Genomic DNA, 60,948 nt, shown 5'->3' on the forward strand with positions numbered 1-60,948 from the left:
GCCACTCTACCATAAAGGCCTGATTGGTGGAGTGCTGCCGAGATGGTTGTCCTTTTGGAAGGTCCTCCCATCTCCATAGAGGAACTCTGGAGCTCTATCAGAGTGACCATCAGGTTCTTGGTCACCTCTCTGACCAAGGGCCTTCTCCCCCGATTGGTCAGTTTGGCCGAGCGGCCAACTCTAGGAAGAGTCTTGGTGGTTCCAAACTTCTTCCATTTAAGAATGATGGAGGCCACTGTGTTCTTGGGGACCTTCAATGCTGCAGACATTTTTGGGTACTCTTCCCCAGATCTGTGCCTCAACGCAATCCTGTCTCGGAGCTCAAAGGACAATTTCTTCGACCTCATGGCTTGGTTTTTGCTCTAACATACACTGTCAACTGTGGGACCTTATATAGACAGGTGTGTGCCTTTCCAAATCATGTCCAATCAATTGAATTTACCACAGGTGGACTCCAATCAAGTTGTAGAAACATCCCAAGGATGATCAATGGAAACAGGATGCACGTGAGCTCAATTTCGAGTCTCATAGCAAAGAGTTTGAATACTGATCTAAATAAGGTGTCTGTTTTTTCTTTGTAATACTTCACCTCTTTGGGAAAATAGTTCCCAAGACTGTCCTGATCATCTAGTTGAGTATTCCAGATAATTCCTCCATCCCAATAGAAACGTCCAATCCATATAGTAGGATTTTAAATGTATGGCCAAGTCTGTGGGTTATGGTATTTAAATATAGGATGTTACACTTTTAGTAATCAATCTAGCTAGTTTTCAGACGGGTGGACCGGAAACCCAGTGACAATACTCGGGTCTGCAGCTGCCATTTTCCGTTGGGAAAGAGAAATGGACCTGTATTTTCCAGAAAAGGTAGCTCATCCATCATGGCAGAAGAGGAAGAACCAGACTCATCCAACATGGTAGGTGAGAAAGATCCAGACACATCTACCTACCGTTGCAGACGAAGTTTCAGGCCCGTCGGCCGCTGAAAAATGTAGGAGGCTGCTGTCTGCACAGTTGCAGAATGTTCTCACTGAGGTGCATCTTGTGGAAACATTAGCGCATTTGAAGGATCTACAGGTGAATCAGCTGTATACCTGCAACATAATTTCATCACCACAGCTGTCTACTTAGGATGGAAACAGGACTTCCAGACAAAGACATGTTCATCATCAGCGTTGAATACTTGAAATGTTACAAGGGCTACATTGTCTACTTTGCCAAGTTGATGGTCGAGATGCTGTCATCTGAGGATCAAGTGTTAATGGCGCTTATGAAGTTGCGTCACAGCTACACCAACTTGCACCTGGCTCAACAATTCCATTGTAGTTAGCAATGTCACTTTCATTCACTTGACCCACAAGCTTTTTTTTATTATCATCATGAAGACGTTTCCAAGTCGGGAGAAGAACCAAACGTGCTTGCCTGCGTCTTTTCCGGGGTCATGCAGAAACTGCAGGATGGCCATTGACTGTACTGACAAAGAAGTTGCTTCTACAAGTCAAATGGATCCGCCGAAGCAAATCTACTCTGTGTACCTTTCAATGCATTCATTCAAGCTACTCCTGGGAGTTGCACCTAATGCGGTGTCGGACAAAGCCATTGTTCAGATGTCAGGGTTTGAGAAGATCTTCACATCTGGAGACATGATTTTGACAGGTAAAGGCTTCTTGATCCAGAGCTTGATGCGTGCAGGAGTCATTGTGAACATTCCTCCATTCCTGAACCATGGAAGGTTCCCAGAGAGTGAGATGCATCTCACAAAAGACACAGCGAGAAACAGGATCCATGTTGAGAGGGCAAATGCTCGACTTAAAGATGTATAAATTCTGAGATTCATCCCATCTAATCTGCGTTGTTATAGTAATGTGCTGGTGCAGACTTGCTGTGCACTTGTAAACCTCCAAGACCCACTCATCAGAGAAGTAGCTGTTGATTGGGAAACAAGAACAAACAATGAGGCTTGGGTGTTAAGGGACCACTTGTCACATTGTCCAAGATGAGTTGACACAATGCATTTTCTGTCCAGATAAAGATGTTGATACAGCATTGAATAAGACCCACCACTGACCAAATGTCTCTGTACTGTTGGAGCTAGGAACACAAGCATTTCGCTACAACCACAATATCGTCATCTAAATATGTGTATGTGATCAATAACATTTGATTTGATTTGTTTTCCAGTCCAACAGGAGTGCATCCCTCAGACCATCCGGTGCATGGACATCCTGTGCGGGTGTGATCCGGTTGTGGAGACTACAGCACATCGAGCATGTGGGCGAACAGGTCAGTAACTCATTAAATTTGATACAATATTGTGTAAAACATAGAATTTGTAGAAGCATTGAAATTTGGACTTTATGTTCGCTTTTCCCCACGTTTTAGAAATGAGGCGTGACATGCAGAACATCAGGCTCACCCCACGAGAAGCAGTGCATGATCATCGCCACCCTCAGCAAGGAGAGCAAAAAGGCAATCTGTTCTTGATAGAGAATCATACTGTGCCATTTGAATGTTAACCAAACACACAACAAACACCTCGCTTATAGCCTAAATCTGAAAATAAAAGTAATTTTGACGTAAATTATTAGTTTACCAGTTTTTCATTTATTACCAATACATCTTCATTATTGGGCCTACAACTCATTATGACTTCTGTTCGGCTGTCATCAGATGAGCCAAACACAATTTTATTGTCATCAATATAATTACTCTTCTAGAATTGGGCAACAAACCAGCTTAGAATAAAGAGTGTTCAAGAACAAGGGTTAACAATAAATCCATCACTAATATGACTTTTACATGAAGTTTGACTGACATTACTTATCTACCAAGTGTGTTAACATGCTCAACACCATTGTTATTGATGGCTGTGACCCCAAGTTAGAATAAAACACTAGAGAGGCCACAAGAGTCTCAGCAAACTGGCAACAGTCCTGATGGCATCTCTGCTTTGTGCAGGGGAACTTCTAGCAGCCTGGGTCCCTGTCTTTCAGAGGTCTATACATTACCACATGGTTCCACAGAAGGCAATCATAACCCCTCTTCCCAAAACCCTTCTCCCAAAGAAAAGAAAGACTGTAGACCAGTTGTTCTGAACTCCATTGTAATGAAGTGTCTTGAAAGATCATGTTGTGTAAGCTTCAGTCAGACTAAACACACTGTTGGGCCCATATCAGTCCAAATACAAACGTGGCACTGATGAAGCAATCCTTAGCATAGTGCATCTCATCCTGCAACATCTGGAGAACCCCAGGCCTATGCTCCACTGCTATTTGTGGGTTTTAGTTCAGCATTGCAGCCAGACATCCTCCTCAGTAAGCTCAGTAAGATGTCAGTCAAACCCTATACCATCAGCTGATATCACTTGTTTCTGACCAAAAGGACCAGCAGTTCCGTGTGAACGAGACCCTGCCTGAGCGCAAGGTCATTAAGGTGCCCCCAGGGCTGAGAGTTCACCCATCCCATTCAGTCTGTATACAAGTGAATGTACAAGTAGACCATTTTCTGATGATACTGCTATTCTGGGTCTAATGTATAGACAATGACACTACCTAAAAGGGTTATTTGGCTGTCCCCATAGGACAACCCTTTAAAGAACACTTTTTTTGTTCCAGGTAGAACCTGTTTGGTTCCAGAGGGTTCTACATAGAACCCAAGAGGGTTCTACCCGGAACCGAAAGGGTTCTCCTATGGGGACAGCCGAAGAACCCTTTTGGAGGAAAAAAACTCTAAGAGTGTGGGTCAGAGATACAGATGTTTGTGCAGTGGTGTGATGACCACCACCTCATCCTAAATGTCCAGCAAACTGAGGAAATGGTTTTGACCCCAAATCCGTTGGTGACCACTCACATGTGGTGGTCCATAATGTGAACATTACTCAGGTCCACTCTTACAAATGCTCTAGGGTCCAACAACACCTTTATGTTCTGCGTAGGTTCAGGGTTTTTGGAGTCGAACAGAAGGTCAGGCTCCTATTCTACCAGGCTGTCATAAAGAGCAGTGTATTTTATGGCATTTCAGTTCAAGTTGTCAGTTACCTTAAAATCACAAATCAGTCGACCGATCCAGACAGCCATGAAGGTGATGGGAGTGAGGTACCACCCATCACTGCAGACTGTCTTTGAACAAACAATCATGAGACAGGACAGGAAAATAATGTCAGAGACTAATAGTAGAGGGTTGCTGTCAGAAAGTGATTGATGTGCTTTGCTGTGTGCTCTCATTGACCTCTTAATGACATCCTCTCTGGATGTTCTCACAATATTTACTGTGTCATTGGGTAACTTGATAGTGCACCGGTGTTGTGTTTGAGTGAGGTGACACCCCAGGAACATGGTGCTGTTGCGGGAAGTTTGAAATGGCCCTGTGACATCCTCTCAGGATATCATTAAGAGTTTGAACTTGTTGAACTTTTAAAATGTGTTTGAAGTTTGAAATTGATGACCTCTTAGTGACATCCTCTCAGGATATCATTAAGAGTTTGAACTTGTTGAACTTTTAAAATGTGTTTGAAGTTAAAAGTAATGGCCTGGTGATTGATGATGTGTTGTGACCTTGTTGAATTAGATCTGGTAAAAGATAATACAAACAAAAAAATATGTGTTTTCTATTTATTTTTTGTTCCATCATCTTTGAAATGCAAGAGAAAGGCCATAATATAATATTGCAGTTTAGACACAATTTAGATTTTGGACACTAGATGGCAGCAGTGTGTGTGCAAAGTTTCAGATTGATCCAGAGAAGCATTGTAAAAGGGAAAGGAAAGGTGGATACCTAGTCTGTTGTACAACTGAATGCATTCAACTGAAATACTGCACAGTATTTTGTATCAAGTCTGCCCAAATGTGCCAAATTGGTAAATTGATACATTTTCAAGTACATAACTATAGAGAACATACAAAATGATATGGTAATAAAACATGTACGTTTACACACTTCCAGGAATGTCATACATTATGGATCATTACCTTATACACTAACTTTCACACATCTAGATGGCCGGGCCGGGTGTGGAACCAGAGACAGCAGGGGTTCAAACTGTAGAACTCAGTTCCTACATTTGAATATGAAAATTGATTTTATCAAACAAAACTATGCTACATTTTGTCTCTGGGACCCTCAGGATGACAAATCAGAGCAAGATTACTGAATGTAACTACATTATTTACCTTCAGAGGTGAATGTATCAAACCAGTTGTCGTGATAAACATTTTTTGTTGTTGTGTACTCTCCTCAAACAATAGCATGGTATTTTTTCACTGTAATAGCACCTGTAAATTGGACAGTGCAGTTAGATTAACAAGAATTTAAGCTTTCTGCCCATATAAGACATGTCTATGTCCTGGAAAGTTTGCTGTTACTTACAGCGTCTAGTCACATTAGCATCAACCGTAAAAATTCATTTCTGGGGAGGCTTGAGTTTGAACTATTTAACAGTTCTAACAGTTGGGATGTTTTGTAGTGAACTTGTGGAACAGCTGTGTAGTGAGCTTGTGACCCCTTGTAGAATGAATTTGGTGCCGCTTGTATAATGAACAGGAAAAAGTAATTTAGGGGTAGCTCTGCCTGAGTATAAGGAAGTCTTACATGCTGATCAGACCTCTAGTGCGCGTGCGTCCACGTGCGCCATCGTGCACATGTTGATTTTGTCCACCCACACCAGACGTGATCAGGACACGCAGGTTGAAATATCAAAATGAACTCTGAACCAACTATATTAATTTGGGAACAGGTCGAAAAGCATTAAGCATTTATGGCAATTTAGCTACTGTAGCTTGCTGTTTCTACCTAATTTGTCCTGGGATTGTCACGTCCTGACCAGTATAAGGTTTATTTGTTATTGTAGTTTGGTCAGGACGTGGCAGAGGGTATTTGTTTTATGTGGTTCGGGTTGGTGGTTTATTTAGTAGGGTGTTTGATTTATTATTTCCGGGTTTTTGGGTACTGTTCTATGTTAGTGTATTTCTATGTTCTGTCTAGCCTTTTGTATTTCTATGTTTTGTTTATTGGGGTTGGACTCTCAATTGGAGGCAGGTGTTTTCTCGTTGCCTCTGATTGAGAGTCCTATATATGGGTATGTGTTTGGTTTAGTGTTTGTGGGAGATTGTTCCATGTATAGCTTATGGCCTTACAGGACTGTTTATTCGTCGTTATGTTCTTGTGGTGTACATGTTTATTTTGTTTTTTCCTTCTTTCCCTAATAAAAGAAGATGAGTACACATATACCCGCTGCGTTTTGGTCTCAATCCGACAACAACCGTTACAGGGATACAAACATCAAGTTGTTATTTTATCTGAAATGCACAAGGTCCTCCACTGCGACAACTAATCCACAGATAAAAGGGTAAACCGAGTTTGTTTCTAGTAATCTCTCATCCTTCAGGCTTCTTCTTCTTTGGACTTTATATTGCGGTTGGCAATCAACTTTACGGTGCATTACCACTACCAAATGGACTGGAGTGTGGACCTCAGTTAATCTTTCAATCACCTACGTGGGTATATGCTCCTAAAAACCAATGAGGAGATGGCAAGTGGGTATATGCTAAAAATCAAGGAGGAGATGGGAGAGGCGGGACTTGCAGCACGTCAAGCTTCACAAATAGAACCAAGTTCTATTTTAGCACCTGACTACGCAGACGCTCGTTGACGCACGCAAGCAGTGTGGGTGCACTGATTGAATAACATGTATGAGTAAATTTATTTTGCAACCTGAGTGCACGCGACGCGAGTGGTGTGGTCAGCATGTCAGGCTTGACCTGTGAACACTACGAGCGAGAATAAAACTCAAGAGAGATAAACCACAGAAAACTATAAAATAAAAAAACATGGAGTTGTCACGTACTGACCGTGACATCGGAAGTAGGACCCAGACTACAGCATAGAAAAAAAGCTTAGTATGAATCAGCAATATATGATGCTTCAAAAATGTGGCACAGGACAGACCAGGCTGGAGAGATCCACTGGAGGCCTGGTCCGAGGAGGAGGCACAGGATAAACCGGGCTGTGGGGGAGCACTGGAGTTCTAGACTTGACGCTCTTTACCCATACTCCAGGCTGAATGCCCAACTTGGCCCGGCACGGGCGGAGAGCAGGCATTGGGTGAACTGGACCCTCCCAGCGCCCTGGAGACACAGTGCGCAGAGCCGGTGCAGGATACCCTGGCCCGAAAAGGCGCACTGGAGACCAGACGCGCTGAGCTGGCACAACCCGTCCTGGCTCGATGCCTGCCCTCGCATGGCACTTGCGGGGGGCTGGCCTATAGCGCACCGGGCTATGCACGCGTACTGGGGACACCGTGCGCTTTACCGCATAACACGGTGTCTGACCAGTACTGCGCAGCCTCCTGTAAGCACGGGGAGTTGGCTCAGATCTACCGCCTGACTCCGCCAATCTCCCCGTGTGCCTCTCGTGTCTGCTGCGCTCCCTTTCCTCACAGCAGCGCCTCTCAGCTATCGCCGCCTCGATCTCTCACTGCGGGCGGCGATACTCCCCAGCTTGAGCCCATGGTCCACTTTCATCCAGTAATTCCTCCCATCTCCAGGAATCCTGAACGATCCTCTCCATTTTCTCCAAAGTCCATGAGTCCATACTATTCTCCTTCTCCTGGTGCCTCTCCTTCCTCCGCTGCTTGGTCCGTTTTTGGTGGGTAATTCTGTAACGGCTGTCGGGAGAGAGAGTAGACCAAGGTGCAGCGGAGTTAGTGTTCATCATGATTTTAAATGAACAACGTGAACACTATACAAAAACAAGAAAACTGACAGCCAAACAGTCCTGTCAGGTGCAAAACACTCAACAGAAACAATTACCCACAAAACCCAAAGGAAAAACATGCTCCTTATGTGTGACTCCCAATCAGCAACAACGAACTTCAGCTGTGCCTGAATGGGAGCCACACACGGCCCAAAACAAAGAAATACAAAAAACCTAGAAAACGAACATAGAACGCCCACCCAATGTAACACCCTGGCCTAACCAAAATAAAGAACAAAAAACCCCTCTCTATGGCCAGGGCGTTACAAGTACAGACTTGTCTTGACAGCCTCGTTGGAAACTATAAACCTTCTTGTTTATTGTCAGAACTAGCCTTTTGGATATGTGTAGTATATAAAAAAACATTTAGTGACTCCCTGATTCACTAGAAGTTATTGTTCTCTACTGTTTAACTTACACAATATTTCCCTCCCCTCTGAAAGCATACTTTTGGATTATAAACATGGGGGGGGGAAAGGATGACTAAAATAGCCAATGTATCTTGTCATGGGCTCCCGAGTGGCACAGCGGTCTAAGGCACTGCATCTCAGTGCTAGAGGTGTCACTACAGACACCCTGGTTTGATTCCAGGCTGTATCACAACAGGCCGTGATTGGGAGTCCCATAGGGCGGTGGACAATTGGCCCAGTGTCGTCCGGGTTGGCCGGTGTAGGCCATCCTTGTAAATAAGAATTTGTTCTTAACTTACTTGCCTGGTTAAATACAATTTTAAAAATGTCATATACATCATAACCCAAGGGTGGTTGAAATTGTTGTTCAAATGTTGCATAGAACATTTTTAGTACCTAGACATTGTGTTATATGTTTGAATGTCTAATAACCAACTATATTGTATACATTAACAATGTTGGATCGTCAACAACAAAAAATGAACTGTAACCTGCAGACGAATGCAGACGATAATGTTGTTTATGCTATTGCCCGTCCTGCTGATCATGCTCTATCTGAACAACCGTATGCTTTCATTATTTTAGCAGAAAACTTTTATTGACTTTAAATTATAACTGAATGCATGTAAAACTAAGCATATGTTGTTTTCTAGACTGCACAAAAAGTATTCTAATGATTGAAGTGTATGTACCATGTATGGTGCATCTGTATAGATGTTAAGCTGTCTTTAAAAAACATATCGATGAGTTAGTTAATTAAGAAGCTGAGTATAAAGATGGGCTTCCCTCTATAGAAATAGGTCAGGCCTCTCACTTAATAGTAGAAAGCAAATCATTCAATCAATGTTCTTACTGGTCCTAGACTATGGCGACATCATCTATATGAATGCAGCTGGCCCTTCATTAAAGTCATTACATGCATTTTACCATAGTGCACTTTGTTTTATTATGGGTACAGGTTCAGAACATATCATTGAATGCTCTATCAGACAGTAGGCTGACCCTCTTCGAGGTCACGTAGGTCAATTCATTGCTGTCTTTTCATTTGTACATTTTTTGGACAAAAACTCCCTCTGTAGCTAACATCTTCAATAACCATTTGACATACGAGACGGAGTTACCATAAACAGTCTCCGGGATGGCTAGTTCTGGAAATTCATCAGTGCCACGTTTGTATTTGGGCTGATATGGGTCCAACAGTGTGTTTAGTCTGACTGAAGCTTACACAACATGATCTTTTCAAGACACAGTCTTTGTTTTCTTTGGGAGAAGGGTTATGATTGGTCTGGACAGAGTTAGGTAAATCAGCTCTTTGCGCCTTACTTGTGGAACAATCTCCAAACTTCTCTAAAATGTGATGCTTTGGTGCCTCTGGGTTAATTCAGACTGCTGAATGAGGGCATGTTACAACTTCCTTACAAAACCTCTAAAGGAGTTCATGAAACCGTTCAGTCATGGATGTATGTAAACATATTTACCACGTATTGCTTGTAACAGAAGACTACTGTTTTACATTGAATAGCCATTCATCCCTGTTACACCTTCTTGATGTGATGGTTCTCTATGTCTGTACATGTTTATAATCCACATAGTGGTTTCCAAAAAGTTATTACCCCCCTAAACCTGAATCTCAAAGTAGCTTTATGATCTTTCTTACCACTATTACTTTAGGGTTCTAATCCCTCTCTTTGAAAAAATCCCCACCGTGAACAAATCTTTTACATTCCTGAACCTTCACTGTCTTTATTCTTAAACTACCCACAATAGCTATGATCTATTGTTATTCTCAATTACCTTCAAATCAAATCCAACTTTATTTGTCACATTTGGCAAATACAACAAGTGTAGACTTTACTGTGAAATGCTTACTTACAAACCCTTAACCAACAGTGCAGTTCAAGAAGAGTTACCTTCCTGGCCATATTAAAGTGTTATACCTAAATACAATTTTGGAGCCAGTTTTCATATCTTTGGTAATGCAAACATTTATTTCTTATATTATATTTCTCATTAGCCAGCAGTATATCAAATTTATTTTTCAAATCAAATCAAATCAATCAAATTTATTTTTATATAGCCCTTCGTACATCAGCTGATATTCTCAAAGTGCTGTACAGAAACCCAGCCTAAAACCCCAAACAGCAAGCAAAGCATGTGAAAGAAGCACGGTGGCTAGGAAAAACTCCCTAGGAAAAACTCCCTAGAAAGGCCAAAAACCTAGGAAGAAACCTAGAGAGGAACCAGGCTATGAGGGGTGGCCAGTCCTCTTCTGGCTGTGCAGGGTGGATATTATAACAGAACATGGTCAAAATGTTAAAATGTTAAAATGTTCATAAATGACCAGCATGGTCAAATAATAATAATCATAGTAGTTGTCGAGGGTGCAACAAGCACGTCCGGTGAACAGGTCAGGGTTCCATAGCCGCAGGCAGAACAGTTGAAACTGGAGCAGCAGCACGGCCAGGTGGACTGGGGACAGCAAGGAGTCATCATACCAGGTAGTCCTGAGGCATGGTCCTAGGGCTCAGGTCCTCCGAGAGAAAGACAGAAAGAGAGAAAGAGAGAATTAGAGAGAGCATATTTAAATACACACAGGTCACCGGATAAGACAAGAGAAATACTCCAGATGTAACAGACTGACCCTAGCCCCCCGACACAAACTACTGCAGCATAAATACTGGAGGCTGAGACAGGAGGGATCAGAAGACACTGTGGCCCCATCCGATGATACCCCCGGACAGGGCCAAACAGGCAGGATATAACCCCACCCACTTTGCCAAGGCACAGCCCCCACACCACTAGAGGGATGTCTCCAACCACCAACTTACCGTCCTAAGACAAGGCCGAGTATAGCCCACAACGATCTCCGCCATGGCACAACCCAAGGGGGGGGGGGGGGGCGCCAACCCAGACAGGAAGACCACGTCAGTGACTCAACCCACTCAAGTGACGCACCCCTCCCATGGACGGCATGGAAGAACACCAGTAGGCCAGTGACTCAGCCTCTGTAAAAGGGTTAGAGGCAGAGAATCCCAGTGGAAAGAGGGGAACCGGCAAGGCAGAGACAGCAAGGGCGGTTCGTTGCTCCAGCCTTTCCGTTCACCTTCACACTCCTGGGCCAGACTATACTTAATCATAGGACCTACTGAAGAGATAAGTCTTCAGTAAAGACTTAAAGGTTGAGACTGAGTCTGCGTCTCTCACATTGGTAGGCAGACCATTCCATAAAAATGGAGCTCTATAGGAGAAAGCCCTACCTCCAGCCGTTTGCTTAGAAATTCTAGGGACAATTAGGAGGCCTGCGTCTTGTGACCGTAGCGTACGTGTAGGTATGTACGGCAGGACCAAATCGGAAAGATAGGTAGGAGCAAGCCCATGTAATGCTTTGTAGGTTAGCAGTAAAACCTTGAAATCAGCCCTTGCCTTAACAGGAAGCCAGTGTAGGGAGGCTAACACTGGAGTAATATGATCAAATTTTTTGGTTCTAGTCAGGATTCTAGCAGCCGTATTTAGCACTAACTGAAGTTTATTTAGTGCTTTATCCGGGTAGCCGGAAAGTAGAGCATTGCAGTAGTCCAGCCTAGAAGTAACAAAAGCATGGATTAATTTTTCTGCGTCATTTTTGGACAGAAAATTTCTGATTTTTGCAATGTTACGTAGATGGAAAAAAGCTGTCCTTGAAACAGTCTTGATATGTTCTTCAAAAGAGAGATCAGGGTCCAGAGTAACGCCGAGGTCCTTCACAGTTTTATTTGAGACGACTGTACAACCATCCAGATTAATTGTCAGATTCAACAGAAGATCTCTTTGTTTCTTGGGACCTAGAACAAGCATCTCTGTTTTGTCCGAGTTTAAAAGTAGAAAGTTTGCAGCCATCCACTTCTTTATGTCTGAAACACAGGCTTCTAGCGAGGGCAATTTTGGGGCTTCACCATGTTTCATTGAAATGTACAGCTGTGTGTCGTCTGCATAGCAGTGAAATTTAACATTATGTTTTCGAATGACATCCCCAAGAGGTAAAATATATAGTGAAAACAATAGTGGTCCTAAAACGGAACCTTGAGGAACACCGAAATTTACAATTGATTTGTCAGAGGACAAACCATTCACAGAGACAAACTGATATCTTTCCGACAGATAAGATCTAAACCAGGCCAGAACTTGTCCATGTAGACCAATTTGGGTTTCCAATCTCTCCAAAAGAATGTGGTGATCGATGGTATCAAAAGCGGCACTAAGATCTAGGAGCACGAGGACAGATGCAGAGCCTCGGTCTGACGTCATTAAAAGGTCATTTACCACCTTCACAAGTGCAGTCTCAGTGCTATGATGGGGTCTAAAACCAGACTGAAGCGTTTCGTATACATTGTTTGTCTTCAGGAAGGCAGTCAGTTGCTGTGCAACAGCTTTTTCTAAAATTTTGGAGAGGAATGGAAGATTCGATATAGGCCGATAGTTTTTTATAATTTCTGGATCAAGATTCGGCTTTTTCAAGAGAGGCTTTATTACTGCCACTTTTAGTGAGCTTGGTACACATCCGGTGGATAGAGAGCCGTTTATTATGTTCAACATAGGAGGGCCAAGCACAGGAAGCAGCTCTTTCAGTAGTTTAGTTGGAATAGGGTCCAGTATGCAGCTTGAGGGTTTGGAGGCCATGATTATTTTCATCATTGCGTCAAGAGATATAGTACTAAAACACTTTAGTGTCTCCCTTGATCCTAGGTCCTGGCAGAGTTGTGCAGACTCAGGACAATGGAGCTTTGGAGGAATACCCAGATTTAAAGAGGAGTCTGTAATTTGCTTTCTAATGATCATGATCTTTTCCTCAAAGAAGTTCATAAATTTATTACTGCTGAAGTGAAAGCCATCCTCCATTTGCGAAGGCTGCTTTTTAGTTAGCTTTGCGACAGTATCAAAAAGAAATTTCGGATTGTTCTTATTTTCCTCAATTAAGTTGGAAAAATAGGATGATCGAGCAGCAGTAAGGGCTCGTCGATACTGCACGGTACTGTCTTTCCAAGCTAGTCGGAAGACTTCCAGTTTGGTGTGGCGCCATTTCCGTTCCAATTTTCTGGAAGCTTGCTTCAGAGCTCGTGTATTTTCTGTATACCAGGGAGCTAGTTTCTTATGACAGATGTTTTTAGTTTTTAGGGGTGCAACTGCATCTAGGGTATTGCGCAAGGTTAAATTGAGTTCCTCGGTTAGGTGGTTAACTGATTTTTGTCCTCTGACGTCCTTGGGTAGGCAGAGGCAGTCTGGAAGGGCATCAAGGAATCTTTGGGTTGTCTGAGAATTTATAGCACGACTTTTAATGCTCCTTGGTTGGGGTCTGAGCAGATTATTTGTTGCAATTGCAAACGTAATAAAATGGTGGTCCGATAGTCCAGGATTATGAGGAAAAACATTTAGATCCACAACATTTATTCCATGGGACAAAACTAGGTCCAGAGTATGACTGTGGCAGTGAGTAGGTCCAGAGACATGTTGGACAAAACCCACTGAGTCGATGATGGCTCCGAAAGCCTTTTGGAGTGGGTCTGTGGACTTTTCCATGTGAATGTTAAAGTCACCAAAAATTAGAATATTATCTGCTATGACTACAAGATCCGATAAGAATTCAGGGAACTCAGTGAGGAACACTGCATATGGCCCAGGAGGCCTGTAAACAGTAGCAATAAAAAGTGAGTGAGTAGGCTGCATAGATTTCATGACTAGAAGCTCAAAAGACGAAAACGTCATTGTTGTTTTTTTTTTTGTAAATTGAAATTTGCTATCGTAAATGTTAGCAACACCTCCGCCTTTGCCGGATGCACGGGGGGTATGGTCACTAATGTAACCTGGGGGTGAGGCCTCATTTAACACAGTAAATTCATCAGGCTTAAGCCATGTTTCAGTCAGGCCAATCACATCAAGATTATTATCAGTGATTAGTTCATTGACTATAACTGCCTTGGAAGTGAGGGATCTAACATTAAGTAACCCAATTTTGAGATGTGAGGTATCACAATCTCTTTCAATAATGGCAGGAATGGAGGAGGTCTTTATACTAGTGAGATTGCTAAAGCGAACACCGCCATTTTTAATTTTGCCCAACCTAGATCAAGGCACAGACACGGTCTCAATGGGGAAAGCTGAGCTGACTACACTGACTGTGCTAGTGGCAGACTCCACTAAGCTGGCAGGCTGGCTAACAGCCTGCTGCCTGGCCTGCACCCTATTTCATTGTGGAGCTAGAGGAGTTAGAGCCCTGTCTATGTTCGTAGATAAGATGAGAGCACCCCTCCAGCTAGGATGGAGTCCGTCACTCCTCAACAGGCCAGGCTTGGTCCTGTTTGTGGGTGAGTCCCAGAAAGAGGGCCAATTATCTACAAATTCTATCTTTTGGGAGGGGCAGAAAACAGTTTTCAACCAGCGATTGAGTTGTGAGACTCTGCTGTAGAGCTCATCACTCCCCCTAACTGGGAGGGGGCCAGAGACAATTAATCGATGCCGACACATCTTTCTAGCTGATTTACACGCTGAAGCTATGTTGCGCTTGGTGACCTCTGACTGTTTCATCCTAACATCGTTGGTGCCGACGTGGATAACAATATCTCTATACTCTCTACACTCGCCAGTTTTAGCTTTAGCCAGCACCGTCTTTAGATTAGCCTTAACGTCGGTAGCCCTGCCCCCTGGTAAACAGTGTATGATCGCTGGATGATTAGTTTTAAGTCTAATACTGCGGGTAATGGAGTCGCCAATGACTAGGGTTTTCAATTTGTCAGAGCTAATGGTGGGAGCCGTCGGCGTCTCAGACCCCACAACGGGAGGAGTAGAGACCAGAGAAGTCTCGGCCTCCGACTCGCTTAATGGGGAGAACCGGTTGAAAGTTTCTGTCGGCTGAATAAGCGACACCGGTTGAGCATTCCTACAGCGTTTCCCTCCAGAAGCCATGAGAAAGATGTCCGGCTGCGGGGACCGTGCGAGGGGGTTTATACTAACGTTACTATCTGTACTTACTGGTGGCACAGACGCTGTTTCATCCTTTCCTACACTGAAATTACCCTTGCCTAACGATCGCGTCTGAAGCTGGGCTTGCAGCACAGCTATCCTTGCCGTAAGGCGATCGTTCTCCTGTATATTATAAGTACAACGACTGCAATTAGAAGGCATCATGTTAATGTTACTTAGCTTCGGCTGTTTGAAGTCCTGACGAACCATGTCCAGATAAAACCTCCGGGGTGAAAAAGTTGAATGAAAAAAGTTGAGTGAGGGAAAAAGTAAAAATATACGGTAATGAAAAAGTAAAAAACCGTCAGGTATCAAAGTAAGATCGGCAACAAAAACGCACAGCAGCGTAAACAAGTCTGCAAGTTGTGACCGGAAACAGGAAACAGTATACCACCCTGCATCCCACTGCTGGCTTGCTTCTGAAGCTAAGCAGGGTTGGCCCAGGTCGGTCCCTAGATGGAAGACCAGATGCTGCTGGAAGTGGTGTTGGAGGGCCAGTAGGAAGCACTCTTTCCTCTGGTCTAAAAAAAATGCCCCAGGGCAGTGATTGGGGATATTGCCCTGTGTAATGTGCTGTCTTTTGTATGGGACGTTAAACGTGTGTCCTGACTCGCTGTGGTCACTAAAGATCCCATGGCACTTATCGTAAGAGTAGTGGTGTTAACCACGGTACCTTGACTCTCTGTGGTCACTAAAGATCCCATGCCACTTATCGTAAGAGGAGGGGTGTTAACCCTGGTGTCCTGGCTAAATTCCCAAGCTGTCCCTCATACCATCATGGCCACCTAATCACCCCCAGCTGACAATTGGCTCATTACTCTCCCCCATAACTATTCCCCAGGTCATTGCTGTAAATGAGAATGTGTTCTCAGTCAACTTACCTGGTTAAATAAAATTAAGAATGATGTTGTTTTAATTCTATATGGACCATGTATTGATTCAGACGTGAATAATAATTGTGTTTTCACATTAACAACAAAATATTTCAGAATGTACCTGTTTTCAGTATAGAATGACATGTATACAGATATTAAAACTTGTTGTTTTTTCTTAATGATTGTTATTTAGTAAATAGGAAACTCAGCAGTGTGTTTATAGTTGCATTATGTTTGTCAAGTCTTGACATGTACACAATGAGAATAGATTTTGTAACAACAGTATTGAATGTGTAATTGTATCAAATATATCATTGTATGTTTGAATGACCAATATGATGCGCTCATATAAACTGTTTTCATCACAGCCTTGTAAACCCATTGTTGTACTTTGGAGATGCATGATTGTCTGGGGCTGTACAAAGAAGCTGTAGAGCATCAGTTTTTTTACATTTCAATCACGGTCAGCTCCTCCAAGCTCATGTAGTCTTTTGGGGGTTTATTTATAAGGCCCAGGTTTGAGCACTTGACAAGACGTTGACATTTCTGGATATGTCTTACCTGTAACAAAGTAATATGTATATGCCGAAGCACAGCTTCTAGGAAACACTCCTTAGAAGTCATAAACCTAGGATTAAACCTAGAGAGGAACCATCCTCCGAGGGGTAGCTAGTCCTCTTGTGGCTGTGCTGAGGCAGATTTAAGAGTACATGTGTATCACGACTCAGGCTAAGACCCAGATGTATAAATACACATGAGGTAATGAGAGCCACCTGGTAGGGTTTAGAGACAATCACAAGACAGGTGAAACAGATCAGGGTGTGACCGTGTGCCCATTGAGGCCTTATGACCAGAAGGGTTAGATAATAACCTGGGTGGCTATAGAGTGGGCAACAGTTCAGTAGTCAATTGTCTTTTTCATAGCCTGGCAGTGAGAGAGAGATTGCTTTGGCAATGTAAACATATGTTTCCCATTGAGAGAGAGTTTCTAATCACAGTTTCTAATCATAGTTTCTAATCATAGTTTCTAATTATAGTTTCTAATCATAGTTTCTAATCACAGCTTCTAATCATGGTTTCTAATTATAGTTTGTAATCGTAGTTTCTAATCATAGTTTGTAATTATAGTTTCTAATCATAGTTTATCATCACAGCTTCTAATCATAGTTTCTAATCGTAGTTTCTAGTCTGAGGTTTTGATATAATAAGACGGTCAAACAGTATAAATAAATAAGACATCAAACAGTATGAATAAAAACAATGGCTATTGCTCAATGGATGAATAGCCTTAATTTAAAATAAAATAAAATACATAAATGTCAATGAAAACAATGAAGGACCATGAAGGCCTGATTCACACAGTCTCCTCTGAACAGTTTATGTTGAGATGTGTCTGTTACTTGAACTCTGTGAAGCATTTTATTGGGCTGCAATTTCTGAGGCTGGTGTCACGTCCTGACCAGTAAAGGGGTTATTTGTTATTGTAGTTTGATCAGGACGTGGCAGGGGGTGTTTGTTTTATGTGTTTTGCGGTTTTTGGTTAATGTTAGTATATTTCTATGTTCGTTCTAGTTTTTCTATTTCTATGTTTAGTTTATTGGGTTGACCTTCAATTGGAGGCAGCTGTTCCTCATTGCCTCTAATTGAAGGTCCTATTTAGTAGGGGTGTTTTTTCATGGGTTTTTGTGGGAAATTGTTCCATGTGTAGCTGTGTGCCTTACAGGACTGTTTCTTGTCGTTGTTTTTGTTTAAGTGTTTGTTTTTGTTTTCTTTGTAAATAAAGAAGATGAGCATACACATTCCCGCTGTGCCTTGGTCCCATGTTTACGACGAATGTGACAGAACTACCCACCACCAACGGACCAAGCAGCGGGCCCATGAGGAGCAAGGATCCTGGGCCAGGGAAAGAAGGGAGTGGAGGACATCATGGACATGGGAGGAGGTAATGGCAGGGGACAAGACCCTGCCATGGAAACAGGTGGAGACAGCGAGGGAGGAACGGCGACAGTACGAAGAGCGTGCCCAACGACGGAAGCACGAGAGGCACCCCCAATAATTTTTTGTTGTGCAAGGTACTCAAGATCGGCTGTCAGTCAAAGCCAATGATGTATACACACCCTGGATTGCTAATGCTGTGTATTGGCAATTGAGAGGCTTTAAAACTACCGGTGGTGTAAAGTACTTAAGTAAAAATACTTTAAAGTACTACCTAAGTAGTTTTTTGTTGTCACGCTCTAATCTGTTTCACATGTCCTTGTGAATGTCTCCACCCCTCCAGGTGTTGCTCATCATCCCCAGTGTATTTATACCTGTGTTTTTTGTCTCTCTGTGCCAGTTTGTCTTGTTTTCCAAGTCAACCAGCAGTTATCTCCTAGCTCCTATTTTCCCAGTCTCTGTTTTCCTAGTCCTCCTGGTTTTGACCCTTGCCTGTCCTGACAACGAACCCACCTGCCTGACCATTCTAACTGCCCTGACCTTAAGCCTGCCTATCGCCTTGTACTGTTTGGACTCGAAACTGGTTACTGAAACCCTGCCTGTCCTGACCTCGAGACTGTCTAACGCCCTGTACTGTTTGGACTCTGACCTGGTTTATGAACTCTCGCCGGTCCCCGACCTGCCTTTTGCCTACCCCTTGTGTTATAATAAATATGGGAGCTCAACCATCTGCCTCCTGTGTTTGCATATGGGTCTCGCCTTGTGCCTTTATATGTGGTATCTGTACTTTACTATTTATATTGTTGACAACTTTTACTTTTACTCCACTACACTCCACTACAAAATAATGTAGGGGTCCCAAATGGTCAAGACTATCTATAACCTATTATTATTGCCAGATCTATTTTTACTAACAGCCGTTGTACATCCTTCAACTATTTAGTGAAAACATTATTTGGAGGCTATATTTAGAGGCCTGTGAGCTAGGGTCTCTTTAAGGCGAGCCCTATAATAAAAACAGTTCTTTTCTAAAATTATTCCACAAGACACCAGTACCCAAAATGATAGCCTAATTTGCAATGCCTACAAGTTGAAGACCACTCGCAAAGTCATTGCAACGTCATGCACCGAGCCACCAGCTTGTCCCAGAGGTAAATCAAAATAATTTCAGACTTTACTCTGATCCCCTTTCCCCTCTTCTGTTGTCCTTTTTCTTCCTCTCCTCATCATGCACACTGCTCCCCAGACACTCCTAATTTCCCACTCTTATCATCCTCTCCACAGGGTCCTGGCACCTGTAGCTGGTTTCATGGATGAACTCTCACCAGAACGTGTAAATAAGAATTAGTTCTTAACTGACTTGCCTAGTTAAATAAAGTAAAATACAAAAATGAGAGGTAATGAGAATGTCATATTTGGTAGACAAACACGCCATACCATTTCCAGGAACCATATTCCAAAAGTCAGTCAAGTCTTACGTTTTTTTGGCGAATAACAACCAACTGAAATGTGTCTTCCACATTTAACCCAACCCCTCTGAATCAGAGAAGTGCGGGGGGCTGCCTTAATTGACATCCACGTCTTCGGCGCCCGGGGAACAGTGGGTTAACGTTTTTTTAACCCTTTTGTCCCCAATTGGTAGTTAGTCTTGTCCAATTGCTGCAACTCCTGTACGAACTCGGGAGAGGCAAAGGTCAAGAGCCATGAATCCTCTGAAACACGACCCTGCCAAGCCGCACTGCTTCTTGACACACTGCTCGCTTAACCCAGAAGCCAGCTGCACCAATGTGTCGGAGGAAACACCATCCAACTGGCGACCGTGTCAGTCTGCATGCGCCCGGCCCGCCACAGGAGTCGCTAGAGAGCGATGGGATAAGGACATCCCGGCTGGCCAAACCCTCCCCTAACCCGGACGACGCTGGGCCAATTGTGTGCCGCCTCATGGGTCTCCCGGTCGTGTCCGGCTGCGACACACCCCGGGATCGAACGCAGATCTGGAGTGACGCCTCTAGCACTGCGATGCAGTGCCTTAGACCGCTGTGCCACTTGGGAGGCCCCCTAACCCTGAATTTCTAATAGAATAATTCCCTACAAACCTCACTACTCCCATCCCCCCCACCCAAAATACAACCCACTCCCCATTCCCGTCCAACCTCTCTGACCCTATCAAACAACCTCTCCCTTTATACATCATCGATTTCACTAAATAATACGTTCAACCGTTTCCTCTACCATACATCCATTACACATTCCAGTACCATGTTTCCCTATCAATTTTAATGATGAATTCAATCCCGTATGCCCTAATCTCATCCTACACAACATAACCTCCCTTCTATTCCCATTACATGAAACCATCTCCTGTACAGATTTCCTTGTATTATAAAATGTCTACCCGTACTACTTTCATCCCATTGTCTAACCCAGTTTCAGAATCTGTACCTGTGTATCCACAATATTATTTCCACCGCTCTTTTTGCTATTATATCTACTATATCATTTACGTAAACACCTTTATGAGCCGGAATCCAACAGAGCTGCATTTCAATACCATTTCTTTGTAACCCCATTATTTCCAACCAACACACTCTTCTTGGTTGCACCTCCTCTATCCATTGCAATCCAACAATTAATCGCAACCATTTCTGTTGAATATACAGATAAATCACTAGTTAGTCTCTTGCATAGATCAACATCGAACTCAGGAATAAATACACCTGCTCCTATCTTCCCATTCATGGAATCCTTTGAACCATCTGTATACACAGCAAGACAAGAATAAAACGTTTGAATATATTGATACACTATTGTTCGTACATTATCTTCACAACACTGTTTTTTTCTTCTATCAGGCTAAGATCAACATGTGGTGTTGTATAAAACCATTTCCTATTGCCACAGATGGCCCTATAACAACATCTCTGAGTCCATATTCATCAACCCTTTTTCCAATCTCTGGGCCAAAACCCCTCTTCTGATATTGTTCATAATCCCAACAGTCTTCCAATAGTGTCAGTGTAGGATGATCTACTGTACTAGCCTTCAGTCTGCCCATTATGCCAGGACTAGCTTAACTCTAAGGAAAGTGGCATTTCCTCAGTATCTACTTGTAAAGCCTCAACCAGTGTAGTTTTAAAATGCACCATCGCACATCCTGATCACACATCCTGAGTGCCCTCGCTTGCATCATATCAAGGAGCAACAGCGATGTAAAAGCTGCAGAACCATATACAAAGCACCCATAATCTATGGACGATCTCATCAAAGTACAATAAATATTTTGTAAAGATTGCCTATCTGCCCCCCCAATCATGACCAACTATTGTCCTCGTAAAATGTAAAACTTTCTTACATTTAATACATGTCTCAATATATGTAATATGATGTCTCGTGTAAGCTTCATCAAACCATAGCCCCATATACTTAAATTCTGTTACTCTTTCCATTCGTTCTCCATATCATTGAACACTGACATCTTCCTTACTCTTTTTGTTAGCGAACAACATACAAGTATGGCAAGACTTAGATAAAGATAACTTGAAACCCCATGACAAGGACCATTCCTCCACTGCTACAACAGCCCCTTGCATTTTCTCTATTGCATAAGAAATATTCCTTCCCCTTTTCCAAATGGCACCATCATCTGCATATAACGCCGCCCCTATATCCTGTCCAATATCCCCAAAGATATCATTGATCATCAATGTGAATAAGATAGGACTAATAGCACTACCCTGTGGAGTTCCGTTTTCCATATACTATCTTGATAATGTTACCCTTCCAATGAGCTTATCATATAAACTACAACGCGAAAAGTACGGTTACTGTAATGTTAATCATGTCAGCACAGGTAGCAGCCGTTTACAGGCTTTTTTTCATTTAAAAAAAATAATTCTTACTCTCCCCAATTCACTTAAACTATATTTCTTTATTTCCCATGGGATTCACCAGAGTACCCTCTAGTGGCTGGAATACAAGTGTATTAAGCCCCTTACAACACCCCCCTGCAAAAACGAAATGTTGTCCCAAACATTTCACTGGCCTTAAAACAAACAGAAGATGTAAGTACTGGTCATGAGAACAACGGAGAAACTGGCCTAACAGCCATATAACTATCTAGACATGTCCAGTCTGCCTTATGGGCGGAAACGCAACCCCCACTAAACATTATCACACTGTGATTAGTAAAGGTAAACGAGAAAATATATACACATCAGAACATCTCTAGTTGGTATCCTGATAAGAGCTTGGCAGCCCTAAAGTGTTATAGGTTAGAATGTCTCTGGGGGGGTCTCTACCGGGCTGAACGGCGGGGCAAGATCATGGGTGATCCCAATGAATCAGTGTCCACTTCATTATGAGATGATTGAATCTCTTTTGCTGGGGTGGTTCCCTTCTCCACAGACCTCTACTGGGTGTTTCAACAGGTTCCTCAAATGGTAGGGAATTACATGACATGAGCATATTGCGATGCAGAACCCGGGCCCTGCCTGTGCCCCTCTCGGGTTTGACCTCAGACAGGGCTGTCATCACCTTTCCTGGTTACCACCACATGTATTTGGTCCTCCCAGTGTGATCTTAGCTTTCCCGGCCCCCCACGTTCTGACATGTTCCTCACCAGTACACGATCCCCTGAGACGATCGCAGTAGGCTTTTCCCTTTGCTGTTGATTTCTCCATGTTTCTACTGGCGATGTCATAGGCTTCCGCCATCTGTTGCTGCCACTTCTTAGCATAATCCTGGTATGATTTCAACTGTTCCTTTATCTGTAACCCAAAGACAAGGTCAACAGGTAGCAGTGGAGCCCTTCCAAATAGCAGGAAATACAGTGAGAACCCAGTAGCATCACTGGTGGTACAATTATATGCATGAATGACCTTGTTCAGATAATCACCCCAGTTGGCCTTTTTCTCTTCATCTAGTGTGCGCAACATTGACAACAGTGTATGGTTAAATCTCAGATTCCCCTGTGGATGATATGGAGAGGTTCTGGAATTGGCTATCCCCGTACAGTTCTGCAAGGCTCTGAATAACTGATTTTCAAACTCTCTTCCCTGATCATGATGGATTTTTGACACAAAGCCAAACTTTGGGAAAAAATCATCGAAAAGCTTTTTTTGCTGCAGTTTTCCCAGACTTATTTCTGGTGGGGTAGGCTTGTGCAAATTTTGTAAAGTTATCTAAAATAACTCAAATGTACTTGTAGCCCCCTCTGCTTTTCTCCAAATGCACATAGTAAATTGAAATCATCTCGAAAGGAGCTGTAGCTCGTATATGTTGCATTGGGGCCCTAGTTATTACACTGGGTTTCTTTTGTTTGATACAAAAAAAGCGTTCTCGTGCTAAGTTCAACACTCTTTCTGTTCCTAGATGGGCCATTTCAGTGTGAAAGTACTTGTAAATCAGTGTTCTATACTGACTTGGTACCACAACTTGTGTCCTTTTTGCTGTTTTCCTTTGTAATAATCCATCTGGTGAGACATGGAGCCTGTTCCACTCTTGCAGTAACTGACTTTGTATGACTCTTGTTGACATTCTGTTGGTTTAGGCTTAGTCCTTTGACTTTTCAGCTCCAAGATTCTCGATACAGCTGCATCCTTTAACTGAGCCTGCATGATATCGTGTGGAGACAGTCGGTCTGTAACTGTTCGCCCCCACCATGACAGCTCATCTTGCACTGATAGCCTTAGTGTGACCGTGGATATCCACGGGTGAAGGTGATAGTTTCTCTCTGCTTGAGTCAGGGTGTGGGAGCCATATCCAATGACTCTCAGTTTGCCACTTTGTCGTTGGTATAACACACCTCCCAATCCCTCTTCGGAGGCATCAACATGTAGGATAAAAGGGTCCTTGAAATCTGGGTAAGCAAGCACAGGTGGATTAGTCAACACACTCACCAAGTGTTCTAATGCTCTCTGGTGAGCATCCTCCCATATAACTTTCTGGTGGGGCAGAGCCTGTCCTGACTGCATAGCTACCTTGGTCCTTCATTTTCCAGATGCTGGGGTCACTGCTAGTAAGTCATAGAGACATTTAGCATGTTGTGAAAAGTTCTGTATATAACCCCTATAGTACCCTAGAAACCCCAGTAGTTTCCTCAGCTCTCTCGCGTTTGTTGGTGGGCTGTTTACCAGTTCTTGCACTGCTACAATTTCTTTAACATCCATTCTGTAACCCTCAGCAGAAATGATTTTTCCTAAATGACGGACCTCATTCTTGAATAGGTCACACTTATCAGTCCTGAGTTTAATACCCCATTTATTTTGCTGCCTGAGTACCTGACAGACATCTTCCACATGTTGTTCAAATGACTAACTAAAAATAAGAACATCATCCAAATATGGTACACAGATTCTATCTCTTATCCCCTCTAAACTTTCCTCCATGCTTCATTGGAAAACAGAGGGACTGTTTGATAAGCCAAAGGGAATTATATTCCCTTTCTGCTAACAGTATTCTTAGCACCAATCAATCTGGTTTTAGATCTAAACACAGTACCACATCGGCCACTATGCTTGTTGTAAATGATATTGCAAATGCCTTAGATGATAGAAAGCACTGTGCTGCGTTGTTTGTAGATTTGTCAAAAGCTTTTGACACTGTAGACCATGCTATCCTTTTGAGTAAGCTGTCGTCTATAGGAGTGGGCACTGATGCCTGCCGATGGTTTTATGACTATCTTAAAGATAGAACTCAGGCCGTCATGGTCGACGGGGTCAAGTCTGACTCCTTACAGTTACTTAAAGGGGTGCCTCAGGGTTCAATAATTGGCCCACTATTGTTCTCACTTTATATAAACAACATTGGTGATGATGTCAAATATTGTAAATTCCATTTATATGCAGATGACACAGTGATGTACTCTATTGCTCCAACAGCGGACCAAGCTTTAATGCAGTTGGAGTCTGATTTTAGGATACTACAGGGGTCTCTTTTACAGCTTAAACTTGTTTTAAACGCTAAGAAAACAAATGTCATGTTTTTTTCTAGGTCTAAACTCTCAGTTAGAAACACTTTTGTAATCACTAGCTTGGATGGCACTCAAATCAAACAGGTCTCTGCATATAAATATTTAGGGGTATGGTTAGATGATAAGCTTTCTTTTAAAAAACATGTTACTGAATTGGGAAAAAAGCTCAAATTCAAGATAGGGTTCCTTTACAGAAACAGGGCTTGTCTGCCCTTTGTAAATAGAAAACAAATTGTGCAGGCTACTTTTATGTCCGTTTTAGATTATGGTGATATTATCTATATGCATGCATCGGCAAACACATTAAAACCACTGGATGCTATTTACCACTGTGCACTAAGGTTTATCACGGGTGATAGTTACAAAACTCATCACTGTATCCTATATCAACATGTGGGTTGGGCCTCTCTATCTGTGAGGCGAGAGCAACATGCTCTCTTGTTTATTTATAAAGTGCTTCTTTTAAAACTACCTCCATATATATCATCATTCATTTCCACTAGATATACACATTTTAAAACCAGATCACAGATGTGGATTACATTACAGACTCCTGCGGTCTCCACAGAGTTGGGTAGGACTGCCTTTAGTTCCTTTGCGCCTTATTTATGGAACAAACTGCAGATCCAACTTAAGTTAGACACTCTGGTGTCCCTTGCCCATTTTAAAAATGTTATGGAGGATCAATATGATGTTGTCTGTGATTGTTTCTGTTGAATTGTGTCTTTGTTTTGTATGTTTGAAATGTTCTTGTCTGTATGCCTAAAACTGTACATGTCAACATGTTTACACAGGGCACAGCCGTAAAAGAGATCCAGGTCTCAGTCTGTTTTCCCTGTTAAAATAAAGATTAAAAAAAATTAAAAATAAAATAAAATACAAAAAATTCATATAAGGCCCAAGGGGTGCTGAAGGCAGTGTATTTTCTGGACTCCTCTCCCAAAAAGCCTTGGTGGTATGCCTTTCCTTGATCTAAAACTGTAAACCATGAGTTTCCTCCCAAACCATCAAGTATTTCCTGTATACAGGGTATGGGATGCCTGTCCAGAACAGTCTTCTTGTTCAATCCCCTGTAATCAACACAAAGTCTTAAACTCCCATCCTTTTTCCGTACGCAGACCAAAGGTGATGCGTATGATGAAGTTGACTTCCTGATGAAGTTTTGTTCAGGTGCCCCTGAAGGTGGCTTTTCACCTCAGCATACAAGGGGCGTGGCACACCGTTGTATCTCTTTGCCACTGGTATGTTATCAGTCAATTTTATCTCCATTCTGAGATTTTCAATACACCCTATGTCCATGTCATCTTTGGCGAAAACAGCTGATTCCTCTCTGAGCATCCGTTTGACAAATTCTTGTTGTTCTTGGCTCAAGTGCTGAACCTCTGCAGGTGGGTCCCACCACTCTATTTGACCGTTGTCAGGGCCAGGCTCCGGTGGGGATCTGTCCTGAACCTGTGCTACAGTAACCTTTTCTCCTCTGGGCACAGGAACCAGGTGACACGCTACTACTCTCTGTAATGTCCCTATCACTGTTTGTCTTGGTAAGGTAATGTCATGTTTGGTAGTGTTCACTGCTGCAATGTCAACTTTTCAAGGTGGCTGTTTTGATGTTTTAAGAAATACAGTACCAGTCAAAGGTTTGGACACACCAATTCATTCAAGAGTATGCAACGCTGTCATCAAGGCAAAGGGTGGCTACTTTGAAGAATATCAAATATATTTTTGATTTGTTTAACACTTATTTGGTTACTACATGATTCCATATGTGTTATTTCATAGTTTCTGTCTTCACGATTATTCTACAATGTAGAAAATTGTCAAAATAAAGAAAAACCCTTGAATGACTAGGTGTGTCCAAACTTTTAACTGGTACTGTATTTCTTAAACTCCTTACCGTTAGCAATAATGTTTCTGGCATTCCACTGAAGGATGACAAAAACCTTAACTCTAATTGTCATCATACCGAGACATTCCATCAATAGTATTATTAGGAGTCAACATATCAACAATCATGACGACAGTAACATATTTTACTCCTAAAAACTCTATTGCTGCTTCCACAATTATCTTCAATTAACTTGGCAGTTCCTTCTACAAACGCAGTCATGTTGATAACCTTTCCAATTAAGGGTATAAAGTCAATCTGATGAACTATTAAGGTGTCCTTTGAAACATTTGTGAGAGCAAGATTTCTGAGCAAGTCTCGTATCCGTGTCTGGACCAACATAAGCAACATTTCCTACAGTAGGTCCACTTATTCCAAGACGTACCCTATTATCTCCATCATTCTGCCTAATAGTTTCACCAATCTGCCTTGCAGCCTCTGCATAAGATACATTATGAGTGATATTTATATCTTTGGGCCTTTCTAGCCTCTTTCTGAACCTGGCATCCATCAAATGCTGCACTGTGTTCCCCCCCACAATTACAACATTTAACCTTGACATTGTTCCAACATTCACCATAATCATGTTCCCCTCCACACTTGGCACATTTGACTTTCCTTTGCACAGAAACACATGTCCCATTCTTTGGTATTTAAAACACCTTAATGGAGGTGGAACAAACTCTAACAGTGAAAGCCAGGAAGCCCATTTGTGCTTTAAGTAAAACCTCCTCAAACATTAATAGTGACAAGCTTTCACTTCTCTGTCCCTCTTTCTTACTGAACAGCCTTTTGGCTTCAACCAATATGCCCCCTCTACATTTTATTTTATATCATCTATGGACATACAGTGCATTTGGAAAGTATTCAGACCCCTTGACCTTTCCCACATTTTGTTACATTACAGCCTTATTCTAAAATTGATTAAATTGTTTTTTGACTTTTTTTCCCTCATCAATCTACACACAATACCCCATAATGACCTAGCAAAAACAGGTTTTAGTAAATTTTTGCAAATGTATAAAACAAAACAAGAACTGAAATATCACATTTACATAAGTATTCAGACCCTTTACTCAGGACTTTGTTGAAGCACCTTTGGCAGCAATTACAGCCTCGAGTCTAATTGGTATGACGCTACAAGCTTGGCACACCAGTATTTGGGGAGTTTCTCCCATTCTTATCTTCAGATCCTTTCAAGCTCTGTCAGGTTGGATGGTGACCGTTGCTGCACAGCTATTTTCAGGTCCGGGCTCTGGCTGGGCCACTCAAGAACTTTCAGACTTGTCCCAAAGCCACCCTTGCATTGTCTTGGCTGTGTGCTTAGGGTTGTTGTTCTGCTGGAAGGTGAACCTTCGCCCCAGTCTGAGGTCCTGAGCGCTCTGGAGCAGGTTTTCATCAAGGATCTCTCTGTACTTTGCTCCAATCAGACTTCCCTCAATCCTGACTAGTCTCCCAGTCCTTACCGCTGAAAAACATCCCCACAGCATGATGCTGCCACCACCACCATGCTTCACCGTAGGGATGGTGCCAGGTTTCCTCCAGACGTGACGCTTGGCATTCAGGCCAAAGAGTTCAATCTTGGTTTCATCAGACCAGAGAATCTTGTTTCTCATGGTCTGAGAGACCTTTAGGTGCCTTTTTTAGAACTCCAAGAGGGCTGTCATGTGCCTTTTACTGAGGAGTAGCTTCCGTCTGGCCACTCTACCATAAAGGCCTAATTGGTGGAGTGCTGCAGAGATGGTTGTCCTTCTGGAAGGTTCTCCCATCGCCACAGAGGAACTCTGGAGCTCTGTCAGAGTGACCATCTGGTTCTTGGTGACCTCCATGACCAAAGCCCTTCTCCCCAGATTTCTCCGTTTGGCCAGCTCTAAGATGGGTCTTGATGGTTCCAAACTTCTTCCATTTAAGAATGATGGAGGCTACTGTGTTCTTGGGGACCTTCAATTCTGCAGAAATGTTTTGGTACCCTTCCCCAGATCTGTGCCTCGACACAATCCTGTCGCTGAGCTCTACGGACAATTCCTTCAACTTCATGGCTTGGTTTTTGCTCTGACATGCACTATCAACTGTGGGGACCTTATATAGACAGGTGTGTGCCTTTCCAAATCGTGTTCAATCAATTGAATTTACCACAGGTGGACACCAATGAAGTTGTAGAAACATCTCAAGGTCGCTCAATAGAAACAGGATGCACCTGAGCTCAATTTCGAGTCTCATAGCAAATGGCCTGAATGCTTACGCAAATAAGCTATTTCGGTTTCTTTATTTTTAATAAATTAGCAGAAATCTATTAAAACCTGTTTTCGATTAGTCATTATGTGGTACTGTGTGTAGATTGATGAGGGGGAAAAAGTAATTTAATACATTTTTTTATATGGTGTAACGTAACAAAATATGGAAAAAGTAAAGGGGTCAGAATGCTTTCCGAATGCCTTGTACATATCGGAGATGGGATTTCTGCCATTGAACTACAATTCCATAAAAGCCGTGCAATCTAGATGCCTCATTTCCGCCTCACTGTATATCTGTTTGATGCGCCCTAAACAGGCCCTTTTCCGGCTTTGAGAAGTGTGGTGCAGAACGGCAGATACAAGTGAGTGAATCATTTTTACAAATTTCAAGCCAAAAATTGCATGATAACGCACAATGTCCAACTATCGTACGTGTAACATTGCTTGTTTGACTTTGAGTCAGAAGTAAATCAGTTTATAGTCCAAAGTCGTTTTTAAATCATCCGAGTGTTTTTACTCGGTGCTCAAATGCCTTCAGCCGGGGCAGATTAACGTCATGCTAGCACGTGCGACATTGCTAACTAGCTAGCTACCTATTTAGGGTCCTCCCGGGACCACTCGGAACATTGTTGCTATGCAAGATGTTCAGATTGGTGTTAAATACATGTTTATCTCATGTTTGTCTCATAATGACATTAGCCATATAACTATCGTTCGCTAGTAGACTCGGGCAGACTTTAGCCTTTTGGGCCTACTGTCGTGTCTGCGCTCATCCACATTGCCTTTAAGATTTTATCCCGACTATTTCATTTAATATCATTTAACTACTTAAACCAATACATTTATGCTGTCCGTGTGTAGCCTAGCCCACGTTGCTAAAATCACTAACGTTGACTGTATAATGGATAACGTTGGCTAGCAAGTTAGCTAGCTATTCGTGTGTTACTAACAGTGGCAGCCATTCCTTCCTGATGTTGATGGCAGTATCATGAAGCCTTTTGTTATTTCGTCTACCATTATGCTAACTAGTTGAGCCGTGATCTGGTAATATCGTGATGTGGATTTTTTTTATTTCACCTTTATTTAACCAGGTAGGCTAGTTGAGAACAAGTTCTCATTTACAACTGCGACCTGGCCAAGATAAAGCAAAACAGTGCGACACAAACAACAACAGTTACATGGAATAAACAAACATATACAATAGTCTATATACAGTGTGTGCAAATGAGGTAAGATAAGGGAGGCAGGCAATAAATGGGGCATAGTGGTGAAATAATTACAATTTAGTAATATAATTGATTAGTGTGGGATACTGTTATTGCAAGGGCTTTTGCCATGGAACTGAGGTCAGACATTGTGGTACCTTGACTCATAAATAAATCCATCAATATTACCTGACCAAATCTAATGTTTTTCATCAGTGACTTCAGAGTCGTGGGAGACTGCCCCTGCAGTGGCTGAAACGCCAGAAATCAAGCTCTTCGGGAAATGGAGCACAGACGATGTTCAGATCAATGACATCTCCCTGCAGGTAGGGCATTTCAGTGTTTGACTTGTGACTAGGCACTATAAAACATAATTATTTGTTTTTTGTGTGTAAGCGAGGCTAGAGTCACGCCTTTACGACCCTCATTGTCCTGGTGTGCTAGAGTGCTCGCAGAGTAAACTTCTTTGCATATTCATTGGCTGTAGTCTCATGTGGCCCAGTCATTCACCAGCTCAGAAACATGAACATCTCTGTATGCCCTGTTAACCTGGACATTGAAACCTAAGTTATTGGGAAGGGAACTAGTATTGATGATGCTTTTTCCCTCAACTCAGGATTACATTGCTGTGAAGGAGAAGTACGCTAAGTACCTGCCACACTCTGGAGGCCGCTATGCTGCCAAGCGTTTCCGCAAGGCCCAGTGCCCCATTGTGGAGCGTCTCACCAACTCCATGATGATGCACGGCCGCAACAACGGCAAGAAGCTGATGACCTGTCGCATTGTGAAGCACGCCTTCGAGATAATCCACTTGCTGACCGGGGAGGTACGTACCTTATTCAACGTTGTTTTTTGCATCCCAAATGTCACCCCATCCCTTTCATAGTGCACTACTATGGTCCTTGGTCAAAAGTAGTGCACTAAATGGGGAATAGGGTCCCATTTGAAATGCGGACTTAGCCTTGAACTCCATGCTTGTCAGCCTCCCGCCACTATGCTGGTCTGTCTTGGTGACTGAGTATAATCCAGTGGAGGCTCAGATAGACCCAGTTCTAGGAAGCAGGGCTGCCTCAACAAATGGGCAACTCTGTGCCGAAAGGCCTGGAACAAACGCCACATGGAAATTGTTCTGCTTTCTTAAGTCCATGGATACTCTCCTGTTACTGTTATCACCCAAATTTTACTGGTCATCTCTATCCCATATGTACTGTTAGGATCTTATTTTTCAGAGTAAATAACCCATGGACACCAGAGAAGCATTAACCAAGTTTAATTCTGCCCAAAGGTTCTGTACAGCTGTATTCAGACAACCCAACATTTGTCCCATCCAGACATTTATATCCCACTTAACCTCTGGGCGCGAAATACAATTACCTCAAATGCTATATCTTCAATTTCTCAAACATATGACTATTTTACATAATTTGAAAGATAAGACTCTCGTTAATCCAACCACGTTCTCCGATTTCAAAAAGGCTTTATAGCGAAAGCAAAACATTAGATTATGTTAGAGTACATAGCCAAAAATAATCACACAGCCATTTTCAAAGCAAGCATATATGTCACAAAAACCCAAACCGCAGCTAAATGCAGCACTAACCTTTGTTGATCTTCATCAGATGACACTCCTAGGACATTATGGTATACAATACATGCATGTTTTGTTCAATCAAGTTCATATTTATATCAAAACCCAGCTTTTTACATTAGCATGTGATGTTCAGAACTAGCATACCCACCGAAAACGTCCGGTGAATTTACTAAATTACTCATGATAAACGTTGACAAAATACATAACAATTATTTTAAGAATTATAGATACAGAACTCCTTTATGCAAACGCTATGTCAGATTTTAAAATAGCTTTTCGGCAAGCAAAAAAATTTTTTTTGCAATATTCTGAGTACATAGCTCAGCCATCACGGCTAGCTAATTTGACACCCACCAAGTTTGGGGCAACCTAAACTCAGAATTACTATTAGAAAAATTGGATTACCTTTGCTGTTCTTCGTCAGAATGCACTCCCAGGACTTCTAATTCAACAACAAATGTTGTTTTGGTTCCAAATAATCCATAGTTATATCCAAATACCTCTGTTTTGTTCGTGCGTTCAGGTCACTATCCGAAGGGTAACGCGCGAGCGCATTTCGTGACAAAAAAAAATCAAAATATTATTTTACCGTACTTAGAAGCATGTCAAATGCTGTTTAAATTCAAATTTTTTGTTTTTGTTTTTATGCTATTTTTCTCGTAAAATAGCGATAATATTCCAACCGGACAACGTTGTATTCATTCAAAGAGTGAAAGAAAAAAATGGTGAGGTCTCGTGAACGCGCATCTCAGTCTCTGTCCTCAGGCAGACCACTTACAAACTCTGCTCCTGTACTTTGCCCAGAGACAGGAGACGCGTCATTCCGCTTTCTGAACGCTTTAGAGAGCCAATGGAAGCCTTAGAAAGGTGTCACGTAACAGCAGATGCTGTAATTTCGATAGAGATGCAACAGGACTACAAATTGTCAGACAGGCCACTTCCTGCATGGAATCTTCTCAGGTTTTTGCCTGCCATATGAGTTCTGTTATACTCACAGACACCATTCAAACAGTTTTAGAAACTTCAGAGTGTTTTCTATCCAAATCTACTAATTATATGCATATTCTTGTTTCTGGGCAAGAGTAGTAACCAGTTTAAATCGGGTACGTTTTTTATCCGGCCGTGAAAATACTGCCCAGACAGGTTAATATACTATGCGTCTGATCTTTCATGTCTTTAATATCAGCATGTTCATAATGTCAAATCCAACAGTAGGCTCGAAGTGTCTTTGCCCGTGAAATTTGTACCCCTGAATATCGATTCCAGTACGGTTGTGGTGGTTGACCTTGTCCCTGCCTTGTCCTCTCAGAACCCCCTGCAGGTGCTGGTCAATGCCATCATAAACAGCGGACCCCGTGAGGACTCGACCCGTATTGGTCGTGCTGGTACCGTGAGGAGGCAAGCTGTGGACGTGTCCCCTCTGCGCAGAGTCAACCAGGTAAAAGAGACTGCTGCCACATTCTCCTCCAACTCTGCCTGTTGCCACTTGGTTCACTGCCAAATCTAGGCTACATCACAAGTGAAGTTACAGGAATGTAAAACTTGTTAAAAAAAATTGTGTACACGAGGCTAGAGTCACGCCATTACAAACTCATTGTCCTGGTGTGCTAGAGTGCTCGTAGAGTAAACATCTTTGCCTATTCATTGGCTGTAGTCTCTTGTGGCCCAGTCAATCACCAGCTCAGATACAGAACCTCCATTTTGACTTCTTTTGTTGTAAAGATTCACAACATAGAATATAAATAAACTATGATTATGGCTGCTCACTGTCTTGCCTCCTGTCTCTCAGGCTATCTGGCTGCTGTGCACTGGTGCAAGAGAAGCTGCTTTCAGGAACATCAAGACTATCGCAGAGTGCCTTGCTGATGAGCTGATCAACGCAGCTAAGGTGACTTTTGTTGAAATTGTAGTCTCAATTGCGATTTCAGTACCGTACAGATTTGGTTTTGAACCAGTTTTAATCAGATTTTTCTAGTCTGCTGTTATGTTGGGGGGTTTGTTCACCAGTGTTCATGTCAATTTCTTTGGGGTTGATCAGTGTGTTGATTGTGTTTTGTCAGGGTTCTTCTAACTCCTACGCCATCAAGAAGAAGGACGAGTTGGAGAGGGTCGCCAAGTCCAACCGTTAAAATTGTTTGTTCCTTTCTGAAAAAGAAAATGAGGAAATAAATTTGGCAACTTCCATTGTTTTTTTTAAAGTTCAATGTGGTATGATGTTTAGTAACACATAAGCCTGAATACAGGACATTTGAGGAATGAGTCAAAGGTTTTAAGTTAATTTATTTGATCTACTAAGTAGAGATGTAATCATCACATTCAAAAGCTACACTAAAATGCTTAATGTGTAGAACTTGAGTTCACTTGTTTCAACTGAGTCCACAGATATGCATGTACTTGAATATAAATTAATGCAGCTTCTTAGGTGCATACGACTGATTGGACTACTGAAGTAAAAGGGCAATGTCAGTGCTTTATCGCTAATGAGGACTTCGCAACAAAGTACTGTGACAAACGATGCCAGTTTATTTTGAGTTACTGCACTATATATACAAAAGTATGTGAACACCCCTTCAAATTAGTGGGTTCAGCCACACCGGTTGCTGAAATTGAGCACACTGCCACGCAATCTCCATAGACAAACATTGGCAGTAGAATGGCCTTAATGAAGCACTCAGTGACTGATAGAGGTCGACCGATTATGATTTTTCAATACCGATTATTGGAGGACCAAAAGGCCGATGCCGATTTACTACTTTTTTTTGTAATAGTGTCAATTACAACAACACTGAATTAACACTTATTTTAACTTAATATAGTACATCAATAAAATCAATTTAGCCTCAAATAAATAATGAAATATGTTCAATTTGGTTTAAATAATGCAAAAAACGTGTTGGAGAAGAAAGTAAAAGTGCAATATGTGCCATGTAAGAAAGCTAACGTTTAAGTTCCTTGCTCAACATGAGAACATATGAAAGCTGGTGGTTCCTTTTAACATGAGTCTTCAATATTCCCAGGTATGGAGTTTTAGGTTGTAGTTATTATAGGACTACTTCTCTATACAATTTGTATTTCATATACTTTTACTATTGGATGTTCTTATAGGCACTTTAGTATTGCCAGTGTAACAGTATAGCTTCCGTCCTTCTCGCTCGAACCATGAACACATCGACAACAGCCACCCTCGAAGCAGCGTTACCCATGTAGCGCAAGGGTAGCGTTTGAAACGCTATTAGCGCGCACCCGGCTAACTAGTTAGCCATTTCACATCGGTTACACCAGCCTCATCTTGCGAGTTGTAGGCTTGAAGTCATAAACAGCGCAATGCTTAAAGCACAGCTGGCAAAATGCACGACAGTGCTGGTGCCTACCACCGCTCAGTCAGACTGCTCTATCAAATCATAGACTTAATTATAACATAACACACAAAAATACGAGCCTTGGGTCATTAATATGGTCGAATCTGGAAACTCATCTCAAAAACAACATTTTTCCTTTCAGTGAAATACGGAACGGTTCCGTATTTTATCTAACGGGTGGCATCCCTAAGTCTAACTATTCCTGTTACGTTGCACAACCTTCAATGTTATGTCATAATTACGTAAAGTTCTGGCAAATTAGTTCGCAACGAGCCAGGCGGCCCAAACTGTTGCATATACCCTGACTCTGGCGCAATGAACGCAAGAGAAGTGACAATTTCACCTGGTTAATATTGCCTGCTAACCGGGATTTCTTTTAGCTAAATATGCAGATTTAAAAATATATACTTCTGTGTATTGATTTTAAGGCATTGATGTTTATGGTTAGGTACAGTCGTGCAACGATTGTGCTTTTTTCGCAAATGCGCTTTTGTTAAATCATCCCCCGTTTGGCAAAGTCAGCTGTCTTTGTTAGGAAGAAATAGTCTTCACAGTTCGCAACAAGCCAGGCGGCCCAAACTGCTGCATATACCCTGACTCTTGCAAGAGAAATGACACATTTTCCTTAGTTAAAAGAAATTCATGTTAGCAGGCAATATTAACTAAATATGCAGGTTTAAAAATATATGCTTGTGTATTGATTTTAAGAAAGGCATTGATGTTAATGCTTCTCTAAGCGATTATATGCAACGCAGGACAGGCTAGATAAACTAGTAATATCATCAACCATGTGTAGTTAACTAGTGATTATGTTAAGATTGATTGTTTTTTATAAGATAAGTTTAATGCTAGCTAGCAACTTACCTTGGCTTCTTACTGCATCCGTGTAACAGGCAGGCTCCTCGTGGAGTGCAATGTAAAGCAGGTGGTTAGAGCATTGGACTAGCTAACCGTAAGGTTGCGAGATTGAATCCCCGAGCTGACAAGCTAAATATCTGTCGTTCTGCCCCCTGAACAAGGCAGTTAACCCACCGTTCCTAGGCCGTCATTGAAAATAAGAATGTGTTCTTAACTGACTTGCCTAGTTAAATAAAGGTGTTTTTTTTTTTTTTTAATCGGGGTCCAAAAATACCGATTTCCGATTGTTATGAAAACTTGAAATCGGCCCTAATTAATTGGCCATTCCGATTAATCGGTTGACCTCTAGTGACTAATGTGGCGCTGTCATGGGATGCCACCTTTCCAACAAGTCAGTTCATATTTCTGCCCTGCTAGAGCTTCCCTGGTCAACTGGTGTGGTTACTGTGAGGTAGAAATGTCTGGGAGCAACAACGGCTCAGCCGTGAAGTGGTAGGCCACACAAGCTCACAGAACGGGACTGCCGAGTGTAAAATAAAAAGAAAAAAAATAATCGGTCCTACGTTGCAACACGCGCCCTCATCAGACCGTGAGGCTGCCTTAGATCTGCCTATTCGTCATCTGCAATCGATACTACAGCTGGCTCGGGCCCTTCGGTCCTCAGAGTTTGGAAAACCCCTCGAGGCGAAAGAACGTCTGGACCTCAGCCATTGCACCAGCTGTTGTCATCGGCAGCTCTATTGTAAGAAACATCTTGGTTCCCGGGGTAAAACCCCTGCGCTACCAAGGAGCTCAAGTACAGGACATTACAAGGCTGCTTCCGGCTGTTCTGCGACACGCTGGTAGCTGATGCTTTCATAGTCCATGTGGGGTCAAATCACAGAAGGGCTAGCTCTGAACTTATTAAAATGGATTTAAAGAATTAATTCTAGCACTGAAAGATTTTTAAAAAATTGGCCAATATCAGGTCTGGTACCATCTTTGGGCTGCGGGTGTGAAAGATTCAGCAGGCTACTGGCATTACACGCGTGGCTAAAAGACTACTGTAGCTTGGTTGGAATCCCTTTTATAGATACCTTTGACACCTCCCTCCACCATACTTTATAGTTGGGATGAGGTTTTGATGTTGGTGTGCTGTGCCTTTTTTTCTCCACACATAGTGTTGTGTGTTCCTTCCAAACAACTCAACTATAGTTTCATCTGTCCACAGAATATTTTGCCAGTAGAGCTGTGGAACATCCAGGTGCACTTTTGCAAACTTCAGACGTGCAGCAATGTTTTTTTTGGACAGCAGTGGCTTCTTCCGTGGTGTCCTCCCATGAACACCATTCTTGTTTAGTGTTTTACGTATTGTAGACTCATCAACAGATATGTTAGCATGTTCCAGAGACTTCTGTAAGTCTTTAGCTGACACTCTAGGATTCGTCTTAACCTCATTGAGCATTCTGCCCTGTGCTCTTGCAGTCATCTTTGCAGGATGGCCACTCCTAGGGATAGTAGCAACAGTGCTGAACTTTCTCCATTTATAGACACTTTGTTTTACTGTGGACTGATGAACATCAAGGCTTTTAGAGATACTTTTGTAACCCTTTCCAGATTTATGCAAATCAACAATTCTTAATCTTAGGTCTTCTGAGATCTCTTTTGTTCGAGGCATGGTTCACATCAGGCAATGCTTCTTGTGAATAGCAAACTCAAATTTTGTGAGTGTTTTTTATAGGGCAAAGCAGCTCTAACCAACATCTCTAATCTCATCTCATTGATATGACTCCAGGTTAGCTGACTCCTGACTCCAATTAGCTTTTGCAAAAGTCATTAGCCTAGGGGTTCACATACTTTTTCCAACCTACAATGTGAATGTTTAAATGATGTATTCAATATAGCCAACACAAATACAATAATTTGTAGGTTATTAGTTTAAGCACACTATGTTTGTCTATTGTTGGGAAATCCAGCTAATTCCGAAGGGTTCACATACTTTTTCTTGCCATTGTATAATTTCTGGGTGATTTAAATATTGACTGGCTTTCATCAAGCTGCCCACTCAAGAAAAAAACATCAAACTGTAACCAGTGTCTGCAACCTGGCATCAGGTTATCAGTCAACCTAACAAGGTACTGACAAACAGAGCAGGAATAAAATCATCAACATCTATTGGTCAGATCTTTACTAAGGCTGCAGAAATTTGCTTTAAAGCAGTATCAAAATCCATAGGATATAGTGATCACAATATAATAGCCATATCTAGGAAAACCAAAGTTCCAAAGGCTGGACCTAATATAGTGGATAAGAGGTCATACAATACATTTTGTGGTGATTCTTCTGTTGATGTAAAGAATATTTGCTGGTCTGTGGTGTGTAACGAGGAGTAACCAGACGCTGCACTTTGACACATTTATGAAATTGCATATTCCAGTTACTAATAAGCATGCACCCATGTAAAAACTGTTTAATCCCCTTGGATTGATGAGGAATTGAAAAATGGTATGTTTCAGAGGGATGAGGCAAAAGGTATGGCAAAGAAGTCTGGTAATACAACCGATTGGCAAATGTACCGCTATTGAGAAATCATGTGACTAAACTAAATAAAAACGTACTATGAAACAAAAATAAATGAGAAAAGGCTAACTGCTCCATCATTCATTAAATCAGATGGCTCATTCATCACAAAATCCACTGATATTGCCAACCACTTATCGATTTTTCATTGGCAAGATTAGCAAATTTAGGCATGACATGCCAGCAACAAACGCTGACACTGCACATCCAAGTATATCTGACCAAATTATGAAAGACAAGCATTGTGTTTTTGAATTCCGTGAATTAAGTGTGGAAGAGGTGAAAAAAGTATTGTTGTCTATCAACAATGACAATTCACCGGGGTTTGACATCCTGGATAGAAAATGACTGAGGATAATAGCAGACGATATCGCTACTCCTAATTGCCATATCTTCAGTTTAAAAAATACTAGAAAGTGTGTGCCTTCAGGCCTGGAGGGAAGCAAAATTCATTCCGCTACCCAAGAATAGTAAAGCCCCCCTTTACTGGCTCAAATAACTGACCAATCAGCCTGTTACCAACCCTTAGTAAACTTTAGATAATTTTTTTTTGACCAGATACAATGCTATTTTACGGGAAACCAATTGACAACGGACTTTCAGCATGCTTATGGGTAAGGACATTCAACAAGCACAGCACTTACACAAATGACTGATGATTGGCTGAGAGAAATTGATGATAAAAATATTGTTTTGTTAGACTTCAGTGTGGCTTTTGACATTATCAATCATTGTCTGCTGCTGGAAAAACATGTGTTATGGCTTTTACACCCCTGCTATATTGTGGATAAAGAGTTACCTGTCTAACAGAGGGCGTTCTTTAATGTCTAACAGAACACAGAGGGTGTTATTTAATGGAAGCCTCTCCAACATAATCCAGGTAGAATCAGGAATTCCCCCAGGCAGCTGTTCAGGCCCCTTACGTTTTTCAATCTTTACTAACGGCATGCCACTGGCTTTGAGTAAGTGTGTCTGTATGCGGATGACTCAACACTACACACGCCAGCTATTACAGCGACTTAAATGACTGCAACACTTTACAAAGAGCTGCAGTTAGTTTCAGAATGGCTGGTGTCGTGTCTTTGGCTATGCCGGATTAAGTGATTTGACATGCTATTCTATAAAATCCTTTCTCTGTAATTAATATTACCTGATTAAGCTAATCATGTAAATGTAATTAACTAGAAAGTCGGGGCACCACGAAATAATGTTTGGAGAGCTGTTATCTTCCGAATAAACTCTTAAAGACCTCATATTTTACATCAATAGCAGTTCATATTAATCGTCACCTTATTTCAGTCTCATCTGAAAGTTGTAAATTCTTCACGAACCCTGGCTAACAAGTTGAATCCGCACTACAAAATTTGGTTTAATTATTTATTTACTAAATACCTAACTAATCACAGAATTACATATACACAGAATGCAAATTATGTCATACAGAAAACGTCCCTGGTGGACGGAGCCGACATGACGGCTGGTTACACAAAGGAAAGGGGTTTGGGTTTGAGTGAAAGAGCGGGAAGACTGAGGAACAAAGGGAGAAGCTATGCTATCGTAAATACAGTATCTTATGCATTCTAAATTGCCGCCCATTTGAAAAAGGAGAATGCAATAAATATTTACTCTGAGCTGCGCTTCGGTAGGTTGGTCGTAGATGCTGGCCGTGTTGCCCAACAGAGATCTTCCTAGTCCTTTGAAGGGTGTCTCTGGTGGTAAACTAGATACTTTGTAGTAATGTCGTTGTGTGTTAGACTGGAACAGCTTATTATCTGAGTCCTTTTAACGTGAGGCTGCAGGCCTCGCCTACTCGGAACAGAAAGTTATATTTTCGTAAAGGGCTATATATAGAAAGGGAGAGAAGGGCGTGTTTCATAGTTTATAACCAATGTCTCTTCACATGGGCGGGCCACTGAGTGAGCAGAACTCTAACCTTATGAAAACCCAATTCTCTCATTTGGAAGCTAAAATTCCATTTCATCGTTTCACAAATAGTTTCATATTTAAACATTTAAATTGCACAACAATTCCATGTGAATTGGGAGCAATTTCCAAATGCCTGAAGGTACCACGTTCATCTGTACAAAAATAGTACGCAAGTATAAATACCATGGGACCACGCAACTGTCATACCACTCAGGAAGGAGACGCGTTCTGTCACCTAGAGATGAAAGTTTACATACACCTTAGCCAAAAACATTTAAAATTAGTTTTTCACAATTCCTGACATTTAATCCTAGTAAAAATTCCATGTCTTAGGTCAGTTAGGATAAACACTTTATTTTAAGATTGTGAAATGTCAGAATAATAGTAGAGAGAATTATTTATTTCAGCTTTTATTTCTTTCATCACAACCCCAGTGGGTCAGAAGTTTACATACACTCAATTAGTATTTGTTAGCATTGCCTTTAAATTGTTTAACTTGGGTCAAACATTTCGGGTAGCCTTCCACAAGCTTCCCACAATAAGTTGGGTGAATTTTGGCCCATTCCTCCTGACAGAGCTGGTGTAACTGAGTCAGGTTTGTAGGCCTCCTTGATCGCACAAGCTTTTTCACTTCTGCCCACAAATTTTCTATAGGATTGAGGTCAGGGCTTTGTGATGGCCACTCCAATACCTTGACTTTGTTGTCCTTAAGCCATTTTTCCACAAATTTGGAAGTGTGCTTGGGGTCATTGTCCATTTGGAAGACCCATTGCGACCAAGCTTTAACTTCCTAACTGATGTCTTGAGATGTTGCTACAATATATCCTCAATTTTACTTCCTCATGATGCCATCTATTTTGTGAAGTGCACCAGTCCCTCTTGCAGCAAAGCACCCCCACAACATGATGCTGCCACCCCCGTGCTTCACGGTTGGGATGGTGTTCTTCGGCTTGCAAGCTTCCCCCTTTTTCCTCCAAACATAACGATGGTCATTATGGCCAAAAATTATATTTTAGTTTCATCAGACCAGAGGACATTTCTCCAAAAAGTACGATCTTTGTCCCCATGGTGCAGTTGCAAACCGTAGTCCGGCTTTTTTATGGCGGTTTTGGAGCAGTGGCTTCTTCCTCGCTGAGCGGCCTTTCAGGTTATGTCGATATAGGACTCATTTTACTGTGGATATAGATACTTTTGTACCCGTTTCCTCCAGCACTTTTCACAACAAAGTACGTTAATCCCTAGAAGACAGAACGCGTCTCTTTCCTGAGCAGTATGACAGCTATGTGGTCCCATGGTGTTTATACTTGCTTTTTGTTTGTACAGATGAACATGGTACCTTCAGGCGTTTGGAAATTGCTCCCAATGATGAGCCAGACTTGTGGAGGTCAACACATTTTTTTATGAAGTCTTGGCTGATTTCTATTCATTTTCCAATGATGTCAAGCAAAGAGGCACTGAGTTTGAAGGTAGGCCTTGAAATATATCCACAGGTACACCTCCAATTGACTCAAATGATGTCAATTAGCCTATCAGAAGCTTCTAAAGCCATGACATTTTCTGGAATTTTCCAAGCTGTTTAAAGGCACAGTCAACTTAGTGTATGTAAACTTTTGACCCACTGGAATTGTGATACAGTGAGTTATAAGTGAAATAATCTGTCTGTAAACAATTGTTGGAAAAATTACTTGTGTCATGCACAAAGTAGATGTCCTAATCGACATGCCAAAACTATAGTTTGTTAACAAGAAATTTGTGGAGTGGTTCAGAAACGAGTTTTAATGACTCAAACCTAAGTGTATGTAAACTTCCGACTTCAACTGTAAATATACATACATATACATGCAGTGCCTTTGGAAAGTATTCAGACCCCTTGACCTTTTCCACATTTTGTTAAGTTACAGCCTTATTCTAAAATGTATCAAATTATTATTTTATTATAAATTGATTAAATCTTTTTTTTCCCCTCAATCTATACACAATACCCCATAATGACAAAGTAAAAAGAGGTTTTTCTATTTTTTTGGGGCAAATTTATTCAATTTAAAAAACAGAAATACCTTATTTACATAAGTATTCAGACCATACTTCAAGCCATGAAGTTGAAGGAATTGACCGTAGAGCTCCGAGACAGGATTGTGTCGAGGCACAGATCTGGGGAAGGTACCAAAACATTTCTGTAGCATTGAAGGTCCCCAAGAACACAATGGCCTCCATCTTTCTTAAATGGAAGAAGTTTGGAACCACCAAGTCTCTTCCTTGAGCTTTCTGCCCAGCCAAACTGAGCAACCGGGGGAGAAGGGCCTTGGTCAGGGAGGTGACCAAGATCCTGATGGTCACTCTGACAGAGCTCTAGAGTTCCTCTGTGGAGATGGGAGAACCTTCCAGAAGGACAACCATCTCTGCAGCACTGCACCAATCAGGCCTTTATGGTAGAGTGGCCAGACAGAAGCCACTCCTCAGTAAAAGGCACATGACAGCCCACTTGGAGTTTGCCAAAAGGAACCTAAAGACTCTCAGAACATGAGAAACAAGATTCTCTGGTCTGATTGAAAGATTGAAAGCTTTGGCCTAAATGCCAAGTCTGGAGGAATCCTGGCACCATCCCTACGGTGAAGCATGGTGTTGGCAGCATCATGCTGTGGGGATGTTTTTCAGTGGCAGGGACTGGGAGAATAGTCAGGATCGAGGCAAAGATGAACAGAGCAAATTAGATAGAGATCCTTGATGAAAACCTTATCCAGAGCGCTCAGGACCTCAGACTGGGGCGAAGTTTCACCTTTCAATAGGACAACGACCCTAAGCACACAGCCAAGACAACGCAGGAGCGGCTTCGGGACAAGTCTTTGAATGTCCTTGAGTGGCCCAGACTTGAACCCGATCGAACATCTCTGGAGAGACCTGAAAATAGCTCTGCAGCAACGCTCCCCATCCAACCTGACAGTAGCTTGAATGGATCTGCAGAGAGGAATGGGAGAAACTCCCAAAATATATGTGTGCCAAGCTTGTAGCATCATACCCAAGAGGACTCCAGGTTGTAATTGCTGCCAAAGGTTCTTCAACAAAGTACTGAGTAAAGGGTCTGAATACTTATGTAAATGTGATATTTTAGGTTTTTATTTTGACTAAATTAGCAAAAATGTCTAAAACCTGTTTTTGCTATGTCATTATGGGGTATTGTGTGTAGATTGATGAGGGGAAAAACATAATACATTTTAGAATAAGGCTGTAAAGTAACAAAATGTGGAAAAAGTCAAGGGGTCTGAATGCTTTCCGAAGGCACTGTAAGTATAACTTTTGTATGACTGACACCTTTATTGAGCGGTCTAATGTTTTAATATTTAATCATTTCTGCCCTCCGAATTCCTATTCATTACATAAATAGGCCCTTTTCATTTTGTCTGGCTTGCCATTCCAAATAAAATTGAATCTTTTTTGCTCATATAATTAAAAAAAAAAAACAGGTCACCAGGTGTAGGCAAGACCATAAGCAAATAGGTAAACTGTGATATGACTAAAGAGTTAATCATGGTGATTTTTCCACAAATAGACAGGTATTTTCCTTTCCATGGTAGCAAGATCTTATTTTTGCTAACTTTCTATTCAAATGTATTGGAGTGAGATTTCTTTCTTTCGGGATATGAATACCCAGTATGTCCACATCACCGTCAGACCATGTTATTGGTAACAACTACACGGCAATGTAAAAGTTTGTATTTTTTTGTGGCCAATACGTAATATAGTACACTTATAATTTGGTTAGAAAAAGTATCTAAATCCTCTGAGGCTGTGGAGGGATCCAAATTGTAGAATTACTTTATCTCCCTGGCATATTACATAATTTATGCAGCAGCATACAAGGCATTTTTGGACTCACCGTTGTGCTGTGCTCACTTGAACAGGAAGGTGGCGCGGCGGTCCCTTAGGGCAAATTTTGTCTTAACTTTTTCATTAAAGTCTGATATTCTCTGGATTCATGGCGCTTTCAAGACAACTGGGAACTCAGAAAAAATACAAGGTCGAATCATGACGCCAGTGATCTTCAGGTCGGAGCTCTAGAAAGACGCCGGAGTTGGAAGCTTCCCCCCCCCCCCCCTTCCGAGTTCACAGTTGTCTTGAACTCACCAAAGTCTGAGATTTCACAGTTGTTTTGAATGCAGCAGAAGTCATGCTATATTGACAGCATAGCCAATGTATTCAACCTTTTCTGGCCCATGGTGTTGCATGTGAATGTCTCCTTTTAAGCTTGGTAAAGAGACCCTTAAACCCAGACCACACACACACACACCCTCTCAACCAAATAGCAGGCAGGGGAAGCAAAATAGTGATTGCTTTGCAACACCTTGCATTTAGCTACTGATTCCTTCCAAACCACTCAATGTTGAATTTTCGATTTCCAACTTGTGTAATGTTTAAGTCCAATGGCTGATGAGCACCGATACGTTTTATCTATAAATTTCTCTTCATCCTTTTCAAGGATTTGCCAGTAGATTGTCGACGTGTTTCATGATGATGACTGCTTGTCTAACTTGCTAGCCAAGATTTTGAAAGTATGATGTTGACATGATCAGTCCAATCAAAGCTACGGTAGATATAACGTGATTTGATGTCATTTTATCGGTGGCCAATGACCTTGACGCTTCTAATGGGCACTTCTAATGTAAATCTATAGCAGCACCCAAGAGGGCTTGAACTTTCTAGCTCTCCCTGTAGATTTTACAGTGTCCCCATGAGTGACAGAACACTGAACCTATCACAGCACAACTAGAGAAGATTACCAACCCCTACACTCTGTATTTTCCAAGGGCTATCCCTCCACCACAGAAAGCACTGAGCTAGGCTGAAACACCAGCATTTCGGAACTGCCTTACTCAAGAAAGCAAAAAAGAGGCCATGTTCATATGCAGCTTTATTAACTCAATACATTTTTTTTTATTATTATTTTTTTTACATTGTTTTCAAACTGATAACATGCAAAACAGGCAACAAAAAAGTGCTCTGCCCCACCTGCCCTGAATGACAGGTCGCCACTGGGCATTTACTTTCCCCCCAAAAAATTCCCGCGATTCTATTTCTGCATTTCGAAATTTGCAAAAGGCCTATACAACCATAGAATCTATACAACGGACGTGCCCATTTAAGTCAGGACTGGCAGCCACTGCGAGTGTACCCATGTGTTTACCAGTCAAATTGCCAGGGTTAGCGGTGGCAAGTCCCTTCTATGGATTATATTTATATGGCCGCAGCGTAACAGCCTACTTACTCTGAGCGCAGAGAGTGTGGTTCGGAGGATGGATCAGACATTTTGGATAATCGCAGCAAGTCTTGTTATATAATATAGGGACATAAAACTGAGGTGGCCATGTTTGTCTCCAGAGAGCACCTCTGTAGCACCGGGCCCGTATACAGTACGCCTACATTTCAAATCTAGAACCTATTAAAGTTCCTCAAGCCACACTGCACTCTTTCCACAGAAGGGGGAGCAGTTGTGCAGAATATGCACATTGAACCCTCTTTAGCCCCAGTGAGTGCTATCCGGGATCCTTGAGACATCCCTACCCTAAACTTAACCCTAAACCATACAAATTACCTAACCTTAACCATACCTCTAACCTTAACCCTTACCGTAACAGTTTTAAAATGTTAACTTCAATGGGGTGACGTCAGAGTTGGGATGTCCCAAGGATACAGTTTAGACTTTTTCCTTTTAGCCCCTGGCCCAACAGTTGGCCATTTTCTTTATGTTCACATTTGTATTTTCCTATAGCCAATGAAGGTCTATGTGTTTACTATGGGAGGGCAGGGATTTCAGAAGTATGGCTTCCTATTGATAAGTAGGCAGAATGAAGACAGATACCCTCCGAGCTTGGAGGCCTCGCTGCATGCTGTAGGGAGGAGGGTGTAATCTGTCAGCTTCTGAAAGGCCTGTGGGGGGGGAAGAGAATACCGTTTTATTACATTCACGGGGAGAAGCTTTAGCCGATGTCCTCGACAGCTGGTTGACAAGCTTTTGTGTTTAGCCTGCTGTTCATCTTTCTTTCCTTGTTCTACCATGCACTTCATGTGATTATTTCATTGTGTATTGCAGCAGGGTGGAAAATTAATGCCATTTGGGATTGAGTGGAGGGGGACTTTGTATTGAAAATAAAATTGTTTCTCTTTTATATGCCAAAGACACAATACGGTGGATATAAAAAAGTATAGCTTAGTAAAAGTAGCCTAAAGACAGCTGTTCACTCACAGGGACACTGTCAGGACACTCCTCAGTGGGCGGGTGAAGCAGGTAGTCCACTTTGGAGGGGCCCCTGACATAGACACAGTTAGCTGCTGCGCCCTCCGGGACCGTGAGCACTTCGTAGTGGTGATCAGTCAGCTGCTCCATCATCTACACAAACAGAGGCAGTGCTAACAAAATTAGCATGACAGCAGCGGCCAGGATCTGTTCACATTTGAGTAGCCCACAGGGAAGCTGAACTGGGCAAGAGCTAATCATCTCCGGATGGGGACCAAATGGATCACATACACTTGGGTAATGTGGGCTAATAGGGCTCTAAACAACACAATGACACTTTAAACAGCCCAACAAAGCTTGCATTATTTTATATTATTCATCTGAGCAGTGACAAATACTGGGCTGGAGAATTTTCAGTCGATCACTTTGCATGTCTGAATGGCAGTTTGTGGCAAGCAGAATGTGCAGTTGAAGTCAGAAGTTTACATACACCTTAGCCAACTACATTTAAACTCAGTTTCACAATTCCTGACATTTAATCCTTGTAAAAATTCCCTGTTCTAGGTCAGTTTGGATAACCCCTTTATTTTAAGAATGTGAAATGTCAGAATAATAGTAGAGAATTATTTATTTCAGCTTTTATTTTTCCATCACATTCCCAGTGGGTCAGAAGTTTACATACTCAGTATTTAGTAGCATTCCCTTTAAATTGTTTAACTTAGGTCAAACGTTTTGGGTAGCCTTCCACAAGCTTCCCACAATAAGTTGGGTGAATTTTGGCCCATTCCTCCTGACAGAGCTGGTGTAACTGAGTCAGGTTTGTAGGCCTCCTTGCTCGCACAAGCTTTTTCAGCTCTGCCCACAAATTGTCTCTAGGATTGAGGTCAGGGCTTTGTGATGGCCACACCAATACCTTGATTTTGTTGTCCTTAAGCCATTTTTCCACAACTTTGGAAGTATGCTTGGGGTCATTATCCATTTGGAAGACCCATTTGCGACCAAGCTTTATCTTCCTAACTGATGTCTTGAGATGTTGCTACAATATATCCACATCATTTTCCTACCTCATGATGCCATCTACATTGCTCCAAAAAAAAAGGGAACACTTAAACAACACAATGTAACTCCAAGTCAATCACACTTCTGTGAAATCAAACTGTCCACTTAGGAAGCAACACTGATTGACAATACATTTCACATGCTGTTGTGCAAATGGAGTAGACAACAGGTGGAAATTATAGGCAATTAGCAAGACACCCCCAATAAAGGAGTGGTTCTGCAGGTGGGGACCACAGACCACTTCTCAGTTCCTTATGCTTCCTGGCTGATGTTTTGGTCACTTTTGAATGCTGGCGGTGCTTTCACTCGTGGTAGCATGAGACGGAGTCTACAACCCACACAAGTGGCTCAGGTAGTGCAGCTCATCCAGGATGGCACATCAATGCGAGCTGAGGCAAGAAGGTTTGCTGTGTCTGTCAGCGTAGTGTCCAGAGCATGGAGGCGCTACCAGGAGACAGGCCAGTACATCAGGAGACGTGGAGGAGGCCGTAGGAGGGCAACTACCCAGCAGCAGGACCGCTACCTCCGCCTTTGTGCAAGGAGGAGCAGGAGAAGCACTGCCAGAGCCCTGCAAAATGACCTCCAGCAGGCCACAAATGTGCATGTGTCTGCTCAAACGGTCAGAAACAGACTCCATGAGGATGGTATGAGGGCCCGACGTCCACAGGTGGGGGTTGTGCTTACAGCCCAACACCGTGCAGGACGTTTGACATTTGCCAGAGAACACCAAGATTGGCAAATTCGCCACTGGCGCCCTGTGCTCTTCACAAATGAAAGCAGGTTCACACTGAGCACGTGACAGAGTCTGGAGACGCCATGGAGAACGTTCTGCTGCCTGCAACATCCTCCAGCATGACCGGTTTGGCGGTGGGTCCGTCATGGTGTGGGGTGGCATTTCTTTGGGGGGCCGCACAGCCCTCCATGTGCTCGCCAGAGGTAGCCTGACTGCCATTAGGTACCGAGATGAGATCCTCAGACCCCTTGAGACCATATGCTGGTGCGGTTGGCCCTGGGTTCCTCCTAATGCAAGACAATGCTAGACCTCATGTGGCTGGAGTGTGTCAGCAGTTACTGCAAGAGGAAGGCATTGATGCTATGGACTGGCCCAGACCTGAATCCAATTGAGCACATCATGTCTTGCTCCATCCACCAATGCCACGTTGCACCACAGACTGTCCAGGAGTTGGCGGATGCTTTAGTCCAGGTCTGGGAGGAGATCCCTCAGGAGACCATCCGCCACCTCATCAGGAGCATGCCCAGGTGTTGTAGGGAGGTCATACAGGCACGTGGAGGCCACACACACTACTGAGCCTCATTTTGACTTGTTTTAAGGACATTACATCAAAGTTGGATCAGCCTGTAGAGTGGTTTTCCACTTTAATTTTGAGTGCGATTCCAAATCCAGACCTCCATGGGTTGATAAATTGGATTTCCATTGATTATTTGTGTGTGATTTTGTTGTCAGCACATTCAACTATGTAAAGAAAAAAGTATTTAATAAGATTATTTCTTTCATTCAGATCTAGGATGTGTTGTTTAAGTGTTCCCTTTCTTTTTTTGAGCAGTATATTTTGTGAAGTGGACCAGTCCCTCCTGCAGCAAAGCACCCCCACAACATGATGCTGCCACCCCTGTGCTTCACGGTTGGGATGGTGTTCTTCGGCTTACAAGCATCCCCCTTTTTCCTCCAACCATAACGATGGTCATTATGGCCAAAAATTATATTTTAGTTTCATCAGACCAGAGGACATTTCTCCAAAAAGTACAATCTTTTACCCCATGTGCAGTTGCAAACCGTAGCCTGGCTTTTTTATGGTGGTTTTGGAGGAGTGGCTTCTTCCTTGCTGAGCGGCCATTCAGGTTATGTCAATATAGAACTCGTTTTCCTGTGGATATAGATACTTTTGTACCTGTTTTCTCCAGCATCTTCACAAGGTCCTTTGCTGTTGTTCTGGGATCGATTTGCACTTTTCTCCCCAAAGTACATTCATCTCTAGGAGACAGAATGTGTCTCCTTCCTGAGTGGTATGACGGCAACGTGGTCCCATGGTGTTTATACTTGCGTACTATTGTTTGTACAGATGAACGTGGTACCTTCAGGTGTTAGGAAACTGCTCCCAATGATGAACCAGACTTGTGGAGGTCTACAATTTTTTATCCTGAGGTCTTGGCTGATTTCTTTTGATTTTCCCATGATGTCACGCAAAGAGGCACTGAGTTTGAAGGTAGGCCTTGAAATACATCCATAGGTATACCTCCAATTGACTCAAATGATGTCAATTAGCCTATCAGAAGCTTCTAAATCCATGATGTCATTTTCTGGAAGTTTCCAAGCTGTTTAAAGGCACAGTCAACTTACACGGAACCCAAAATGGCTGCGCGTGTGCGCCATCGTGCATAAATGTATTTTGTCCCCCCACACCAAACGCAAGTTAAAATATCAAAACAAACTCTGAAACAATGACATTAATTTGGGGACAGGTCGAAAAGCATTAAAGATTTATGGCAATTTAGCTAGCTAGCTAATTTGTCCTATTTAGCTAGCTTGCTGTTGCTAGCTAATTTGTCCTGGGACATAAACATTGAGTTGTTATTTTACCTGAAATGCACAAGGTCCTCTAGTCCGAGAATTAATCCACACATAAAACAGTCAACTGAATCGTTTCTAGTCATCTCTCCTCCTTCTAGGCTTTTTCCTTCACTTGACTTTATATTGCGATTGGCAACTTTCTAAATTAGGTGCATTACCGCCACTGACCAATTTCGTCTTTCAGTCACCCATGTGGGTATAACCAATGAGATGGCACGTGGGTACCTGCTTCTATAAACCAATGAGAGGCAGGACTTGTAGCGCGATCTGCGTCACAAATAGAACTGATTTCCATTTTAGCCCTTGGCAACGCAGACACTCGTTGGCGCGCAAGCTGTGTGGCTGCAATAATTGAATAATATAGATTTCTAAATTTATGCAACGCGAGTGGTTTAGTCAGCCTGTTAGTGTATGTAAACTTCTGACCCACTGGAATTGTGATAGTGAATTATAAGTGAAATAATCTGTCTAAACAATTGTTGGAAAGATTACTTGTGTCATGCACAAAGTAGATGTCCTAACCGACTTGCAAAAACTATAGTTTGTTAACAAGAAATTTGTGGAGTGGTTGAAAAATGAGTTTTAATGACTTCAACCTAAGTGTGTGTAATCTTCCGACTTCAACAGTACATGGATAGAGAGCTACAGTATAATTAGTTCACCATCTTTCTCTCGGACACACATTCACTCACCCGGAGGGTCTTCTTGGCCCCATCACTGTTGCTGATGATGATAGTATCAGGACCACCCATAGAGCATATGTCCTTTAGACGAGTTCCGCCACACACTGGCACCGTGGACACAGTAAAGTCCTAAAACGAGGACAGAGATGCTAAGAACATTAAGTGGCCTATAAAATGTTGTACATTCTAAAATATTATTCTTATTGGGACCCAAAGAAAATGATTTATCTTTGAATTACTTTTTAATATGATCATGTACTTGGACATCAAGTCATTCATCAGATAGATTAGATAAATACTGTGTAAATATTGCATGTAAAGCAACACCAGGAAAGCAGACAGACGGCAGACACAAACAACGCCCCAAACACAATGGTATAGTTTGCATGCCACACCCTGAGTGATATTGAATATCTAAATCCAACAGGCTATGGTATTAACTACCATTATAAGTCCATTAAAATAAACAGACCTGACTGTGAATGTCATTTTGTCTAGAGAATTAAGAAGTATGCATTTTCTTTGTACATTCATACTTTCCCATCCGTCTCTTTCTACCCTCACACAAGTGACCTCACATGTGGACAGATATACACACACATAACTGCCATAAATGCACTTAGCAAGAGGAAGCCATCAATACTAATGGCACTACTGTGGACCATGTCAAATCTCAAGGGGCTTCCTGGTATGATCACCACCCCTGACCAATGGGACATAGCTTGCTCTTCCATCATTTGTCTTTGAGCCATGAATCTCATAATATAATAGAACAACGGCCACCTGCTCATCTCTGCTGCAACACATGGACTCTGTCCCAATTCGTCTTTCCTTGATTCTTTATGTCATCTTTGCTTGCCTCCTCAGAACACATCGGAGGAGAAGGTTGGAGGGTCTTTGGATCTTGTCCTCGCATTTGGTTTGAGAGAGGAATCAAGCTGTACTCACTCTGAAAGTGTCAGCCAGAACCTCAGCTCCTCTGTGGTTGGTGTGGGAGGAGATGCCCACAAAGAACTCCCTGCCGGTGAAGAGCACGTCGCTGCCCTCCAGCGTGGCCCCTGCGGAGCCCCCCTCCTCTGCCCCCATCTCCACCACTGTCAGGTTCAGCTCCGACATCACCCTCCTCACCGCTTCAGCCTGAGGAAGAGAGGAGAAAGGGACAGGGAGGGAGAGAAAGAGAGGAGAGGTCAAACTGACTACTGTAACATTAATCTATAATTAAAACAAATAACAATATAAATCAATAATTGAGACAGAACTACAACACGTTTAATGGAATGATTCACAACACACAAATCTCGTTCATTTAGGTTAAAAAAAGTCAGCGATACAGAGAAGACTTTCTCTCAGTTGTGGTCAGTGTTTACCTCTCTGCGTCTCTGCAGTTTGAAAGGCCTGGTGATGAGTGCCGTGTCTCCCTGTATCACAGCTACATCCTCTATCCTCCAGCTCTCTGGTAGCTCCGGGTCTGCAGGGATCTCGATGAGCTGCAGCCCCACCTTCTGTCTCAGCGCACCAGTCAGCATCCCAAACTGTCGCTGTGCCTTGGCCAGGTCCGTCGTGGTTTCCCCACTTTCGACCTTGTCGGTTTCCTCATTATCGACCTTCCCAAAGGTCTCTGGGATGCCCCGCACCACGGCGTGGGTGAAGCAGCCGTACGGCAACACGCTCGCCATGATGTGTGTGTGAGAAAGAGAGGGTGTGTGTGTGAAGGCGTGGGAGTACCCTGGCTTTGGGCTAGTATTGGTGTTCTGCCACTACAAGGCAGAACAGTGAAAGTGTGTTTACCACTAGATGAGTGGGTGACAATTGTTGTCAGTGTGTTCCCAACTGTTTGAGGAGCTGCGAGGTGTGATGGCAAGACCAGCTGGACACTAAAGGGATGTGATGGAGCGAATCAGCAACTCTATGGGGAGTCTGTCATCCAGGCAGGAAAACACACAGGAGAAAGTCTTCATCCCTGTTCTTCCACTTCAGTGAGTAGCCACTCCAATACCAACTGCAAAGTTCCAGGGAGGTAAATATTAGTTTCAGTCTGAAAGAAACAAGGGAGACAAATTCTTTAGGGCTTTGATGAGAAGGCTAAAGCATGTTTGTACATGCTCAGTGACTCATTAGATGAAAGTTCCTGTGATCACTTGTGTCTGCTCTACTGCAGAATCTCACCCTCTTCAACTGTAGGACATATAGTAGGCTACCCATTCTGTCTGGAACATAAAATATTTTCCTCAGAGAGACAATGGTCTGTTTTGTGGTGCTGCTGGCATTGGACAGTTGGCATGAAAAAAAAAAAACAGCATAATCTCAAGTGTTCAGTGTCCACCATTTGCTATTGAATACTTGATTGAATAATTATTTAGTTGCTCTAAATCATGTAATCAGTTGTAATCTAACTTCTCCAACTCATTTCATAGAGACGCTATTTTTATGTCAAATTGACCCAGAATTAATACAGATAACAAAGTGGACTGGAGAATGCTGACAAGAGCTGCATTGTTCAAGAGCAGATTATTTGAGCCCAACATCCTACAATGGTCTTGCAATGGCAAATCAATCAGCTCGTTGGCTACAGTTTAGAGACACTCACTGCTTTATTTTCATCCTGTTGTGAATCCCAGCGTCAATATTATAGTTGCTTAAATGACTGCTCCCTCTCCCCCTGCTAGGCAGACGAGTTTACTAAACCAGAATGTCGAGCAATTTCAGGTTGACCCCTCTAACATTTTGACGCAACAAGTGTTGCACCTATGTGCCTCTATATGTTCAGATGCTACCTACATTTAGTGTATTCTGGATAAATCATAGAAAATAGCCATTCACGGCAGAATTTGAGTAATTATCAGACAATAACAAACTAAAAGTGATGTCTCTCTATAATGATTTTTAGGAATATAACCTACCTAAACCTCAATCAAATGAATACAACTAGATTTAGGACTATTTCTCAAATGCATTTCACTTTGTTATGGCTTTTTATCATCCCGTGCCAGCCATCTGCAGAGTAGCCAAACAAGTTACACGAAAACCATCTGACATTTTTGGCTGCAAGAGCTCATCACGCCCTGTGCAATGTTAAAATGTATGCCTACTTTATTATTGCTTTTACAGGAGGTTAATCAAATTCAGTTATTTCCCCCTGGTCATGTCTATTATCGTATGCCTATTTTCCCAGCTTTTTCTTTCAATTTCCAAACCTATCCCGTTATTTTCTTCTCTTCTATATTTCCCTTTAACCCGTTTTACCCAGGCCCCCTGTTCACCCCTTCATCCCCTCCCCCACCCCTCTTAATTCCCTCCGCTCAAGGAGAAAAGTAGGATATTATCACGATAGATTTGCTTCTTACCTTGTATGAAAGTGCAGATCGAGTAGAATTCATCAACCAGAGTTCAACTCGCAAATGATTCTGACTTCTGTCACTTTAAGAAAGTAAGTTTGACAGCTAATCTCCTCATAAAAATGTTGCCCAAACCAGTTGAAATGTTGCTGTAACGTAAACTCGTTCGATGCAGAACACAGATTGATTTTAAGTGGTTTCCGGAGAGATTATGGCACCGGATTCATATTTTCTCCCTGATTCATTGTTTCCAAGTGTGCCACACCCCCGCTCCCTCGCCAAATTTGTATCCGCCCATTCTACATATAAAAACGTCAACAGTTATATCAATTCGCAATCTTAAATTGTATATAGTCACATTATTACTTCGCACGCTTTCAGAGTTTTTTTATAGACGCAATACGTTTGACTATTCGACTTTGTGTCTTTGTGTGTGTGTCTTGTTGCAGTCTAGTCTTTGTCTGCGAAAAATCATCCTGTCTTTTCTGCAATATTGGTCATATATTTAACCGTGCAGTGGGTCCAAGAGAAAGATATGATGGAGTTACACAACATAGTCTGTCAACATGTGTATTTGTCTTGGAGAATTAAGAACAGGTTTCTAATTTATTATCAACGCTAGTGGCTTATCACACTTCCGAGGTTCGGCCTCAGATTGATAAACATGACTCAGGCTCAAATTTGAGATAATCATCTCTGGTTAAATGGTAAACACACTCAAACAGACCCGCTAGTGACAGATGGAGTGTGACCTGCAGACAGGACAGTGCAATGTTCGTCTAGCCACTGGCATATTTTACTGAAGTCAAAACAGTCAACTGCAAATTTGATTGGGAGTCAGAAGGGAAAAAAAATTGCTTGCATGTTAATTTGATGACAAGAAAGAGAGAGAGACAGGGATAGAGACACACAAAGACAGAGAGCAATAGAGACATACACACAGAGGACATAGACAGGATTAACGAAGAACACCATCTGTCAGCCCAACTCCAGCCCTCACAAAACATCCCGTTGAAATACAGTGGAGGAGGATCTGTATTCTAAGCATCAGCACTAGCATGAGCCAACTAGTTAAACCCCGTAACCTCCCTTCCGATAGCAAAGCATTTTCCAACAGAAAACTAAAAAACAAGCAGTTCTTATTGGACAAGTTCATGTAGATACCTACCTGTTTCACACTGTTTTTTTCCATTTTTTGCTTAATGAACGTGACCCTAGCCTATCTAATATCTATCCACAGTGGAGTGGGTTTCAGGGAGGCTGGCTGTACATGGTGTGTTCAATGACTGGTAAACAATTTATCCGGCCTTAGCCCGCCCCTATCACAAGACTCCTGTCACTTGACTATCCTCCCTGCTCACCTCACGCCACTCATTAGGGAGTTATGGATAATGCAGTTACTTTCTCTCTCTCTCAGTCGGTCTGTCTGTCTCTTACTCTTTTTCTTTCTTAGTCATTCCCTGTCTCCCTCCCTCTCTCTCTTTATTATCTCATGCATAAACTGAATGCATAAATTGAATGCAAAAGCTTCTCAGCAAGAAATACTCTTGTGTAAAATGCATAATGTTATACCGTAGGTTACATATACAGTGCATCCCCTCCACTCTTTTTACTGTGCCTTCTGTATCCACATCTGTGGGTGTAGACTTCATTATGGACATGATGTATAACTTCCCTTGCTATTTTTGATTCAGTACAATCTAAATCACCACCACATTTAGTTGTTTTCTTAAATGAAGGACCTCTGTAAATCCCCCTTTTAGACAGATTTTGACCAATTATACTGGGAGCGTGTGTTAGCATCACACGGTTACCATCCAAATTCAATTAGGAGAGTTTTGGGTGGTGACCTTGACTCCCAATGTGTCTGGTTGGTCAGAAATAAAGAGGACCAGACATGGGGAGGTAGATTGAGGGAATTTACAACTGACCATTTGAGGACAATACAAATGACATCTGGTCACTTATTGCATTATCAGAGAGGGAAATAATACAGTAGGAAAATACGTGTAGTTGACTGGGAGAGAAAGACTGAGAGTTGGATGGATTTGATGCTGACTTGGAAGGAAGGAAAGAGAAATTCTATTTGGGATTGAATGGGACACGCTCCCTATTAACTGCTAGTGGAGTTGAGAGAAGAGAGAGGCTGAAGATATTAGGCAGGGGCGTTGACCAAAACAACAGAAGAGTTTGTAATATCTTCCAAAGTGCCAAAGGATCAACTTCTAGGACTTCTAAGATGTCTCATCCACAACTGCTTCTTATTTTCCTGTGCGGTCTTCCTTTGGCAGGTATGCAAGAAAAGGAGGATAATGCCTAGGAATCCTCAATTCAATATGACAAAGTGTTTTTGTTTAACAAGGACAATTGTCTTTTTTAGATTCGACCCACATCGAGGAGATAAGGAGATAATAACGATACATTAGCTAGTCAGCCAAAAGGTTTAGAAGAAAAGCAACACCTCTTGTGCTGAGTTGTCTTTTTTTCCCTCCACCTTAAGTACAATTTTAGTGTTATACCCCCATTAGTATGATGTATATCTTACAATTGATACATCACCTTAATGTATTTTGGTCCCCTTCTTTCTTAGCACCTCTGTGTTGTTACACATGTGTGTTTCCTGCCATCTCTCCCATGGACTGCCTCAAGTTCCCTCAGGAGTGTCCTGCTGGACAGCGCTGCCTAGCTAGCACTGCAGTGGGGACGCGAGGTGAGTGCAGACTGTGGGTGTTTGTGTGTGTATATACATTCTTGCATGCCTGTGTGTGTGTGGGCATTGGGGACAGTATTGGGTTTCTGGTGGAGGTGGCATGACATATTGTGTTAATGGCAAATACAATAAAACCTATGTTCCGTGATTGTGTGTTGGATTGAATAACAAACTTGAGTGGCACTGCAATTGTTTTGTGTCAACTGAAGTTGAAGAGTTAAGTGTGGGAGATATTTTATGGTCCACTATAACTGCCTAGACTTGCCTTCCTAGTAGGTATTCAAGACTAGCTAAAAATGTCAAATGTCACCACTATCTCTCATCAAGCCAGTTGTTAGCACTCTAATTCCTGTGATGCCATCAAATGATTTAAAGAAAATAGCCGTGCGCTTAGTGGGCGGGATACAGGATTCTGTGTGCCTCTGAGGATAAGAGGAAAGGGACTGCTCTGAAAACACAGACAATGTGTTTGTTATTAAAGTGTTTTTGCCACATAATTCAGTGGAGGGCAGTAATTTGCAGTGGTTGAATGTATTGTGTTTAACACCTTTCTAACTGCAGAGCTGGTGTGGCCTATCCGCTGACTCCTGGTGGGCCAATTGTTTTAGCCTCTTAGGACGACAGTAATACGTCACAATGCCTGTCAGTCTAGCAATTACACTGTCATCTCTTGCCCCTATTTCAGTCAGTGCACTGACAAATAGGCCTAGACGTACTGAAGTGAAATAAAATATACTGCACTGTATGGATCCAACTCCAAGTATGGGCTAACTGACTATTAGTAGTGCGAAACTCATTCTGTGTTTTGAGTACTATTGGTATTACCCTTCTCTCCCATCTGTAGGCTCCCTGCGTCTGGTCCTGTATGAGAAGAGCTGTGCCATTCCCTCCCAATGTGATCTGTCTGGGGAGAAACATACTGCAGGCCTGAACTTTACCTACCACAACAACTGCTGTGACACTGACCTGTGCAACGGGGCTATTGCCCATGCTGCCCCCATCTGGAGGGGAGGTGCACTGTGCATCCTGCCTATTCTCTCTCTCATACAGGGCTGATATACAGATTTATTGCATTTTATATGAAAATGCACGATCATACAGTAACATGCACAACCTATATATGTCATGGTGTGAATCCCACTAACCAAAACAATCTCAGTATAGACATACACAGTGTGACAAACTGACAGTGCCTTGTTTACATGAGCTGCTTACATACAATAGACACACACACACATCACACTATTTTAATGACAATGTAACCAGAGACAAAACATAATCCACATGTTGATGAAAATGGTACTCTGTTAAGAATAGGGGTTAACATGGCTTTCTAATGTTTAGACTTTTCAAAGGTGCTATATTTAACATTACCTTGTTGGAAAATGACTGGCAGCAATTAATAAACAGACAAACAAATAAACAAAACAATTGTGTTTTTAATGTCAATCTCTTTATTTGAATGAAGAAATTACTGTCTTTTCAGGGTGATTGAAACATACAAAAGAAGTAAAAAAGAAATGTCAGTCTCATACTAAGTTGATTGACCCGTCCCGTGTGGCTCAGTTGGTAGAGCATGGTGTTTGCACGATTCCCACGGGGGACCAGTACGGGAAGAAAACAAATATATGTATGAAATGTATGCATTCACTACTGTAAGTCGCTCTGGATAAGAGCATCTGCTAAATGACTAAAATGTAAATGTAATTGACATCCTCTGTAGAGATCTAATGAAATGTCATTGATTCAATGTCCACAACATGATCTAGGTTAAATGCAATTGCCTTTGATTAAAATGGAAGGTGAAGATAAGGGAGGAAATATGTCAAAGAAAGAATACATTAAAAGTAGGAAGAAAATTAAAAAACATTTAAAATATGTTTTCGGATGAGTAGGAGGAAAGACAACATTGAAGAATACGACTGCATTCCTGCACATGGTTCCAACACCATCGTCAAGGCACCACGGTGGTAGGCCTGATCAGTGACAATGACGAGTCAGCCTACAGGGAGGAGGTAAAGCACCTGGCTGCATGGTGCGCTGACAACAACCTGGCCCTCAATGCAAAGAAAACCAAGGAGCTTATTGTGGATTACAGGAAGTCTAAAAGCTGCAGCCACACCCCAGTTCTCATTGATGGCACTGAGGTGGAGCATGTGCCCAGCTTCAAATTCCTGAGTGTCTACATCTCCGATGACCTCTCTTGGACCCTCAATACCTCAACCCTGGTCAAAAAGGCGCAGTAGCGCCTGTACTTTCTGAGGAGGCTGATGAACTTTTACCGCTGCACGGTCGAGAGCATTCTGACTAACTGCGCCACAGTGTGGTTTGGCGGATGCTGCGTGGCTGACCGGGAGGCCCTGCAATGGGTGGTGAAAACCGCCCAGCACATCACGGTGCCCAGCTCCCTGCAAGCGGTGTCTGCGTAGGGCGCGCGGCATCATCAGGTCCCTTCACATCCATGCCACAAACTGTTTGCCCTCCTACCATCAGGCAGGCGGTACAGGTCTCTACGTTACCGCACTAGCAGGCTCAAGAACAGTTTCTTTCCAGCTACTGTAACCCTGCTGAACTCTGTGACACGGCACTAGCAATATCCACCCGCCCACCGCTTAGTACTGCCTCTCAGGGACCTTGTTGCACTACTCTCTTTGCACTCTTCACGGTACTATTGGACTCTGACATTGCTTTTCAAAGTCTGATTAAGGACATTATTCAGTTGTACATGTACATGTCTACCTCGGTAACCTCATTGCTGCTATCCCTGTATTTCAGTTGCATGCCTCCTTGCACTTTCAATTTGCCTTCGTTGCACATTTAGACTTTCCATTTGTACTTGCCATTTGCCTTCATTGCACATTTATACATCCCACTTAATAACATACTTAAATGTTATTAAGTGCACTTGTTCAATGACAATAAAGTTTAATCTAATCTAATCTAAATCTAATCTTACAATAAAAGGTGATACTTTTATTACCTTTTGAATACAAGCTTCATTAAAGGAAAACACTAGAATCCAACAAGCTGCATTGAAATGAAGACTTGGTCCCTTTTGACAAATAGTCATGAGCAATGTTCCCTCAAATTTTTTCCAGCACTGAGCAAATTTGAACTTTATGAAAATTCTTTGCAACTTCCAGTGCATTTTTACTGTGAGCACTGAGGCTGTACCGGCTTTAAAACCTCTTGGGGCTAGGGGGCAGTATTTTCACGGCCGGATGAAAACCGTACCCAATTTACCCAACAGGTTACTACTCTGGCCCAGAAAATAGAATATGCATATTATTAGTAGATTTGGATAGAAAACACTCTGAAGTTTCTAAAACTGTTTGAATGGTGTCTGTGAGTATAACAGAACTCATATGGCAGGCAAAAACCTGAGAAAAATTGAATCAGGAAGTGGGAGAAATTAGAAATGTAGTTTTTCTTTTGAATCCCTTGAAAAACTACAGTGACATAGGATTTACGTTGCACCTCCTAAGGCTTCCATTGGCTGTCAACAATCTTTAGAAACTGGTTTCATCCGTCACCTGTTACCGGGCAGAAAACTGTGGCTCAGTCAATCACTGGCCAGTCTGAGGACAGGTGTCTCGTGACGCGAGTTCACGTGACTTCGTTGTTTGTAATTTTTCTTCTGGGATGAATACCTATTGCCCGGTTGTAAAATGATCGCAATTTTACGTTAAAAAATACCCTAAAGGATTGACTGTAAACATCGTTTGACATGTTTCTACAAACGGTAATGGAACTTTTGAACATTTCGTCTATGGATTTGCGTCCATGCCACATGG

At 42.2% G+C, this 60,948-nt stretch overlaps 3 protein-coding genes and 3 non-coding genes across 7 annotated transcripts; 5 read left to right on the plus strand and 1 right to left on the minus strand.

Annotated features, from left to right (window-relative positions):
* The first annotated feature begins 29,299 nt into the window (after window positions 1-29,299).
* rps5 (ribosomal protein S5) lies at window positions 29,300-34,030 on the plus strand. The gene is made up of 6 exons (XM_014176982.3): window positions 29,300-29,412; window positions 30,472-30,581; window positions 30,872-31,081; window positions 33,156-33,284; window positions 33,636-33,734; window positions 33,907-34,030. Coding segments are annotated over exons 1-6 (618 nt in total). The 5' UTR covers window positions 29,300-29,411; the 3' UTR covers window positions 33,976-34,030.
* Window positions 30,650-30,781, plus strand: LOC123731008 (small nucleolar RNA SNORA3/SNORA45 family). Its single transcript, XR_006762513.1, has one exon. It is a non-coding gene; the product is annotated as a small nucleolar RNA SNORA3/SNORA45 family (small nucleolar RNA).
* Window positions 31,241-31,367, plus strand: LOC123731003 (small nucleolar RNA SNORA65). The gene has a single exon (XR_006762508.1). It is a non-coding gene; the product is annotated as a small nucleolar RNA SNORA65 (small nucleolar RNA).
* LOC123731007 (small nucleolar RNA SNORA3/SNORA45 family) lies at window positions 33,409-33,539 on the plus strand. The gene has a single exon (XR_006762512.1). It is a non-coding gene; the product is annotated as a small nucleolar RNA SNORA3/SNORA45 family (small nucleolar RNA).
* An 11,411-nt stretch (window positions 34,031-45,441) lies between the features above and the next one.
* ddah2 (dimethylarginine dimethylaminohydrolase 2) lies at window positions 45,442-54,718 on the minus strand. 2 transcript variants are annotated; one of them, XM_014176818.3, is made up of 6 exons: window positions 54,454-54,718; window positions 52,477-53,108; window positions 52,058-52,246; window positions 51,119-51,238; window positions 46,787-46,930; window positions 45,442-46,470 (listed from the first exon to the last, which is right to left on the minus strand). In XM_014176818.3, exons 2-6 carry the CDS (start codon window positions 52,783-52,785, stop codon window positions 46,354-46,356), a joined length of 879 nt encoding a protein of 292 aa, XP_014032293.1. In that variant the 5' UTR covers window positions 52,786-53,108; window positions 54,454-54,718; the 3' UTR covers window positions 45,442-46,353.
* Window positions 54,719-56,304: 1,586 nt separating this feature from the next.
* LOC106588212 (prostate stem cell antigen) lies at window positions 56,305-58,600 on the plus strand. The gene is made up of 3 exons (XM_014176983.3): window positions 56,305-56,735; window positions 57,035-57,154; window positions 57,999-58,600. The coding sequence occupies exons 1-3, from the start codon at window positions 56,684-56,686 to the stop codon at window positions 58,208-58,210; spliced, it is 384 nt and encodes a 127-aa protein (XP_014032458.3). The 5' UTR covers window positions 56,305-56,683; the 3' UTR covers window positions 58,211-58,600.
* The last annotated feature ends 2,348 nt before the right edge of the window (window positions 58,601-60,948 follow it).

The sequence above is a fragment of the Salmo salar genome, chromosome 27, assembly GCF_965601325.2.
Source record: "Salmo salar chromosome 27, fSalSal1, whole genome shotgun sequence".
Taxonomy (NCBI): Eukaryota; Metazoa; Chordata; class Actinopteri; order Salmoniformes; family Salmonidae; genus Salmo; species Salmo salar.

What these genes read in the sequence shown, in the direction of transcription:
- rps5 (XM_014176982.3), top strand. An exon ending in TCCACTTGCTGACCGGGGAG is followed by an intron (nt 31,082 to 33,155) that starts GTACGTACCTTA and finishes TTGTCCTCTCAG; the next exon opens with AACCCCCTGCAGGTGCTGGT. An exon ending in CTCTGCGCAGAGTCAACCAG is followed by an intron (nt 33,285 to 33,635) that starts GTAAAAGAGACT and finishes CCTGTCTCTCAG; the next exon opens with GCTATCTGGCTGCTGTGCAC.
- ddah2 (XM_014176818.3), bottom strand. Translation starts at nt 52,785, where the DNA reads ATGGCGAGCGTGTTGCCGTACGGCTGCTTCACCCACGCCGTGGTGCGG. An exon ending in AACTGCAGAGACGCAGAGAG is followed by an intron (nt 52,247 to 52,476) that starts GTAAACACTGAC and finishes TCTCTTCCTCAG; the next exon opens with GCTGAAGCGGTGAGGAGGGT. An exon ending in AGTGTCCTGACAGTGTCCCT is followed by an intron (nt 46,471 to 46,786) that starts GTGAGTGAACAG and finishes CCCCCCCCACAG; the next exon opens with GCCTTTCAGAAGCTGACAGA.
- LOC106588212 (XM_014176983.3), top strand. Translation starts at nt 56,684, where the DNA reads ATGTCTCATCCACAACTGCTTCTTATTTTCCTGTGCGGTCTTCCTTTG. An exon ending in GTGCGGTCTTCCTTTGGCAG is followed by an intron (nt 56,736 to 57,034) that starts GTATGCAAGAAA and finishes CTTCTTTCTTAG; the next exon opens with CACCTCTGTGTTGTTACACA. An exon ending in CACTGCAGTGGGGACGCGAG is followed by an intron (nt 57,155 to 57,998) that starts GTGAGTGCAGAC and finishes TCCCATCTGTAG; the next exon opens with GCTCCCTGCGTCTGGTCCTG.